This window comes from Suncus etruscus, chromosome 11 (genome assembly GCF_024139225.1).
Source record: "Suncus etruscus isolate mSunEtr1 chromosome 11, mSunEtr1.pri.cur, whole genome shotgun sequence".
NCBI classification, from domain to species: Eukaryota; Metazoa; Chordata; class Mammalia; order Eulipotyphla; family Soricidae; genus Suncus; species Suncus etruscus.
This window is the reverse complement of record NC_064858.1, coordinates 36,850,055-36,922,143: the sequence shown is the minus strand read 5'-3', so window position 1 is coordinate 36,922,143 and position 72,089 is coordinate 36,850,055. Positions and strand designations below refer to the sequence as shown.

At 41.7% G+C, this 72,089-nt stretch overlaps 1 protein-coding gene across 2 annotated transcripts; it reads right to left on the bottom strand.

Annotated features, from left to right (window-relative positions):
• Positions 1 to 22,078: 22,078 nt before the first annotated feature.
• Positions 22,079 to 51,313, bottom strand: YBX3 (Y-box binding protein 3). 2 transcript variants are annotated; one of them, XM_049783324.1, is made up of 10 exons: positions 50,819 to 51,313; positions 45,689 to 45,752; positions 44,700 to 44,733; positions 41,286 to 41,375; positions 38,361 to 38,483; positions 34,246 to 34,452; positions 28,130 to 28,227; positions 26,572 to 26,743; positions 25,255 to 25,353; positions 22,079 to 22,653 (listed from the first exon to the last, which is right to left on the bottom strand). In XM_049783324.1, exons 1-9 carry the CDS (start codon positions 51,072 to 51,074, stop codon positions 25,288 to 25,290), a joined length of 1,110 nt encoding a protein of 369 aa, XP_049639281.1. In that variant the 5' UTR covers positions 51,075 to 51,313; the 3' UTR covers positions 22,079 to 22,653; positions 25,255 to 25,287. The 2 variants fall into 2 exon arrangements, with proteins under 2 accessions (XP_049639281.1, XP_049639282.1); XM_049783325.1 differs by lacking the exon at positions 34,246 to 34,452.
• Between the last annotated feature and the right edge of the window lie 20,776 nt (positions 51,314 to 72,089).

The window sequence follows — 72,089 nt, the reverse complement described above, 5'->3', positions numbered from 1 at the left end:
CAGTGGTAAACAATACATGCCTTGCAAGCATGAGGACATACTGATGTGTCCAGCACTATCCTGACAGCTTTACTACCCAGAGCCCTCATAGCTGGCCCAGAGTGTATGATCTTTGGCCCACAGCCAGGTGTGTACAAGTACAAAAAGTTAAGGATGTGATCCTCAGTGAACACAAATAAAATGAATGGCCAAAACAAACAGAAAACATGTATGAGCAATATGGCATATGGCTAGGATGCAATTCCCGGTGACATGTGTGGGAAACACCACAAATAGGCTGTAAGCAAGCGCCATGGTAAGAATGGACCACTCTCAGTGGTGCCTCTAAGTATGTGTGTATAGGGGAGGGGTGTGGGGAGAGGGAAGGCAGGGGGGCAGGTTATTGCAACAACATCAACAAAGGCAAAGGAGGAGTCATTATTCTAAGCAGCCACATTTGTGGCAACATGAAGTCATAGGACACTAAAAGTACTCAGACACAACCTAAAGAAATGTAAAATAATGTACCTCCTAGGAGATAATGGGGCAGCTAAAGTGATGGGGGTGACTAGTGGGAGAAAGAAGTTTTGCAGAAGACAAGTGAAACAGATTGATGCTCATCTCTGAGCGAGTACCTAGTCTAAATTGAGTAGTGACACCATAAATTTCTAGGTTAACTTTGCAAATTCAAGTTCCAGCATTAAATGTGTTTCCAATACCTGCGTTTACTGGGAAACAAGATCTTCGTAGAATTAATCAAGGCAAAACAAGTTTATCAAAAGAAATTCTTCTTTTTTAATATATATTTTAGTTAAACAACTTGATTACATACATGATTGTGTTTAGGTTTCAGCAATGTAAAGAACACCACCCATCACCAGTGCAACATTCCCATCACCAATGTCCCAAATCTCCCTCCTCCTCACCCAACTCCCGCCTGTACTCTAGACAGGCTTTCTATTTCCCTTGTACATTCTCATTATTAGGATAGTTCAAAACGTAGTTATTTCTCTAACTAAACTCATCCCTGTTTGTGGTGAGCTTCATGAGGTGAGCTGTAACTTCCAGTTCTTTTCTCTTTTGTGTCTGAAAGTTATTATTGCAAGAATGTCTTTCATTTTTCTTAAAACCCATAGATGAGTGAGACCATTTTGCGTCTCTCTCTCTCTCTCTCTCTCTCTCTCTCTCTCTCTCTCTCTCTGACTTATTTCACTCAGCATAATAAATTCTATGTACATCCATGTATAGGAAAATTTCATGACTTCATCTCTCCTGACAGCTGCATAATATTCCATTGTGTATATGTACCACAGTTTCTTTAGCCATTCATCTGTTGAAGGGTATCTTGGCTGTTTCCAGAGTCTTGCTATGGTAAATAGTGCTGCAATGAATATAGGTGTAAGGAAGGGATTTTTGTATTGTATTTTTGTGTTCCTAGGGTAATCCAGTATCACTGGGGTCCTTTTCTAAAGGTACAATTTAAAGATAGCCACATTCAGAGAGGGGGGTCGTCATCCATAAGGCACAGAAAGAGGCTGGGGACAGACCCGTCTTTGTGGTCCTTGAAGCACTGCTAGCACCTTGGAATTCTTACTTGCTATCTTTTAAAACACTGTTCAAGGGACTATCCTGAGCAACTCCTCACCCTCGCTGTAACCTCAGACAGTGAGGAGAGCACAGGGGATGGAGCCTGTGCTTCTCACAGCAACAAGTGCTCTGCCAGTCTCTTTGAGAGATCAGGCTGGTCCTGAGCCCTTGACAGTGGATATAGCCCTGGGGTGCGACTCCAGTAAAGCATGTGAACAGCTCAGGGCCGGTTCCAGAGCTTTCCTGCACGGGGCTGCTCTGCTTTCGCAGCACCTCAACCCTCCATCCACAGGGCTAGCGAAGTGGTGAGGAAGGCAGGGGATGGTCTGAAGGCAGAGGAAACTGTGATGAAGAATTTCTTTTGTTTGTTTGTTTGTTTAAGATAGAACGTAGTTTAATTTTTATTTTTAATATAAATATTTAAGCGCCATGATCACAAGCATGTTTGTAGTTGGGCTTCAGTCATAAACAGTATGCCCCACCTTCACTAGTGCAACATTACAGTTGGAAATAAGAAGGAATGCAAGATATAAGGCGGGAACGGGGAGGGACGGGGAGTGAGAAGGAGATGCACAAGAAAAGATGGGTTCAGGAGGAAAAACCGAAATCCGATCAGCAAGGCTCCAGGTTTGAAGCAGCATTAGAGACCGCGCATCATTTCAGTCCTCCACCCACTACCGAGAACTCACACACATGAACGCACAGCCGAGTTTTCCTGGGACAGTTCCAGGGCTCCATTCCCTTGGAGCACCCACAAACTCCATTCCCACCTCCGCTCTCCCCAAGCACTTTCCTCCACTTAGATGGCCCTGGCAGGTTTTAGTCTCTGAGAGGTCGCTGCCCAAGTCCGAAGATGCTAGCGCCAACCAAAGAACAGGTTCATTCAAGTGCAAACGAAATGCAAAGGACCTCCTGCAGCCATCCCATTCCAACCTCACGGCTCCTTTCTTTCTTTTCTTTTTTAACCCCTAAAGCCAAATTCAGCCTCCACCTAGCTCCACGGCACCACCCCCGATCTTCCCCCGGCGCTTCCCACCCTGAGTACCCCCAAATCCAGTTCACTACCTTGTCCCTTTTCCCGTCGCTCCGGTTGCAGTTGCATCTGGCCAGGCCAAAGCTAAAATAAAAATTTAAATAGGGGAAATAAAAAAGAAGACCAGCTGGTGTAGGGCAAGGTGTGCCAGCCTCAAGGAAATGGTTTTCAGTCTCTCCTTCCCACTGGGGCGTGGCTGCCGGCAAAGGATGGAGTTTGGGCGGGATCCCCACAAAGGCAAGCCTGCGGCGGGCACCAGGGTTTCCGGGACAGGCCGCAGACCAGTCGGCTGGCTGGAAGCCTATGCTGAAACTATCCAGGCAGGACGAGTGACAGAAGTCGCCGCTCTTTCCTTCTCCGACGATAGGTAGATTCAAGAGACACCTGTCCCGGTAGGAAGGGAAAGCCGCGGTTTGGGGCAACAGCGTCACCTGCTGCCCGGCCCGCATTTGCTGCCTTCTGGGTCCTGGAGCTGCCTGGAGGGGATTGACTGACATTTGACAGCCTGAAATTCATGCATGGACAAGAAATCCTTGCTAGGTTTATGTGACAGTACTGACTATTATGATGGCATGAAGGAACCGATTAAGAATAAATTGAGGGGCCGGAGAGATAGCATGGAAGTAGGGTGTTTGCCTTGCATGCAGAAGGACGGTGGTTGGAATCCCGGCATCCCATATGGTCCCCCGAAACCTGCCAGGAGCGATTTCTGAGCGTAAAGCCAGGAGTAACCCCTGAGCGCTGCCGGGTGTGACCCAAAAACCAAAAATAAATAAATAAATAAATAAACAGATAGATAGATGATAGATAGATAGATAGATAGATAGATAGATAGATAGATAGATAGATAGATAGATAGATAGATAGATAGATAAATTGACATGAAACTCCCAAGAATAAGGGAGTTCATTTCAAGTGTATTAGCCCAGGGTCTGGAAAGATGGGTAGTACAGCCCATAGGGTGCTTCCATTGCATTTGGCCAGCTCTGATTTCATCCCAAAATTCCATAAGGACCCCCAGAGCCCACCGGGAGTGATTCCTAAATGCAGATCCGCCTGAATACTGCTGGTTGTGGCCCCAAAACAAAAATAAATAGGTAATTTAAAAATAAAGTGTCAAGAAATAAGAAAAAAAAAAGAAAGTGTCATGGGCCACTGGGAGCTGGACAGGAGCATCTGGGGTCCTCTAGGAGAGTGGGCACTGGAATCCGCGAATTGTGACTAGCCCACACACCAGGAGAGGAGTTTGGATCTAGCTCGGCTATTCACTCAAAGAGCAGGGTTTTTATACATTTACTTTAGCAAGTCATTCTGAGTAACCAAGGAAGAAGGGAGTGGTTAATAGTTTACATAGACTGTGTCTCCAGCCGCTACCCTGGTGCTTCAGAAGCCCCGTTGCCTCTGACTAAGTTACCAGGACCTTCCCCCTTGCCCCAGTAAGCTGCAATCTGGCTCCCAAAGTAAAAGACTTCCTCTCATCTCTCATTCCAGCAAGAAGCTGCAGCCACCTCTTCTGCTGACTTATTCTATGCGGCTCTCTTTCTTCCACTTCTCAGTGTGGACTGTTGCTTGCTACTGGGTTCAGCTCCAGAGGGTCCCCCAGCTTGAGGACAGTACCTAAGGACCCTGACTGCTGCAAACCATTTTTCAGACTCCACAAGACCAAGGTGAGAGATGAAAATGTGCCCTGGATCTTATCCCCCACTCAGACTATCTCAAAAGACTTAATAAAGAATCTATATTTTCTTTTTTTTTCCTCCCTCCCTCCCTCTCTCCGAGAATCTATATTTTCTATGTATGTTCACTTCCTTAATAGTTATAAATCTTAATGTTTATTTCCATATGAATAGTTAGCCCCAACCCCCCTTTTTTTCCTTATTTACGGGAGGGCTGTTTTGGTTCTGCTTAGGAGGAAATTCTAATAGAAATTCTTGCTTGGCATAAGAACTCAGGTCAAAACCAGACCACAGAGATTGTAAAGCTTGTTATTCTTTTTTGTTTGTGTGTTTGCTTTGGGGAGGCACAGCCGGTGATGCTCAGGGGTTACTCCCGGCTATATACTCAGAAATCACTCCTGGCTTTGGGGGACCATATGGGGGATCAAACCAAGGTCCGTCCTGGGTGAGCTGCATGCAAGGCAAACGCCCTACTAGTGCGCTATCACTCTGGCCCTTGTATAGCTTGTTATTCTTACCCCCAAATACATCAATAACATAATCTGGCATCTTTGGGGAAATCTTACGTATAGAAAGAAGTTCTATCTAATAAGGGAAAGAACTCATGAATTTTATAATGCAGGGGCAACTTCCACCCTGAACAATCATCGTGGGAATTTGATTTAGACCTCATGTGATTGGATATCAACCATCCAACCCGATCCTCAGATCCAAGCCTTAGAACTGGTATGGTTCCCTGCACCAGCACCAATAGTCACCAACCCCCTAGGGGGGAGTCCTTAATACTGCTCTGGCACCAACTTGCATTAGGGTAGATTCATTTGACACCCTGATGATGAGGACATAACAACTTGACTCAGGGCAGGTTGCCCTACCTCACCACCTAACAGTGAGGTGAAATCAGAAAACCCTCTGTACTGGGATCTGTGCAAAAACCAAGATCACTAATTAAAGAAGACTGACTATGACAACCTCAACTGAGCAGAACTTTTCCTGGGACCAAAAAGAAAGATTTTATCTTAGGCTTTTCCCTAGGATCTGTGCAAAAACCAAGATCCCTAATTATAGAAGACTGACTTTGACAACCGCAGCTGAACAGAACTTTGCCTGGGACCATAATAAAAGACCTTAGAGTTTAACAACTAACATGCCCAGAGTCAGTCTCATCTCACACACACACACACACACACACACACACACACATGCACGCACGCACGCACGCACAAAAGAACTTGTCACATATACTCCCCACTTTTTAAATTTTATTTATATTTATAGCTTCTAGATAAGGGCCCCCACCTATTTTTTTTTTAACAGAATCATAGAACATGAATCATCTACTTCTGCCTCACATTTATATGTCTTCCTACAGGTGGAGAAAAGGAAAAAAAAGTGGATGGAATCCAGGGGTCAAACTGTCTCAGGAGCATAGAGTGGAAATAAAAAATGATCAGCCCTAAAAATCCAAAACAAGGGCCAGAGAGATAGCACAGTGGTAGGGCGTTTGCTTTGCATGCAGCCAATTCAGGTAAAATGGTGGTTCAAATCCCAGCATCCCATATGGTCCCCCATACCTGCCAGGAGTGATTTCTGAGTGCAGAGCCAAGAGTGCTGCTGGCTGTGACCCCAAAAACAAAAATAAATAAATAAACAAATAAATACCCAAACCAATGTCAATGAAAGTAGAATCAAGGGGCTGGGCAGTGGCGCTAGAGGTAAGGTGCCTGCCTTGCCTGCGCTAGCCTTGGATGGACTGCAGTTCGATCCCCCGGTGTCCCATATGGTCCCCCAAGTCAGGAGCGACTTCTGAGCGCATAGTCAGGAGTAACCCCTGAGCATCACCGGGTGTGGCCCAAAAACCAAAAAAAAAAAAAAAAAAAAAAAGTAGAATCAAGAGACCCAAACTTGGGGCCGGGAAAGTGGCGCTAGAGGTAAGGTGTCTGCCTTGCAAGCGCTAGCATAGGACGGACCGCGGTTCGATCCCCCGGCGTCCCATATGGTCCCCCCAAGCCAGGAGCGACTTCTGAGTGCATAGCCAGGAGTAACCCCTGAGCATCAAACGGGTGTAGCCCAAAAACAAAAACAAAAAAAGAGACCCAAACTATATACACAAAATTGACCTGTTAATACTAGCAGTCTAGGGGGCTAAGGGTGGAGATATGGGATGCATGCTAGGAACTATGATGGAAAAAGGTCAACACTAGTGGTGGGAACGGCCCTAAATCACTGTTATTATATAACTGAAATACAACTGTGAAAGACATGTAATTCACATTGGTCTCAATAAAATAAATAAATAAATAAATAAATAGAATAAAATTCAAGTAAACAATAGTTGTCATAGCTGAAAAACATATGTGACTTCTGTAAGATATAGATAATCATCAAAATATTCTATAGAATACATTGTCATCTTCTTTAATACAATGATTAAAATCCTTATTGATCTTTACCAGAGTAGCCACTTATTTTTGGCCTAGGTTTTAACAATACCCTAATTTCTCAAAGTCTCTTAAGTCTGCTGAATCAGCTTTTTGTCTTGAATGACCAGTTTCCTATTTTCTGGGGCTGGGCGGTTGGGGGGGTGGGGAGGGACTTTTGTGTGGATGTTTATTGCATACCTAAAAGGGTTTTGTTTTGGTGCAAAGATTATCTTTAAAACCAAGTGGTCATGGCTCAAGGCCGGATGCTCTGATTCTTCAGGATTTTTCAGATTCTTATCCCTATAGCATTCCTATACTAATTATGAAGGCCTGGAATAACCAGGTCTAGGAAACAGTTTTGATTTATAGAAATCTTGGTGGTCTTTAGAGGGGCTCAGAGAGATGTCCTTAAGATGCCAGTAAAACTATGTCTCAAGTGAGAGGGGCAAATTTATGTCTTGACCTCTATTAATACCCCTTTTACCCTGAGCATCTCATGGCGATTGTGAGAACAGGCAATCAAAGCCTTTTTGAGCCTAGTGCAGTCCCTTAGCCATGGGCTCTAGGCTAGGGTTCCTTACACAGAGGTCACAACAATAAAGTATATTAGCTTGTACTTAAAAAAAAAATCCTCTATCTGGTAGTACCTCCTGAAATAGAAAAATAAGTACCAATGCTAGTTGCCCACATAGGATTCACAATCACTGGAAACAGGAAAAAATATATATAGCTAGAATCAATTCAAATTTAGAGGTTGACATCTATCACCAGTTTTAGCAAAAACAATGTGGGTTGTCAGTAACTTGACTAATTGAGAATGCAGGGGACCTCAGCAGTAAGAGGCACCTATATTTAGGAAGGAAATAACTGGGGAGTAAAGGGTTAAGGAGAAGCCAGAGATTGGGGCCCCTTTTCTCTATTAAAATCTGTATTTTCTTTTTTTTTCTTAAATCAAAATATGGTAAATTGTGCAATATGTCATAGAATTGTTTGCCTTTTGAATGCTAATGGGTTAGGAACCTGGTTGCAGAAATAGAGCAGGGAATTCAGCACTACTCCATCCAGGCTTTAATCTTCAACACCCCTATGGACTCCTGAGTACCACCAGGAGTGATCTCTGAGTACAGTGTAAGTGTAAGCCCTGAGCATCACTAAGTCTGGCCAAAAACAAATAAGCAAACAGACAACAAAAAGAAATCATGTTAATGGCTCATTTCACTACATGAATTACAGCTTATTTTAAAAAACCATGACATATTATCAGTACTTGTTCTTCCTTCACTTACTGTCATGATGGACTAATGAACAATTGAACTGGGACCCAAGAGATAGTACAATGGTCAAGTAACAAACCTGGGTCTGATCCCTGGTGTCCCAGCAAATAAACAAAATGAACTTCTCTAAGGGTGTTAGTGTGTGATCTTGTCTCTTTGGAAGTTCATTTTTTTTAATTCCTGCAGCACCCTGCCAGATGCTAGATATTCAATTCAGTAAATAAAATTTTGTTTTAGAAGATAATTATTGTCTAGGCCTGAGAGAGTGCGGTGGTTAGGGTACTTGTTTTGTACATAACTGATCCAGATTTGTTTCCCAGCACCCCATATGGTCTTCCAGACCTGCCAAGAGTGGTCCTTGAGCACACAGCTAGGGCTAAGCCCTTAGCTTGCCCTGAGATGTGACCCCAAATCAAAAAATCTAGTGATTGTCTAAAAGGCATATGTACTGAGAAGTACATTATGTATCACCATGACCTAGGGATTATAGAACTTAAATATAACCCAAAAAATGATAAACATTTGAAAAGAAAGATGTTTTAATTAAATTTTCTATAATTTTTCTATTCCCAAGACAGAGGAGACCAGAAATAATAATACCTAGGCACAGTTGTAGACAAGCAGAAGTTACAGACTGGCAATATTTATATGCTGTTCTCATACAAGAGCCTGTGAATTGAGTGCCTATGTGTGGCAATTTCTCTTTTCTCTCCAAGGGCTTGTTCTCTTATGATTTTAATTAGCACCTTTGTCTCAAATTTCTGAGCCTTGGACTTGTTCTCACAATATGTCAGTTCCCTCCTTACTGCCAGATAAAGTTATTTAGTCTCACTATTAATTGCAAACATCTTTATTGATTACCCCTTATACCCTGCCCATGTCAAGTACTGAACAGCAGGAAATTGTGCTGAAATATACTCTGGGGATGACTTTTTCTGAGGTTCAGTCTACTTGAACTTCTGCAAGATCCAGCTAGCTATTTAAAGTGCCCATCAGTTGTTTTTCCATGTGTTATTATTTGATCCTTTCTCTCCGGATGACTGTTGGAGTGATCCCAACTTGAATTCTGGTGGAAAGGATAATTCTGGACCTATTGACATGAGGCGTGAAGAAAAAAAAAACCCGAAAACCTCTCATTAGAAGGGAAAGGAGAATTAAAGCACAAAGACTTTTAACAAGAATATCTTGGTGTACAACACTGTATCTATTCATTTTATTTTGTTTTGTTTATTTTGGTTTGGGGACTGCACCTTATTCCTGTCTCTGCTTTCAGAAATTACTCTGAGGGCTCAGGAGAGCATATGAGATGCTGGGAATCAAACCTGTTTGGTTACATGTCAGGCAAATGCCCTATCTGCTGTACTGACATTCTGACCCCTGTATATGTATGTTGGTTTTTGGGTCACACCCAGCAGTGCTCAGGGGTTACTTCTGGCTCAAGGCTCAGAAATCACCCCTGGTAGGCACAGGGGATCATATGGGATGCCGGGATTCGAACCATCGTCCTTCTGCATGAAAGGCAAACGCCTTACCTCCATGCTATCTCTCCAGCCCTGACCACTGTATATTTTAAAGTCCTTTTGCTGAGAAAATTTTGGTGCATGATAGTTCTAGAGAAAGGAGTTATAGGAAATTGATAATCATTAGAAACATAGACAGATTATAGTAGATGTTGAGCAGCAGTGACCTGTGGGTCTGTTTCGAACGACACACCCACGTAAGTTTGAACACACTAAATACAAACCCAAGTCAGTCTTCCAACTTTATCTGAAAACATAGCCCCACTTTACCAAAAGAGGGCAGCAGGAGACACTAACAACAGACTCCACAGGCTCCCACCGCAACCTGGAAGGTCTTCTTGGGCACTGGATAATAGCATTCTATTAGAAGATATGAAACAGGTGCAGAGTCTCTTGAGCCAACACCTGGCACCTATATGGGGCTTCTTAGGCATTGAGAGAACTGGAGATATCAACCCAGTGAATCTGGAATCTTCCCCAAAGAGATATTTTACACCTATAACAGTGCTGATCGGATATTATAGAAACACTATTTAACATTTCCTATATCTATTTCAGGAATTCTTGAAGACCAATTATTTTTATTAGACTTTTTTTGGGGGGTTTAGGGGCTATACCTGGAGGTGCTCAGGTGCTACTTCTGGCTCTGTGCTCAGAAATTACTCCTGATAGACTCGGGGAACCATACGAGATGCCAGAGATGGAACCCAGATCAACCACGTGCAATGCAATTGCCCTACCCTACCTGCTATTGTTCTGGTAATAGCATATTTTTATTAGACTTTTAAAAAACAGTACTCTAATGAAAGATGGAGAAAGAAAAATTATTTTAGGATATATAAAACTTAGTAATAATTTTTTCTTAATAGATAAACTGGAGTGATAGCATAGCAAGTAGGGCACTTTGCCTTGCACACGGCCCACCCAGGTTTGATCCTGGCACCCACATGGTCCCCTGAGCCTGCCAGGAGTAATTTCTAAGAGCAGAGACAGGAGTTGCCCCTGAGCCGCCAGGTATGCCCCCCAAAAAATAGATAAATCAGGGCCAGGAGAGATAGCACAGTGGCGTTTGCCTTGCAAGCAGCCGATCCAGGACCAAAGGTGGTTGGTTCAAATCCTGGTGTCCCATATGGTCCCCTGTGCCTGCCAGGAGCTATTTCTGAGCAGACAGCCAGGAGTAACCCCTGAGCAATGCCGGGTGTGGCCCAAAAACCAAAAAAAAAAAAAAAAAAAAAAGAGTTTAGTATCTACAACTATGCGGCACGAGCCACATGCATATCTTAATTGCGGACCTTCCTGCATGCCAGCTGCAAGGCCTTCGCGTGCCACCATCGCGGGTAGGCTTCATAATTTACACACAGTACTGCAGTGTATTACAGAATATAAAGATCATCAGAAATTATGGAGAGTTACTTCATCATTTTCTATTGCTGTTAGAGCTTTGGAAAAAAAGTTGTGCGTAAATAGTAATGCTTTAAATGTGGCTATGGCTCCCTGGTCCATTGGCTGAAGGAATAAAGTTGTGTTTTTAGGTAGATATACAGTACAGTATAGCTGTTTATAACGTTTTTCTTTGCATCGAAAAAAAATAAATAATTTACTGCTGAAATGTGAATACTAACCAGGAAAACAGCAGTACCGGACCTCAGAATAGTGTACATCAGCTATGAATGACATTGAGACGCAGGACTGCTACCACGTTCCAGCTTGTACTGTACTTATCATTCAGAAGATTTGTAACCCACGCTAAAGGCCTGTGAATTATCTGTTGTGCAGTATGTACTGATAAGCTTATTGCTAACAAGCAAGTACAGTTTTTTTAACCTTGCAGAAACGCAGATGTAGGCAGGACTGCTCACGTGTAAAATTCATGTTTAAATACAGTCCTATAGCATTCAGTAAACAGACACACAGTTATGATCCACCACAATAACTGTGTCTCCTTCCTTCACCGAACCCTGCACACACTTTCCTGGGACCCAGAGAACTCCCTGAAGTGTTCGGACAAGAAGGCCATGTGGCACCATATGGTCCCCCGAGCCAGGAGCCATTTGTTGTTGTTATTGTTGTTGTTTGGTTGTTGGATTTTGGGGCCACACCCGGTAACGCTCAAGGTTTACTCCTGGCTATGTTCTCAGAAATCGCTCCTGGCTTCGGGAACCATATGGCATGCTGGGGGATCGAACCATGTCCATCCTAGGTTAGCCACGTGCAAAGGCAAATGCCCTTACTGCTGCGCTGCCGCTCCAGCCCCTAGGAGCAATTTCTGAGTGCATAGCCAGGAATAACCACCAAGAATCACCGGGTGTGGCCCAAAAACAAAACAAAAGAATATTCCACTGTCTTGTAGGGGATTTTAAAAGCAAACAAAAACATCAATAAGGGCCCGGAGAGATAGCACAGCGGCGTTTGCCTTGCAAACAGCCGATCCAGGACCAAAGGTGGTTGGTTCGAATCCCGGTGTCCCATATGGTCCCCCGTGCCTGCCAGGAGCTATTTCTGAGCAGACAGCCAGGAGTAACCCCTGAGCACCGCCGGGTGTGGCCCAAAAACCAAAAAAAAAAAAAAAAAAAATCAATAAAACAAAGGTTCTACTACCAATTAAAGATGGGAACCAAAAAACAAGGGTAAACACTATCCATAGGACCTTCTGTTTATTCCAGGCTGCTGTGTCTTAGAGAACATTGATCAATTACCTGTGATTTTTCATGACCAGGCTATTGCTTTCTTTCTTTTTTTATCCGGCCACACCCATTTGATGCTCAGGGGTTACTCCTGGCTAAGCGCTCAGAAATTGCCCCTGGCTTTGGGGGGGGACCATATGGGATGTGGGGGGGGGAGGTCAAACCATGGTCCTTGCTAGCGCTTGCAAGGCAGACACCTTACCTCTAGCACCACCTCGCCGGCTCCAAGGCTATTGCTTTTTATACTGTCTTATTTACTGTTAATTATGTAGCAATGACTACACACACACACACACACACACCCTTCATCGGTCAGTCTCTATGGCAAATAGTATGAAGATTGCTCAAAAAATTTATAATCTCCTTTAATCTAGTGATTCCATTTCTTGGTGTCTATCTCAAGAACCAAAAAATAATAATTAAAAAATATATTTGCGGGGCCGGAGAGGTGGCACTGGAAGTAAGATGTCTCTCTTGCAAGCGCTAGTGTACGACAGACCGCAGTTCGATCCCCCGGCATCCCATATGGTCCCCCCCCCAGCTAGGAGCAATTTCTGAGCGCATAGCCAGGAATAACCCCTGAGCGTCAAATGGGTGTGGCCCAATATATATATATATATATATATATATATATATATATAAATGAACACTCCTGTGTTCATTGCATGCTATTTACAATAGTAAGGATTTAGATACAACCCATGAACAAGAACAGATAAGTGGATTAATAAACTTGTGTCTATGTACACAATGAAATATTATTTATTTATAAGAAAAATGAGGGAGCTAGAGTGATAGTACAATGAATAGGGTATTTGTCTTGTGTATAGATAACCCCAGTTTGATCCCTGGCATTCTATATGGTTCCCTTGGTTCAGCCAGGAGTATGCCCAGAACATTGCTGAGTGTGACCTCAAAACAAATAAACAAAAATGAAAGCATACTGGGGCCGGAGTGATAGCACAGTGGGTAGGACATTTGCCTTGCGTGCAGCTGACCTAGGTTCATTCTTGGCATCCCATATGATCTCTTGAGTCTGTCAGGAGTGATTTCTGAGTGCAGTCCTAAGCACCAGTGGGTGTGACCCCCCAAAATAAAGCATGCAATTTGCTCTTATAGGAATAGAACTAGAGGACATCATGTTGGATGAAGTCAAAAGGGGACAAGTACAGAATAATTGTGATGCTACTGGGGGCCTCCTGGAGGTGACTTATGTAAAGTGGGGGTGGGGAGAGAGAGGCAGAGCCTGCAGAAGGAAATTTACCACTTTCTCTACCATGGCCACCCAGAAATGGCTGGGGAGATCTAGGACTGATAGTCTGTGGTGAGTCCCTACACAGCTCGGACATGTCCTGCCAGCCTCACTAGGCAGCTGTCAAGCAACACCTGACATCCACTTATTCCACCTGGCTCAGGACTTTATCCCTACCACCCAATTTCTTCGGGTAGCTGTGGACTCAGACTAGAGCAAGGAATTGCTCTTCACAGGAAAGAGAAATCAGTTCTAAGGCTTACCCAGTCCTTTTCTGGTCTGTCCCCTTTCACTCACAAAAAAAATTTCAGGAGATGAGCAGTGAAGAGAAAAACTGGTTTTATTTAGAAATTCTGTGGAAAGGGAGGAAGAAGAGAGATTAACGTGCTCAAAGAAAGCACAGGTTTCTCCAAAGACAGAGAGCTGCAGAATACATCCCATTATTCAAGAATGAAAGCATGAGAGTACACATTTCAAGAGGGGAGATAAGGGAGACATATGCTTCAGTACCATGTAGCCAAGTGTATGTGTGCAGCAAGTGCCCAAACTTCCGCACAGGGCTTTCCACTTAGGTAAGAGTCCGTTGCTAGGGTGGTTACCAAGAGGAAGGGTTGGGCTCATTTGATCTTCCTGATCTTTGTTCCAGCTGCAGCTTCTCTTATCAGGCCTTAGTTCCAGCATCTTGGAGGTGGTAGCCTTAGGCTAGTGACTAAAGAAATTACTTCAAATTCCATCTCTAAACTTTAGTCTCTCTGGAAACATTTATTACATCCTAAAACTCATTATCATAGGGACCCCTCCCTCTCTACCTGCATGCTTCAATCTCTTTCCTAGTGGAATATAAAGAGACATAAAGAATTAAGGATAAAAAAAAAGAACTAAGGATTAGGTCATGGGTGGATAAATAGTACAGGACATAAGACACTTGCATTGCTGGATCAGTGAGTATTAGAGGACTTGCCTTGCAGGCAACCAACTGTCCTGGGATTGAATCCAGTATGCCAAATGTCCCCTGGGCATCGCCAGGGGTGATTCCTGAATTCAGAGACAGGAATAAGCCCTGAGCATTGAGAGGAGTGGCTCTCAAACAAACAAAAATAAAAACAAAAAGACACTTGATTTGCATGTGGCCAAACCTGACTTGATATCCTGTATTGCAATGGTCTCCTAAGTACTACTGGGAGTGATCACTGAGCACAGAGCCAGTTGTGGCTTCTTACTCTGCTGTGATATTTGCCTCCCCATCACAAACACACCTTCTTGCAATGGTCAATGGTATCAGATCCAAAGGGAGTCTATATACTTGGTCTGCCAGGTGTGGGGGAACAGGTTGGGAAGTTAGAAGGGGACTCCAAATACTGGTAGAGGGACACTCACTGACACACTGGTGGCAGTGTGATGTTGAAACATTAACTGCTTGAAATTATTGTAAATCATAGTCCCTAAATAAAAATTGAAAGAAAATGGAGGGGTAAAAGAATTCACATGGCATGTGGTTAAGAGATTGGACCCACAGGATAATTTCCCACCTACAGCTCCATATGACTAGGGCTCCATAACCATAGTCATATCTGCAAAGTCCTTTCAGTAAGACAGCAATCGTCAGAAGCCAGAGGATTAGGGTGTGGCCTTGAGAGCTATTATAGGACAAGGTCGGATCTCAGACCTTTTCCTAGCTTGCCAGCGGTCAAAGAAAGTTACTAACCATAAAGGAATATCTTAGTCATTTTTCACTTATTTTATCTTTTTGTGTCACATTTATAGTTGCTAGTCACCGTAGAATAGAAAAAATATCAATAAGCCCAGGAAATTATTAAAGATTAAACCAACACTTCTCAATGAGGACCAGGACCCATGGATATTCCAAGGGCACCACAGATAAAAATGAAATAAAAGGGTGGGGATGGGCAGGGCACAGAGATTAGGGACTCAATTGGCATGTTGGGGGGGGGGGGGTACGGGAAGGAAACAAATTTAGAAGAGAGCCAAAGTTATATTAAGTTTAAGAACTGGATTAGGCTTTACAAATATCCTAACTGTTAGGAAGTAGAATCAAGCCATTTCAGTGAACTAACTATAGCGTTGTGAATGAGAAGGCTGGGCTTTCTCACACTATTCTATAGTACCAGCCTGCCCATTTAAACCCTTCCATTTGCCCAGTGAAAAGCATTCAGACAAACCACAGCTAAGGTCCATGCAGCTTGCTGGAGTTCATGCTTTGTTTTTTTGTTTTTTTGTTTGTTTTTAAATATCTTTATTTAAGCACCGTGATTACAAACATGTTTGTAGTTGCATTTCAGTTCTAAAAAAATAACATCCCCATTCACCAGTGCAACCTTCCCACCACCAATGCCCTTATCCCCTCCTCTCCCACCCCCTGCCTATCTTGAGACAGACATTCTATTTTGCTCACTACCATTGTCATGATAGTTGTTAGTGTAGTTATTTCTCTAGCTGCACTCACCACTCTGTGGTAAGCATCATATCTTGATTCATCCTTTCCGGAGTGTGTGTGTGTGTGTGTGTGTGTGTGTGTGTGTGTGTGTGTGTGTGTGTGTGTGGTGTGTGTTTTAATTTCTTGTGAATGGGGCACATAGGTGCATGCAAGGCAAGCGCCTTAACCTCTGTACTATCTCTCTGACCCAAGTGTTAATTCTTTTATAGAAAAGCGGGTTTCCAAAACATGTGATCTTTTCTGCAATGTAACTGACAAGGTTATACTATCGGGCAGTTTTTGGGGAAAAGAACAGCTTTAATATAATAAATGTTGTTTTCACAATGAATGGAAATGAAAACTTTTAAATTTTTTGGAAAAGGACTCTGCAGGGTTTGAAAATGTTTGTTTTATTTTAAGGAGGGCATGTTGCCGTTATCTTGTGGGGTTTTTCACCTTCTTTTATAACTGCATGTTTAGAAAACAAATTTATTTATTTATTGGTTTTGGGGTCACATCAGCAGACTCAGTGGTTACTCCTGATTCTGTGCTTAGAAATCACTCCTGGCAGGTTCCAGGGACTATATGCGATGCTGGGTATCCAACTAGGGTTCATCTTGTGTTGACTGAGTGCAAGGCAAATGCGCTACCACTGTGCTATGGCTCTGGCCCCAGAAAACAAATGTTCTAACCTTTTTAAAAAGTCTTTATAGGGGCCGGAGAGATAGCATGGAGGGTAAGGCGTTTGTTTTTCATGCAGAAGATCATCGGTTCGAATCCCGGCGTCCCATATGGTCCCCCGAGCCTGCCAGGAGTGATTTCTGAGCATGAAGCCAGGTTGTAACCCCTGGGTGCTGCCAGGTGTGACCCAAAAAACCAAAAAAAAAAAAAAAAAAAAGTCTTTATAAATGAGCCAGAGAGATAGCATGGAGGTAAGGCATTTGCCTTGCAACCAGATGGTCAGTGGTTTGAATCCCAGCATCCCATATGGTCCCCTGAGCCTGCCAGGAGTGATTTCTGAACATAGAGCCAGGAGTAACCCCTGAGTGCTGCTGGGTGTGCCCCAAAAACCAAAAAAAAAAAAAAAAAAAAAAGTCTTTATAAAATTTCCATTTCTTTTGAAAGCAATATTACAGAACAGTTTCAACTTAGTTTACATAAACTTTTCTCTATGTTTCAATAACAGCAACAAAAAAAAATGGGGGTTGTTCTTTGTGCCACACCCGGTGATGCTCAGGAATTACTCCTGGCAGACTCAGGAGACCAAATAGGATGCTTGGGTCAAACCTGGGCCATCTATGTGCAAGGCATATACCCTACCTGCTATACTATAATTCTGGCCCCTTAACAAAAATATTGGTTCATATATTTATTCAAAGGATTCAGAGTGATTTGGCTGGGCCAGAAAGATGAGTCAGGTGAGCCTTGCAAGCATGAGACTCAGATTTAACACAACACTGCATGATCCCTCCCAGCAACATGGGGGTGTGTCCTTGGCTCTGTGGGCCAGAGCAGCATGACTCACAGGGCTGAATATTAAAATGCCCAGCCTAGGTCACTGAGTATTGCCAGGAGTGACTTGTGTGTAATGAGCACTGCTTGCAAGGAATAATGCGTACACACACACACATATCACACACACAAACACACCACACACACACACACACACACACACACACAGTAGCTAGGCATGCAATGTGGGTGCCATCAGTACTTTTTTTCATTTCAAAATATTCAGCAGTACAAGAAGGAAACATGGGAGTATTTATTGGTTTGCTGGAGCTACCATAAAAAAACACAACTAAAATATTTCTCCCACCTCTGAAGTTACAAGTCCAAGGTCAGGGTGCTGGCAGGTAGGATTTTCTTAGAGCCCCTTTTAGTTGCCAAAAAGATAAAGCTGCTGCTAGCAGTATCCTTAGTAGCCTTAGCCCCAGAACAAAAAAATTAGGGGGGTTACAATTTAGCCCTCATGGGAGAAAATAATTCAGTAATCACTTTCCTTGTCCATTTATTTTCCCCTTCCTTTCTTTGTTTCTATTACTGCAAAGACCAGAGTCCTTTAGTGGAACTCACTTGGGGGTCACTGTGAGGCTCATATATGTCCACAATCATGAGTGCATGTATTTGTGTATGTATGTGAGTGACAGAAACAGATTCAGACATAGAGACTGACTCTTGTCATGGACTACCATTGTGGGAGTTACTGTGGTGGTGCTCAATGTCCCAGAGAACAACAACTAGTGAGCTCTGGTGCATGTAGGAGATTTAATTCGGTTTCACATTAAGACAGGAGCTTTGTGTCTCAGTCTTCTTTCAGCATGGCCCCCTCACATTATTCTCCCTTCCACATTTAGTAATATCTTGAGTAAAACATGAGCTCAGTATGTTTTTAGAGTTCAGTGTTCTATTCTAACTGCTGGGCAGGAATTTTGTCACCAGCGATGCCACATGCAAACAGAAGGCATTGGTGGTGTTACCCAGGTAAGAACCTCAATGAATTCAAAGCAGTGATGGTCATGCCTTTTGTCTTTTGTCACATACCTCCCCTCCACACCTGTTTTGTGTTGGCATCACACCGAGAGATGCTCTGGGATCACTCCTTGCAGGCTCGGGGGATCATATGGGATGCTAGGATTGAACTGGAGTGAATCATGTGCAAGGCAAATTGCCTTTCAAGCTGTACTATTGTTACTGCCCCATACACTTTTTTTTTTTTTTTTGGGCCACACCTGGCGGTGCTCAGGGGTTACTCCTGGCTGTCTGCTCAGAAATACCTCCTGGCAGGCACGGGGGACCATATGGGACACCAGGATTCGAACCAACCACCTTTGGTCCTGGATCGGCTGCTTGCAAGGCAAACGCTGCTGTGCTATCTCTCCGGGCCCAACCCCATACACTTTTTAACAGAACATCTACCACTGAAGAGAGAAGTGCAGGGAAGGAGCAGCAAGCTCAGCAAACCATATTATCAGTATTTTTTTAAATTTAGTTTCTTCTTTTTTTAATATTTTAATATAAATCTTTAAGTACCATGGTTACAAGCATGTTTGTAGTTGGGTTTCAGTCATAAACAGAATACCCCCCTTCACCAGTGCAACATTCCCACCACAAATATCCCCCCTCCTTCCCCACCCCTGCCTGTATTCCCAACAGGCATTCTACTTCTCACATTAACATTGTCATGCTAGTTGTTAGTGTAGTTATTTCCTAACAGAGTTCACCACTCTTTGTGGTGAGCTTCAAATTGTGAGCCGGGGGGCCGGGAAGGTGGCACTAGAGGTAAGGTGTCTGCCTTGCAAGTGCTAGCATAGGACGGACTGTGGTTCGATCCCCCGGCGTCCCATATGGTCTCCCCAAGCCAGGGGTGATTTCTGAGCGCATAGCCAGGAGTAACCCCTGAGTGTCAAACGGGTGTGGCACAAAAACCAAAAAAAAAAAAAAAAGGGCCAGGAGAGAGAGCACAGTGGCATTTGCCTTGCAAGCAGCTGATTCAGAACCAAAGGTGGTTGGTTAGAATCCCGGTGTCTCATATGGTCCCCCGTGCCTGCCAGGAGTTATTTCTGAGCAGACAGCCAGGAGTAACCCCTGAGCACCGCCGGGTGTGGCCCCCCCACCCCAAATTGTGAGCCGGTCCTTCCAGCCCTTAACTTTATTGTCTCTGGGCCTTATTACAGTAATGTCTTTAATTTTTCTTAAAATCCATAGATGAGACTATTCTATGTTTATCTCTCTCCCTCTGACTTATTTCACTTAACATACTAGATTCCATGTACATCTACGTATAGGAAAATTTCATGACTTCCGCTCTCCTGATGGCAGCGTAATATTCCACTGTGTATATGTACCAGTTTCTTTAGCCATTCATCTGTTGAAGGGCATCTTGGTTTCCAGAGTCTGGCTATTGTAACTATTGATTTCAGTTGTCTCAGATCCCCATGGCATTTTGAAAAATTGGGAGTATTCTGAAAGCTAGCTTATCAAATGAAATGCTTTCACCCTAGAACAGTGGTCGGCAAGCCACGGCTCTCGAGCCACATGCAGCTCTTCTGTGTGCCAGGCGGCTGCTCCAAGAGTCAGGAGACTCTGCTCCTAGCCTCTGTCAGTGCACACCCTGTGTGGCTCTCAAAATAAAATTTCAATCGTGGTTTTGGCGAGATTTGGCTCAGTTGAAAAAAAAAGATTGCCCACTACTGCCCGAGGAAAATGACAATGCGATGGTCTTAGTCTAGACAAGAAAAACTACTTACATAGACTTATATCAGCACTTGTTTCCTTTTTTTAGATTTTTTTTTAATTAAACAAAGGCCATTTGTAATATATAAAATCACTTCTCGAAAGTCAGGGTTAGGCTTTGCTCATTTCAATGAGTCATGCTAGCTCCCTGAAGCTCCAACCTGGCAACTAGTATTGAAGATCAATCTGATTGCTTCAAAAATCTCAAAGCATTTGTCTTGATACATTTTTCCAGTTCAGCAAGAGTCAACAACCTTTGAAACTTTTGCCTCTGCAATAGCTGTAGGAGCCCCTAGGACATGGCAGTTTTTTTACTTTAGGGAAGTAGCCAGCCTTGCTCTTGGCACATGGGAGGTCCTCACATGCTCTGGTTACAAAAGGCTACATATACGTGTCAGATCCTAGGCTTCAAGTTAATGCCGATTCTTTAATCAACTGATCCCAGCTGATGTGTGATCATGGCGTCACTACCTCCACTTCAATCCATTCTACCCAATAACTGTTTTTCAACTACTGTTTGGCATTGTACCTGCACTGCTTCCAGTTTTGTTTTTTCCCCTTTATAAAAAAAGCAGACGTCACCCTAAAATGGGTGGGTAAAGAGGGAAAGTATTAGAATCTTATGATACAGTTGTTATAGCAATGGAAAAGTGCTCAATGTACACCCATGGAGAACTGGCTAAGGTGGAGGCTAGTGGGGCACTTTAGTCAGTAACTTGTACATCAGCACCATAAAGTGACATTATTGTAACCATATTACCTAACCCCAATTTAAATTTTAAAATATAAGTATCTCCTGTAATATGCCAATATTCATTACCATATTTTCTTGTTATAGCATGTACTGCCATCTGACACTAAATGTCACCATTTTATAATGTGTTCTCCATAGTTCCACACACCAAACTTAGTCTTGGGTCCTTAACTGACACAACCCTCCTTGCCCCTATTAAAGTACTAGACACAAACTCAAGTTCACTGCAGACATTATTGAAGCAATAGGTCATTTATGTGGTGCTGGGTGGGATCCTCCATGATGCTGTTCTTGCCTTGCAGCTGGAACCCTGTAGAGCCAACTGTTCCAAGGATTCTCCCTGAAGTGAAAGCTTTAGAGACACCGCTCCAGAGATGTGGAAGGATAGCATAAAAAGGGGTACCATCTCCCCATAATTAGTGTTTATTCTCAGACTTGAATCTGGGCCATCCCTCCTCCCTCAGAGAGCTCCTTCCAGTTAAAGGAGATTACAGGTCACTTTTATTGCCCACTGTGTTGTTCCAGAAACATTCCTAAGCCCCAGTGTTTATGCTTAACTTCTCCCTGGTGCCTCACTCCCCTCTGGCGATGCCTTGGTAATGTCCATGATCATAGCCACCCTGCAAGTGTCCCAGTTCCTCTTGTCCTGCATAAGCACTGTTGGGATGGAATAAAGTGTCTCTAGTCATCAGTTGGGAGAAACGTCCTCAGTCCCAAACAAACTGGGAAGATGGAAGTTGACCCTTGCTGGCTTACTATGTCAACACAGTGTGAACAATACTTAACATTAGGGCATGATCTATTCCCTGGAATAAGAGATTTTCACTGTGGTGGAGAGCGCCCTTTTTTTTTTTTTCCTGAAAAACACCAAACCCTACAACTAACCCATTCACACCTGGTAGTACTCCGGGGTTACTCCTGGCTCTTCTCAGAAATCACTTCTGGCAGGTTGAGAAGACCATATGGGATAAAAGGGACAGGCTGTGTGCAAGGCCAATGTCCTACCCACTGTACTATCAACTCTAACTCTCCACCACTAGCTAAACACTGCCCAGGTACTGAATGAGGCTGGCCTAGGATGCAGAGGGCAGCGTCCAGTGTCGATGACAAAGTTCCTACAGCTTGATACTCATATGCCTCCATTTACCCAGTGGCACCAGCTCCTTTACTCAGTGAATAAAGTGGGCACAACACAATGATAGCAGTAAAATGTACACTGATATACATTTCATTTTCAGGGTAAAAATTTTTATTTCTTAGGAACTTCATACTGCACAATTTTCAAAGAGTCACATAAGAAAGCAAAACTGTTATCCTCCCCTTGTCCTAGAAATAAATAAGGAGGGTTTAATATTCCTTTTCTAAATCATGACACTTGCAAGTTTAGCACCAGCATCCAAAATGAACAAACTAGAAAAAAAAAAAGGGCACTGACTATATATTTCAGATTTCTTTGGTCGGGGTTCTCCCCCCATGGTATTAATATTTCTTCTTTCAATTCATATTACCAAACAGTAAAAACCAGAGGAAAAAAAAAAATAGAAACCTAGTGTTGCTGAAACCGGGAAGGTGCTCTCTTAGCTTCTGTGCAGACTTTCCCGAACTCTCAGCTTAGAGGGAAAATGTGCTGATATTTATTTGTAGTTGTTTGTTTCATAAAGAATAACAGTAAACACTTTGATGTCCACATCTTGATTCGTCTTCCACTTTATTGCCTTCGTGTTTCTTTGGTGTTGGTAAGGTTGTGGCTTGCTTTTTATAGTTTTATTTTGTTTCAATGGTCATGAATTCTTTAGGTCACCTGGGGAGAAAAAAATTCAGATCACACTAATGAAGAGTGACAAATGACCAAAAGTTTGAAAAGGAAAAAGTGAAATTAAACTGCTTTTCATGTCACTCAAGAAGTAGCAATTGGGGCCGGAGAGACAGCATGTTGGTAAAGCATTTGCCTTGCATGCAGAAGGACGGTGGTTCGAATCCCAGCATCCCATATGATTCCTCAAGCCCACCAGGAGCGAATTCTGAGTGTAGAGCCAGGAGTAACCCCTGAGTGCTGCCGGGTGTGACCAAAAAAACCCATAGCAATTAGCTCAAAAATAAAATAAATCCATCATGTGTGTCTTTTAAGGCTTACAAACTATGGGTAAACTCAAACTCAAATTGTAATTAAAAGTTTTATAAACCAAGAAAATAATTACTGTAATAGTTAAAACTTCTGTGAAATTGGGCCAGAGAGTTAGTCCAGTTTGACCTCAGTCTTTCCTAAGCAGTAACAGATGTAACCCCTGAGCAATGAGCTGTGTGTAGCCCAAAACCAAACAAAACTTTACAAACAATAAATACTATTAATGGACCAGAGCAATAGTACAATGGACAAGGTGCTTGCTGGGTTCAACCCTCATATCCCATATGGTCTCCTGAGCACCAGTAGGAATAAATTCCTAAAAGCAAAACCAGAAGTAACCCCTGAGTATTATCAGATATGTTCACAAAACAAAACAAAAAGAACCATTAAAATGCCTTCTTAAATAAACAATATCTCCTTAATAACTTCACATCTACTTTAGGGGGTACACAATAATCTAATAAAGGCAATATCAGACAAACTGGAAAGAGTGAAAGTAATTTTTCCTGTTTTTTAGATTATTTCTTTAGGAACAATGCCTAGAAATAATGTCACTAAGCATCGTGGTCATATGGGATGCCAGGGATCGAATCTGGGTTCATCCTGGGTCAGCCGCCCTCCCACTGGGCTACCACTCCAGCCCTATTCTAAATTTGTTAATGCAAGCAAGTTTGACTAAAGAATGTACTTTTACAATAAAAAGAGGCACCACTAAAGAGGAAATATAGTCTATCAGCAGCACAACCAATGTCATAGAAGGAAAGGCAAATTTTTCCTGTTAATTTCATTTTGGGTTCAAACCCCATGATGCTCAGGGGTTATTCCTGGCTCTGCGCGCAGGAATTACTCCTGGTGGGGCACAGAGGACCATACTGGATAGAACCTGGGTTGACTATATGCAAGGCAAGTGCTCTACTCACTGTACTATTTCTCTGACTTCTGAAAGATTAATTTAATTCCCAAACTACTGCCCATAATAAAAATAGGTGACTTCTAAAAAAAAAAAAAAAAAAAAAAGGCATATAAAAACCACAAAATTATTTTCTCAAGTTTTTGAAAAGTAACAGGACAATTTTATAATCTTTTTTTTTTTTTTTTTTTGGTTTGGTTTTTAGGCCACATATGATGGTGCTCAGGGGTTACCTCTTGTTCTGTGCATAGAAACCACAACTGGCATGCTTAGGGACCTATTGGGTTGCCTGGGATCGAATCTGGGACAGCTGCATGTGAGGTAAACACCTTATCTGTCGTACTATTGTTCTGGCCCCTACTTCTTAACTAAAAGCCTATACTTTTTATTTCAAAAAAATAAAAAAAACTGTCACAACAATTAAAATTGGCAGTTGGTTGAAAAGCAGAAGAGAAAACAGTCTTGTAACTTGTAACTTCTAGTGTCATAATGAAGTCAGTCTTTCTAGCTCTGTTTCTAAAATTTTCAAGATTTCGGTTTACAGGATGAAAGAAGAAAGAGGACAGGCTTGCCTTTTTGTAGAGCTTGGTCTTTAGAAACCTACTTGAAGCACATCCTGTGGGTTTAGCTCACTAGCTTGTTTCAAAATCCTAGTAAGTTCATTCAGATAGTGTCCCTACAGCTGAGGTGGGGCAATAGGCCCTATGCTTGGGTACAGAGCTCCTGGCCTTGCATGATTACTGCAGGGCCTCAGAATTTAAAATGCTTGCTGTTACCAAAAGGAAAGGAAAAGAAAAAAAAAAGATTAGTTTATTCTACCCACAGGAGACCTTTGTTCAGCTGAAAATCATATTGGCCACTAGAGGTCATCAAAGTAAAACATTTTATTGGGGGCGGGGGGGGGGAGGGGGGGAGACAGGGTGTGTGCGTGTTTTGTTTTGGGCCAATCCAGCAGTGCTCAGTAGATTCTTGGTACTGTCCTAAGGAATCACTCCTCGGAGACCATATGCAATGCTAGGTTGGTCGTATGCAATAAAAGCACCCTACCCACTGTACTCTCTCTCCAGCCCAAGTAAAACATTAGGGTGTGTAAAATGGCAATAGAAGCTAAAAACCATCTTGCAAAACAGAATGACTACTACTAGTAATGGTCTGAATGACCATGTCCACAAAGTCCAAAGATCAATCCCAAAGACCTTAACCACCCACAGAGATCTTTTATCATTTATCACTTCCCAAGGGACAAGAGGAACTGGCCCAAGAATCCCTGAAGAACTAGTTTAGGCTGATTTGCATTGTTGTTGAGAAACTGATGCTCTGACAAAGGAAACTCGCTCTGCAGCCGGGGCACCCACCTCTGTTCTCACCTGAGGATGGAGTTGGTGCCTGGGAGCCTGGTGTTATTCAGCACTACTCTGCTCAATGGCCGGAGCAGGGTTCTCAGACGGTGTTTCACCTGCCTTGGTCTAAATACAAAACAAAATCGTAAGTCAGAAGTGAAAAATCAATGCAGGTGGCCAAGACAAGTTCAAAGCTAAACAACTGTCTCAAAAATCTGGAATCATAGAGCTATCAAAGCAAATAACTGTGCAAAAAGTTTAAGTGCTCTGAAGTAGGGACCCAAACTTCAATGCGACAAAAAGCTTTCTTCTCAGGCCCATTGCCCCTAGTCCCCTGCACCACGGTCTCTAAGCTGAAACTGCATGCTGTGCATGTTCCCTGGTGACATGTGCTTTATTTGGGAAATCTCCAAATGTTTTAGGTCAGTCTCTTCATTGGTATGGATGTTTTCTCTTTCTTTTTTGTTCAATAATACATTTTTGATTGAGTCATAATGAAATAGTTTGAAAGTTGTTCATGATCGAGTTTCAGTTATACAATGTCCAACATCCTTCACCAATGCACATTTCCCACTCCCACTCCCCGCCTGCCTCTATGGCAGATCTCTCTCTCTCTCTCTTCCCTTTCTCCCCACCCCCTCTCCCTCCGTCTTTCCTCTCTAAACACTGCAATTTGCTATATGGTTTCTGAAGGGATATCATGCATCACTTTACCTCCTTTCAGCACCCAGTTCTTGTTCAGAGAGATAATTTCCAACTATTATAGTGGTCATGGTTGGTACCTTTTCTGCCATAACTGCACCTCCCCCTTACTCTTTGTGGCAAGCTTCCTACCACATGCCAGTCCTCCTGGTTCCCAATGGGTGAATTCTTCAGAGAACATTAGCTGAATTCAAATACCTCGCTATGTTACATGCAGGGTATACTTTCTCATATCCATGTACAAGTGAGTGCATATGCGAACACACATATATAAGCACATACTTATGTATGCCCACATATGGAGCTGAACTGAAAAAGCTATATATACAAAAGTGTACTTATATATTAAAATAAGAAAATGCAGGAGCTGAAGTGATAGCACAGTGTCGAGGGCATTTATCTTGCATGTAGCCAACCTGAGTTCAATCTTTAGCATCCCATATGGTCCCGAGCCTACCAGGAATGATTTCTGAGCAGAACCAGGAGTAACCCCTGAGCACTGCTGGGTGTGGCCCAAAACCAAAAACAGTAACCAAATAAAAAGAAAATGTCATACGTACAACATCTCTAGAGATGTTTCACGCAAGGTACCTGACAGTGCAGGACACTCTGGCAACAGCATCACTGGCTTGCTACACTCACCTCTTTGCCATCTTGAGAAGGAGCATTAGGAGGACGGGTGCGACGCCGATAGTTATAGGTACGCCGGTATCCACGGCGAGCAGATGGCTGGTTAGGACCATTGGCTGCTTGCTGATTCTCTTTATCTTCAGCTTCTCCAACAGCCGGGACAGGTCGAGGGCGAGGAGGTCCCCTAGAGTTGAGGGCACACAACAAAAGAAGATGTGTGCAAGAGGTTGGGGGACCTCTACGAGAGAAGCTTCGGTACTATTTACAGGATGCAACACTCAAATGGCCAATATGTGCTGCTAAACTTAGGCACAGGCCAATGAAGCCAAGAGAATAAAGGCAATAGGGAAAGAAATCCTCAAATTTTCCACTCTGTTCCTGGCTTATCAGAACACTGATTCGAAATCAAGACACACTGAATATGGTCTGTCCTCCCACTAAACACTTGTGATAGGCAAACAAAGTGTTCAGTGTTTCCCCGGCAGGATCCAAACTGAGAAGAGCACAATAGGGACCCACATAGGAAGAAAACTAACATGATTGACTGTGCATCTGACTGAACCACAGAGAACTGCTACTTCCCTAAGTAAAGAGGATTAAATGCATCTTTTTAAGACCAGAGAGCAAGGGGTGAACAGAGCTGGGGTTCTGGTACTGTCTTCTGGTTTCATCAGGACACTTCTGGAAAATCCCTTCTTTTAACTATTAGGGTGATTATCTAGAACGGGAATGAGTTTTATAAAGAAAAATAACAAATTTCAAGATGGTGATGACTTCAACCTAAGAATAATGCCCCCCCCCCTTTTAATTTAACGTAAAGGATGAAGTAAAGGAAAAGCATGGCTTATAAAGTAAAATAAAGAAAACAAACTTAAACCGGAAATCTCACCACCTTATTTCTTATGAAAGAGGAAGCAAAAATGAAAAACCTACTCCCTTAACAAATATTAAGCTCAGTGGTAATGCAGAAATAATATTTGATATTGATGTTGGGCTTACTATCTCAGGAGCACACTATTATCTTAGCTGCTTTAGCACTTCAACCCTATTGACAGTTTTCCTGAATGCACATTTATAGACCTGGTAACTAAGTCTTAGAGAGTCTAGAAACTTGCCCAAGGAGAGAGATACACTGATGGTTTGATCTTGGTGTGCATTTTTACTTAACCCCTATCATAGACTGCCTCACCTATAAATCTATTCAGTACAAAACTACCAACATTTCTTCCTCTATATGTAGAACAACTGTCAAAATTCCTGTCAATTAACTTGTACCTATTTCACTACATATAACACAAATTGGGAGTTAATTCATATCCTGGTAAATTGTTTTGATACAAGCTACTATGATCCAGGGCTAACTGAAAACTTGCTATTAAGTTCAGTGGAAAGGGTATAAGGCCATCTGAAAGCATATGCCTATATGAAGTCCCACAAATTCAAGAACAGAGTCTAGGCATCTTCTAATTCTATACTAAGCCACAGAACTGAATCACCATTTTCTTCAACCATGGTACTCTCATTCCCAAGTCCCTCACTTGGACACTACTTGGTGGAAAATGGGACATACCTGCGGTACCTTGGGCGGTAAGTGGGATTTCTATGAACCGGTCCAGAAAGTTGTGTTCCCTCTGGGACTCCATCCTTCATCTCTCCAATCTCACCAGCCTGGAAGAAGACCACAAGAATGGAAATAAGTGTCATGCCACAGGACAGAGACAAACAGTACATAGCTGCATTAAAACGTTAAAAAAAAAAAAAAAAAAAAAAAGACCCAAATCGTAAAATACAGAAAGTTTCATCACAAAGTTGGGGATTCAGAATCATAATTGGAAACTATTTACTAATCAAATCTTTCCAAGTGAGAGGAAGGAAAGGAAAACTCACTCCCACTGAATTAATACTTTATAGTATTAATTTAAGATCTCAAAATATTCATCTCTTGCAAAAAAGAAAAAAAAAAACCTATACTATAAAAGGCAATGTAATATGTTCCCTTGAACAAGACACCTTTTCAAATTTAGTCAACAGCTCTACAAGCTGCCATTCCCTCTTCCCTCCCACCAATGCCAGAAAGTCTCTGCAGTTGAAGGTTATGGTTCTCTGGCACCTCAGTCTGCCTGCAGCATCCCAAATGCTTGCACTCATTGTTTAAGTATAACACTTTTTGAAAGAAAATATGCTTCCTGGGTGAGAAATTGGGAGAATAAATGAACTTCCTGCAGAATTTCCACAGAAGATGACTAAGAACAAATCAATCTCAAACCACAGTACATCGAGTCTCTGACATTCTTCACAACATAATAAGCACCTTGGCCTCATTTCCTCAAAAGCAGCAATTCCCCATCTCCATATTTCATCAAGAAAAGTAATCAGAAAAGCATGTACACAGCCTCTTACTAATATCCCCTTCTACTGAATATCTGTATGTCTTCACCTCCTTTTAGAACATGGGATAAGTGCTCACATCCAAGGTCAACTCTTCCTTATTCCTTTTCACGTACTCAAAACACTGTCAAATATAGTTCCCTATGCTAGCATTTTCTATAAATGTGTAGACTCAGCCCCATATTTCCCCATCTTTTATATTTTGAGATTATTATCAACTTGTACAGAAAGGCTCAAAGTACAGAATTTGATGTTCAGACTCCATTCCAGCTTCTTCCCTGTGGCCCTGATAAGTTTTATCTTGGCCAACAAAATGTCCAGGTACAAGCCACACACTGCAGTTAGTTAGCCTCTTTGTCTGAAACTGTTGTTTCAGACAAATGCTCAGCTTTCACAACCTTCACAACTTTACAGGCCAGTTATTTCTGTAAAATATTCCACAGTTTGGGTAGTTTGGTATTTCCTCCTGATTCCATTTATGCCTCTTTGGCAAGGGAGCCCCCAAGTGACAAGGCTCACTCCAAAAGACAGCCAAGTATTTGCCAAGGTTCCTCCTAGACAACTGAGCTCTCCACTCCCCAAAATCTCCCACACCCCAACCCATTAGGGAAGCTCAAGGAAGAGGAACTTTGAAAATCTCTAAATATTCTGTTCCTCATCAAACCCCAAATAAGTCTGTTTATTTATATCTCTATAGACTCATGATTTTTTTTTTCTATTTTATTCAATGAGTTATTCCTTACTGGCCAACTGGCTCGTATCATTTTTGACAAATGTCCAACATTCTTTGAGTACTTGCTTGCTTTCTGGCACAACAAGATGTTCCAAGCTCATATTGTACTTTCTTGGGCTCAACTCTAACAAATCAGTCATTTCTCCAAAGAGATATTTTCTTATTGGAAGAGAGTTAAGACATGAAAATCTGGGGCCCAAGCAGGCTGTCAGTTAAGGTGTCAGGGATTTCACACTCTCAGTAAAAGTCATATGCACCCATGTAAGCACAAATATAAACAGACCCTGTGTGCAAACACTTGAGTGTGTGTGGGAGAAGAGGCATAGGCATTATCTTCTTTGATACATTCACCTAACAGCTATTTTTTTTTTTGCTTATTTTTTTTGCTTACACCTAACAGCTTTAATAGTAATTTGTTGAAGGAGGTAAAAGAGAAAATACACTCATATAGAAAAGCAAAACAGAACAAAAAACTTTTTCCAGCTCCATGTCCTCCCATTAACTGTCTCATTTCTTTGAGCTCCTTTACAGACTAAAACACACACACACACAAACACCACCAGAAGCCTCCTCACACAGTATCTCTTCTTCACATCTTGCTATCTTGAAAGCTCTACACAATGAATCATGCCCTCATCATATTAATTAGCCCCCAAGTTACCAGATCCAATAATCAATTCTCAACTTAACTTCCTGTACTTATCTCCATAGCATTTAAACACAGCATTTCCCTTCTTACAATACATTTTTTCTGCCTACATTTTGACTCATTGTCCCTTTGCCAGACTCTTTCCTCTTCCTGTTAATTTGTTGATGGGCCCCAGAAATTCATGCTAGGATCAATTTTCTAACTATCTTCATTCTAGATTTCATATCACCCTGCTCTATGCCTTTTGACAGCTTTTGCTTCCAAAGTTCTGTCCAGTTCCATCTCTCCCCCTGACATCTGCACTAGCCACCCTGGTGGCATTTCCTGGTCTTCCCCAGTCATTAATGAGGAGGATGCTTCCTTAATTCATCTAGTAAGTCTCTTCTCAAATTTAGCCTTGACCAAAAAACTACAATTACCTCCAACTACAGCTTCCTATGCCTCACATTGCTGTACTTTTCTATTTGATACCAAATATTATCTCTCTGTTTAAAGTATTTCTGGGGGGGGGGGGGAACCCAGAGTGGTGGTGCAAATGGTAAGGTGTCTGCTTTGCCCACACTAGCCTATCAGGGACCACAATTGTGGCCCTAAAACCAAAATAAATAAACAAAATATTTCCTAGGGGGCCGGAGAGATAGTACAGTAGATGAGGAAGCCCTGAGTATCGCAGGGTGAGGCCCTCCAAGAATCCACCCCCCAAAGTAACACCTCAAAACAAAACAAAAATTAATAAAACATTTCCTAGAGCTGGAAAGATAGCAGAAGGTAGGGCATATGCCTGCCAACAGTCTCTCTTTTTGTGGGGAGGGGATTGGGGCCACATCTGGCGCCACTCAGGGGTTACTCCTACCTCTGTGCTCAAAATCGCTCCTGGTAGGCACGGGGGACCATATGTGATGCCGGGATTCAAACTACCGTAGGTCCTGAGTCGGCCACTTGCAAGGCAAACACCCTACCACTGTGCTATCTCTCCGGCCCCTTCCAACAGTTTCTATCCCTAGTCCTACATATGGTTCCCCAGCTCCATCAAAATGAACCCCGAGTCCAGCCATGTGTGGCCCCCAAACAAAACAGCTAGAGAAATAAGTTCCTTAAATCTAACTACTTCTTATACTCTAATCCACATGGCAACCCAAAAGCTTTTTCTGCCTCTTACTAATACTTCTGGTGGTCTGGTTGCCATAAACAGCCCCGTGAGCTCTAAACATGTTTCATTAAGTATGCTTCATGCCCTAACTTCATGCTATACTTTCCTCTTTTCACTCAGATCATCTCAATCACATAAGCATTTCTTTCATTCACCACCTGATGTACAATAACCAAAGCTAAGGACAGTCAGAAACAGCAATTAACAAGTATAGATTAAGTTTTCTAGAGCACGGACAGGCAGTATTTATATTTAGTCCTGCCATTTCTTGCTCAAGTACCGGTAGGTCGAGTTGCTTTTTAAAAATTGGCTAAAATCTCAGGCTGGAGAGACAGTATAACTAGTAAGGTGTTTTCCTTGCCTTACAAATTAGCTGACTCAGGTTCTAACCTCAGCACCCCAGATAGTCTCTTGCAAGCACTGTCAGGAGTAATCCCTGAGAGTTCAGAGCTAAGAGTAAGTCCTGATACAGGTAGGAATGGGCCCCCAAAACTAACAAAACAAACCCTGAAGGCTCTTATTTTTATTTAATTATTGATTTGGGCTCTGCACTCAGAAGTCAATCCTGGCAGTGCTCGGGGGACCATACAGGATGCTGGAGATTGAACCTGGGTCGGCTGCTTTGCTATCATTCTGGTCCCCCTAGCCTCTTTTTTAAACACTAACAACATAAGCATAGACACCACTGCCAAGGTTATAAAGCGACTGCAAAGATGGAGTAAGAGCTACTTCAAACATCTGCCATGTGGGTGCTGCAAGAAATATTGTATGTGCTTTCTTCTACCATGCCATTCTTTTCTCAAAGACCACACCTACTTGACATTTATTTGACTCAGCAACCAATTCCACTCAACTTCCAAATAAATAAAATAACCTGTGAAAACAGAAGCCATGTGGTAGCCATCAATGTTTTATGCTTTATCATTATGCCTTTGGCCTACCTGGTGCCACCCTGCCCCATGTTCTATGTTACATTTTTATATACAGTTGGAAATGTTGGCAAGTGGGGCTTTTCCACTTGGCCTCAGTAATTGTTAACATCCTTTGCATCTATATATATTTTAAAAACATGCTGCGATCTTCTAGGTATTCATGTCAAAATTTTAAAATGTTCTTCAGTGCTGATTTGAACAGACACTAATGCCATTCACTATACCTCTACACATAGTATTAGAAAATCTGTAGTTGGAATCTATGACAGCTTTGATCTCAGATATGGATTGAGAAATTTATCCCATTTAAAGCAACTAAACACACTTATCAGAATAAGCACCCATCTATAGAATGAGTTTTCAGCTAACTTTTGCAAATAATGCTTTACATGCCACTAAAGAACCACTTTACAAGGCCAGAGAGCTAGCATGGAAGTAAGGCGTTTGCCTTTCATGCAAAAGGTCATTCGTTCAAATCCCGGCATCCAACATGGTCCCCCATGCCTGCCAGGAGCGACTTCTGAGCATGGAGCCAGGAATAAATCCTGAGCACTGCCAGGTGTGACCCCAAAACAAAAAGAACCACTTTGCTCTGAACCCCTAATTCCTATAGTATACTTTATTTCAATGCAACTTAAAGATAATTTTAAGTTTTCTGTATGTGATTTGTTTTGCTTTTGGAGCCAGACCTGGCAGTGCAGACTCATCCTATAAAGTGTCCAGGATCAACCTGATCTGCTTCCTGCAAGGCAAGAAGCACCCTATTCACTGTCCTATCTGAAAATTATGTTTCTTTTTTTTAAATTAATGACTCAAGTAAATGCTGAATATCTCAGGAAAATATTTATGCACTAAAATTAAATACATGCTTCAATCCCCTAACTTTTCCTGCTCTCATTTCCTGGAAGTCCCAGTCTAATACTATTGAGCCTACCATGCCTCCCGTACTTTCTCCATACATGTGAGTCTACTTGCTATTTTTAGTGCATTTGTCAGGGACAGCTGTTGAAGAGTGGAAGGGAAAAACAAGTAGCAAAGGAGAAAGAACATAGTCATGCATGCTGGGACAGGAGACGGGTAGCAGAGAACAGACTGAACATGATGTTCAGTCAAAACAGTTAGTGCAAAAACAAAAAACAAAAACCAAGGACACGAAGAGGAAGAAGCTGAAGCTTGTGATAACAAAATGATATTCTACCCAAAGCTTTCCAAGGTTTCTGGAAACCATAGAGCTAGTATCAGGCTGACTTGAAACAATAGTAATTGCAATATTTACTTTGGAGTGAGAAGGGGGGAATCACCAATCATCAATTATCTCTAGAAGATGCCATCTCCTCTAAAGTTAAGACTTTAGAGAGAATATCCTGAGACCTTGTCCTACAGCATATCACTTGTATTGGAGGCACCCTATGACCACCTCCCCCTCACACACACACACACTTAATAGATGCTCAAGTCAGTGTCTCCAAAGTGGTCCCTTCAAGAGCCCTAGGTAATAGGTTAATTAAGCAGCAGATACAAGATGCAAATCCATCAAAGCCCAACTTCAGTCTAGTAGCAGTGTCTCTACTCAAAGACTTCCTTCTAAAACAAGCTAGATACTGGCTCCTCCCTAGCAGGGACATCAGAAGTCAGCCTGGCTCATAAGGCCAGAATCTTGGGCACATCATTGGAAAGACTGCTTTGCAAAAGCCAGATCTACAGTCTCGCCTGGGCTTTGGTGGCATCAGGAGACCACAAGCGAGGCAACTGGTATTTGAGGAGGAGGAAGAAGAGGAGGCAGAAGAAGGATGGAGGGGTGAGGACTGTGAAGGAGTCCCCAATGCCATTTTACCTGCATTCTGTTGGGATGGGGAAAGACCCGGGAGCGGCGGTCCAAGGTCTGTCCCACGTGGTAAGGCGGGAACCGCCTCTGCCGGTACTGAGGGCGATACTGGGGGTGGCGCAGCTGACTCCGGGCCCCAGAGAACTGCCCGTCAGTGGCAGGGGGGTCAAATCCTTCACTGCTGCCGCTCCCTTCCTCCTCCTCCTCCCCAGCGTACTAGCGAAGCAAAGAAACAGAGATTCAGGAAAAGTTGCAGCAAGGAAAAGAACCAAAGAATACCATTTAGGATGAGAATCACCAGTAGGAAAAACCAAAACTTCCCCGCAAAGGGAGAACCTCACAATGTGTTTACCCCAGACTGTCCTGTGATGGTCTGGGATAAACTACATCAGGGTTTGAGTAAATCTGTGCAGATAAAATACCAAGCAGCAGAAAGCAAGAGCAATAATCCAACTAATGAATTTAACAGCCATCTGATTACAACTGATGAAAATTAGTTGACCAATCACCCAAAAGAGCACCAGCAAGTTTCATATTTAGCTCCACCAAATAAGTGTGCATCTCCCAACATTTACTGTCCATTGAGGCAGTACCTGGGCAAAGCTAAGGGGAAAGACCTTGTTTGTGTCCCCCCACCCACATTTGTCCTAGGTGGTTAACTTCCTACAGTTCTCAGAGTGCGGACCAAGTCTCTAAATTCTTCCAGGGGGTGGACTGAGATCAAGCTATACTTAAAAGGCTATTAGGAAGCTATTTTTCCTTTTCCCATCTTTTCCCCAGAAGTGTATATGGGATACCCTACAACCTACATAGAGGTGCAGTCTCTCAGCAGACTGAGCTCAGGAGAGAATTCAGTAATCTTTGTTTAAACCAAGACATCAGAGATTTGAAAACTGTAAAGGAACACCACTCTTCAGGCTCAATATTTTTTCAATAAGTTATCATAAAAAGTGCTATTTTTACAAGTAATGAGTTTAAATTATGTCTTAAAATGTATAATACAATAACAATAATATATACAAACATAACTCTAGAATCATCAATAATATTGAAGTCTATAAATGGATCCAAACAATAAAATAATTTAAATCACTGACATGAATCTCTTAATATCTTTTTCGGTTTGTTTGGTCTTGTTTTTGAGGCCACACCTGGTAGTCCACAAGATTTACTCTTAGCTCTGTGCTCAGGATCACTCCTGGCAAGCTTAGGAGACCATATGGCATGCTGGGTATTGAGCCTGGTTTAGTTACATGCAAGATAAGCACCTTATAGACTGTATTATCTCTCTGGCCTTATCTCTCATTAAATATCTTTAGGAGGGGCCGGGAAGGTGGCGCTAAAGGTAAGGTGTCTGCCTTGCAAGCGCTAGCGTAGGACGGACCGCGGTTCGATCCCCCGGTGTCCCATATGGTCCCCCCAAGCCAGGGGCGATTTCTGAGCGCATAGCCAGGAGTAATCCCTGAGCGTCAAACGGGTGTGGCCCAAAAACCAAAAAAAAAATATCTTTAGGAATAAACATATGGTTATAGTTTCTCAGAAAGTTCTGATACAGGCAACTTCTAATTCTATTCACTATGTTGACAATGAGACTTTATCCACTCATTTTATATTTTCTCCTATACTTAAAGTACAGTACGAAATACTAATCTTTTATATAAAATATATAAACAGCCAAAAATATTCTGAAAGAACTTTGATTTTGAATCTTACTTCCTAAGGGGGGTTATGCAAATACCAAAGGTTGTCTAAAGCAAATAACTATAATCTTTTTAAATAATAGATCAAACACAAATAATGACCATTTCTTTTAAGGGTGAAGATATTTAAAATTTAGAGCAACCCCACAAGTTAACTAAATTCTTAGAGAATGAGGAAAAAATTCTAGCCACATATAGGCTCAATAAGTTTAATTTCAGAAAAAATTCCAACCTTTATAAAGCTTTCTATATACTCAATTATGCAGCAACATATTCGCATATAAATATGATCACCAGGATATTAACCAAGAGATTTACTTTTATCTTTTTTCTAAAGTTTTCCTGTATTTTTAAATATAGTTAAATAGTACAGAGCTTCACAAAATACAAATAATGGCTAAATATACCATTATTAACTAAACATGCTGATACTCAGTACATGTCAGGACTTCAAAAACATCAAAGCAGAAAAAAAAAAAACCTTCATCTATGTATACTTTTTTTTTTTTTTTTTTTTTTGGTTTTTGGGTCACACCCAGCAGTGCTCAGGGGTTACTCCTGGCTGTCTGCTCAGAAATAGCTCCTGGCAGGCACGGGGGACCACATGGGACATCGGGATTCGAACCAACCACACCTTTGGTCCTGGATCGGCTGCTTGCAAGGCAAACGCCGCTGTGCTGTCTCTCCGGGCCCCATCTATGTATACTTTTACAGTTCTTTTCCCTTAGCATCTTTCAGATGCATGGACTTATAGAACTTATAGCTGAGAAGTCTTTTTTTGGTGGTTGTTGTTTTCCACTAAAGACTTTCTACCACATCTATTTCTGAATTAATCCAGGAACCAAATTAATCACAACTAAGACTGTGAATTGGATGCACTTGAGTTAACATGCTGTGTCCAAGGTTAGAACTCAATCATACCCTCACTCCTGCAGTTTAATATTAGACAACAAAAAGGATAAGCAAAACCTGATTAAGTACAATATAAAGCCAGAAAAGGCATTGTAAGGAGCCTGATGATCAACTTGGGCAGGGTATGAAGACATCAGAATGAAGAAAAAAAAAAATTAAATAAGCAGAAGAATATAAAGCTATGAAACAAAAAGTTAATTCATCCTCAATTTGCAAATATTTTCTCAGGTGATGTTTTTTTTTTTTTGGTTTTTGGGCCACACCCGTTTGACGCTCAGGGGTTACTCCTGGCTATGTGCTCAGAAATCGCCCCTGGCTTGGGGGGACCATATGGGACGCCGGGGGATCGAACTGCGGTCCTTCCTTGGCTAGCGCTTGCAAGGCAGACACCTTACCTCCAGTGCCACCTACCCGGCCCCAGGTGATGTTTTGTTTTGTTTTGTTTTTTTGTTTTTGGGCCACACCCCACCCGGCAATGCTCAGGGGTTACTCCTGGCTGTCTGCTCAGAAATAGCTCCTGGCAGGCACGGGGGACCATATGGGACACCGGGATTTGAACCACCTTCTGTCCTGGATCGGCTGCTTGCAAGCAAACGCCACTGTGCTATCTCTCCGGGCCCTCAAGTGAGGTTTTTTGTTGTTCATGTTTTTTAACAAGTTTTCCCTGGATGATATACCTAGCTACCAATCCTGTACTCAACAAAGTACATTGAGTTTTATCTATGCTGTCACAGATAAATACAGATAACATAGATAACGTAAATTCTTATTGTAGGTAACTCAAAAGTTTCTTCAAATTTAATAGACCATAACTTCACCAGTGAATGGGATTTACATGAGGATTTAAGATCTAAGAAAGTTCCAGTCATATTTGGTTGTAAAGTCCTTCCCTAGACTAGAATCAGTGTAAAGAACGAAAAATCATAAAAATTACTCACTACCGCTTTACTTTGAAATAATGGAGAAATGTTATGCAAACAGCAATGTACATAGAGGCAAATTATTTTATACTGCTGTGGTCAACACTGTTTGCTGCTGATATTCAAACTATTCAACTTCCGTCTTGTCAACCTGAAAGTGATTTTGAGGTCAACAGTACCAGCACTGAAACATGTACAACAGGTTTCAAGGCAGATCACAGAAAACCCAATCTCCTGTGCCAGCAAATACAACACATATAGGTTCTGGCCAGAAAACAGAAAGAGCCACACAAAGAGAAAAGCCTTTGGATAAGGCTGGCACTGCCTACTTTAACTGACCCTGTGGCAAGAAGATAAAATGTTCCTCCTCTCTTACAAACATCCAAACCAATATAATTGCTGAATCATCTGTTTTCAGTGAAGGCCAATGGCTGTGGATTAATTCTAGGCACCAGTGATCTACCTCCAATGCACAAATAAAAATTACTTTGTTCCTTCAGAAAAAGAGAGAGCATTTATCTGTTCCTCATATGGACACTGCATGTTACAGTTGGAAATGGTTTCAATGGCTTGTTAGTAAGAGAAAACGTACATTTCGGGGTGGTCCACGGCGTCTGCCATAGTAGCCACGTCTGTAGCGGCGCCGATCAGCAGCATAACGACTCCCTTCTACAGGAACTCCATCCGGGCCAGTCACATTGGCTGCCTCTGCACCCTAGGAAAGTAAGATCTCAAAATGAGTAAGACGCAACACTGATCTCTTGCAATAACCTTACGACAGCCAGAGTATAAGGGACTGGCAGAATCATTAACAATCTGGATCTTGACTTCAAAAACACACCCGAATTTTAATAAGGAGAGAATGTGTTTGATGTCTCGAATGAAATGAAGACAGACTCTCTGCTCACACAACTTAAACAAAGCCTTCCTGTGTAGTGACATGAGGAAGTTCAAGGGCACTGCGTACCTCTTTAAAGGACATCAACTGGTAAATATTATCCAACTGTACTAGAAGCAATGCTAGACCAAGAGGAAGAGTCTTCACTGGAAAAGAACTGAGATGCTGTGACCTTCCTGGGAAATGCTGAAACCAACATTACTGTCAGAGTGACCAAGAGAGCCCCTACTCACAGGAGCTCACAGCTTTGTTCAGCATTGATTTTCTGAAAGTTAAACACCCCCAATCTTCACACAACAGGAAGAAAGCTTCTTGATTTAGTGAATACACAGCCTTTGTCAACTGATCTTCTTTAATCCTATTGTTCCAAAAACAAAGCCATAGCATCCTCTCATATGAATGGAGTGATAAGACAAATGCTTCAAAGGCAGAAAAGATTCAAAGCAAGGAGAGCAAAACGAGGATACTTCACACAAGACCTCAATTTGCCTAAATTCAAGATCTACCGAGTTACAGATATCAACTTAACTTGGTAAACCAATTCTGTGGGCTGTTCATGGGTGGGATCTTAGTGCTCATTGCAGGCTAGCATTTGCTCATGCATGATTTGCAACTAACTCTTCTGAACATTATAAGATTCCCTATTATTGGATTGGTTTTAAAAAAATCATTTAAATTTCTTTAGGCAAAAGAGTATTTTTCTTTCAATACCACTGTGTGTTTACTATTTGTTGAGTGCTGCTAAAAATGTGGTCTATACAACAGTACTTATGTCTGTGGAGGAGAGCATGCTTGAATATAAAACAGCCATTTATTGAGTCAGTTAATAAAATGACTGTGATGGAAGTGGCATCATGTATGGGTTTTTGTTTGTTTAACTTGGTTGTAGGGCCATACCCAGAAATTATCAGGATCATGAGTTTTAAATAAGTTTTTATGCTTATTCTATGTTTAACAGACATTTAATTAAAAAAAAAAGCAGACACACCATTAGTAATATTGGAATGCAATATTAAACAGCATGAAAATATTCTGTATATAACATTTCACCATGTTCTATGAGCTGCCTGAGTTGTATTCATCTGCACAAAGCTGATATGTAAACTTCTAAAGATGCATTAATTTTAAATACCCACCAAAAACAAAAGCAACATGGATTAGATTCAATGGAATCCTCTTTTACTTTTGTTTGTTGTTGTTGTTGCTGTTATTTTGTTTTGCTTCTGGGCCATACTCAACGAGGTTCAGACCTTACTCTGTACTCAGGACCTGGTGGTCCTCGGGGGACAATATGGGGTATTAGGAATTAATCCAATACATGCAAGGCAAGGTATCTCTCTGGCTTCAAAATCTTATTTGACAGAGATGAACATATTCTTTATGGTGTATTACTTGTGAAATGCTTACAGAATCACAGTTTGAAAGCTATATGATAAAATTAAGAATTTTGTCCCAAAGGAGGGCTTATATTTTCATCCACACTGAGTATACCTTTCGAACTAATATATATCATGTCACTTTATAATAATGAGAAATTAGCTTTTCCCATTCTAGTATTCATCATGTATTACTTGAGAAATTGATAATGTCTTAAATATAAAAACAGTTGACAATGATAGTTATGAAAAATTGTTCCACATCACTAATAATCAGGGAGATGCAAATCAAAACAACAATGAGATATCATCACATGCCACAGAGACTAGCACACATCACAAAGAACAAGAGCAATCACTGCTGGCATGGATATGGGGAGAAAGGAACTTTTGTGCTCTGCTGGTGGGAAGGCCACTTAGTCCAACTTTTTTTCAAAAACAATATGGATATTCTTTAAAAAAAAAAATTGAGCTCCCAATGATCCAGCAATACCACTCCAAGGGATGTACCCTAGGACCATAGAAACACAATACAATAACGTCCTCTTCACTTTTATATTTATTGCAGTGCTATTTACAATAGCCAAACCTAGAAACAATCCAGATGCTCAATAACAGATGAGTGACTAAAGAATCTGTAGCATATCTACACAATGGAATACTATCCAACTATTAGGAAAAAATAAAGTCATAAAATTTGCCTATGCGTGGATAGACATGGAGACTATTATGCTAGTGAAATAAGTCAGAGAGAGAGAGATAAACATAGAATAGTCTCAATCATCTGTGGGATTTAAAAAAAATAAAAGATAGTATAGTAATAATACCCAGAGACAACAAAGATGAGGGCCAAAAGAACCAGCCCATGATATGAAGCTTACTACAAAGAGTGGTAAGCACAACTAGAAAAAGAATTACACTGACAGCTACCATGACAACGATAAAGAGAGAAATACAATGCCTGTCTCAAAGACAGGCAAGAGACAGGGGAAGAGGAAAATGGGGGACACTGGTAGTGGGAAAGTTGCACTGGTGAAAGGGGTGTGCATTTTATGGATGAAACTTAATTACAACATGTTTGTAACCATGGTCCTTAAAGTATTAAAAAAAATAGTAAGAAAAATTTCTTCCTAAATTTCCTTTTCCTGTCATACAACAATTCAAAGCAACCTTAGCTCATAAGGTGCTGAGACACCACTTACTATACATATGCAAGTGTACCCAACCACAATTACTTTCTCACCTTCTCTCCTTCAACCACATCAAACTCTACTGTTTCTCCATCTCCTACACTGCGCAGATATTTCCGTGGGTTATTCTTCTTGATGGCAGTCTATTTGGAAAAGAGAAAATTCCAAAAGAAGCACATGTTATTGTTGGCTGCTGATTTCAACACTTTGGGGGGAGAGGGGGGTTTGGATCACACTTGGCTGCGTTCAGGGGTTACTCCTGGCTCTAAGCTCAGAAATCACTCCTGGCAGGCTCTATAGGGGACTATAGGGGATGCTGGGATTCGAACCACCGACTCTACATGCAAGGCAAACACCCTACCTCCATGCTATCTCTCCGGCCCCATGATTTCAACACTTTCAAGTTGACTAGTTGTAAGAATACAACTATTCAGCTTATATTAATTTTTAATTGTCCCTTTCTTGATACTCTGGATTTCCAAAACAGTAAAAGAATGCTAATGGGACACACACACACACACACACACACACACACACACACACCCTCCCTACCTTCATGGAATCTTACAGACCATTTCTGTGAATAAGAAAAATCACACACACACACACACCCTACCTTCATGGAGTCTTACAGACCATTTCTGTGAATAAGAAACATCATTCACCTCCAGAAAGTTGGAACTATGTCAAAATGCTGAGGAATGTTTAGGGGAGAAAAAGTTCCTATCAGAACATGCAAAATTGGATTGGAGAAATAATATAGGTAGGGGGTAAGGCATTTGATCTTTTTTGTATTAGGACCACACCAGGAGTACTGATTCCAAGCTTAGGAATCACTCCTAGTGGGAGGTGGGGACAATATGGGATAGTGGGGATAGAACCTAGGTCTGCTGTGTGAAAGGCAAGTATCCTACCCACTGTACTAGCCCTCCACCCCCTAGGCACTTGTCTTACATGCAGTCAAACTTAACATAATTCTCAACACCATTATAGATCCTTGAGCACCACATGAGTAACCCTTCAAAAAAATATACAAAATTATTTTAGGAATAAAAACATCACTAATAAAACACTACTCTCCCTTACTCCCCCATCTTTATGGATGAGGAAAATGAGGGTGACTAATAATTAAAAAAGGGTAGCTGATAACAAAAACACACATCACAGATGTCTGATAATGAACCCAAAGTCTCAAAACACAACATAAATCTTATTCATTATTCCCTATCCCAACTGAACTCCATGCCAGCAGAGATGAGGAAACTGGTAGGAAAACAAACGTCTTGGTGCTGAATCCTGTCCCTCCAATCACCCCCTAGTGAGAATCCATGAACATATCCATGAAAATGCTGCCCCTGCCTTAAAACACCGACCCTCTAGGCCCACATTCCCAGCTTTATGCAGAGACCTTTCTTTCTGCATCCATGAAAGGAAGAAAGTAATTCCTGCAAACGTCTCTTTCTTTTCTGGAGCTGGTATCTCTAAATGGTTAAAGGGGCTCTGAGTTTCTATGGAACTAGGTCAACCTTATTTTATAAAGCGATTAGGCATGTGCAATCCAGCCCTTCCCTTACTCTGAGTGGGAGGGAGGGAAAAATAATAAGCCAATTGGGCAGAGACCCCACCCACAGAGAGGAAAAAAAAGGCAGCCTGGGACAGGATATGTGCGCACGCAGCTCAGCTCAAACAGTCAGCCCTTCCAGAAACAGCCCCTCCCTGCAGGCTCGCTCCCTTTTTTCCTGCTGAACGGGGCAGGCCTCAACACAGCAAGGTGACTCACCAGGCAACCTCCTGGGGCTGGAACCAGGTCACACACTCACAGGCTAGGATGCTGACCACCAGGATGGAAACACTAGCTCTGTCACCACACACAGAGCCCTATGCCCCCAGAGGGTTAATGAGGGGCAGGTACTAGAAACTACACACTTCCTTTCACTCTGTTACGATTTTTAAGAGCCACCATATCTGAGCAAAATAATAACCTTCCCAAATTATTTTGCTGTAGTTGAAAAATGTTTGGACTCGCAAAGAAACCTGGCAGAAACCACAGCTTGCTTTGGTTCTCTAACCAAAGCAGGATACATATATGCATGCAAACATACAAATACAAACACACACACATACACACATACACAACCTCTTAGAAGTAGGGAACAAAAAAACTAGGTCTGAATGAGCCCTACAGCTGCACAAGCTGTTCTTGGTACCTTCAGAGCTTCCCTCACCAAGGCTCATTTCTGAGACAAAAAAAAACTGAATATGAAACAAAAAGAAAAGAACAATAAAGGTAGTTCCTTTACACCTATCTGGAAAAATAAGTTCAGTGTCTACCTGAACTTATTATATTGGAACCCAATGTAAGCCAAGCCACATCCTGGCTAGAAAGGTAAGAAAACTTGAGACCCAAAAGCAGAGGCACCCACACCTTCTCTCCCATTTTTGACCAGCTCTTCCACATTCCCGGGGAGGTGGGGGTGTGACAAGAGCACGTGCTGATGGTGCCTCTTTGGAATAGAAATGAGGACTATCCTGGGAATTGGGGAATTGGGAAATTTTCTCTAACCACCTGCTTCTCTGGGTTTTTAGTCTGAGCTGCATTGAATAGTAAGAGTTTTAACCAAAATCAAGACAAAGGCTTCTGCTAAACAGGCACAAAGTCTGGAGAACAGGGTGCTAACAGAAGTTTGGAATTTGTGTGTGTGTTTGTGTGTGTGTTAACCAAAATCAAGACAAAGGCTTCTGCTAAACAGGGATTGAGGCACAAAGTCTGGAGAACAGGGTGCTAACAGAAGTTTGGAATTTGTGTGTGTGTGTGTGTGTGTGTGTGTGTGTGTGTGTGTGTGTGTGTGTGTGTGTGTGTGTGTGTGTGTGTGTGTGTAGATGAGGGCTTTAAAAATTAGAAAATAGTCAAAATGAATATCCATTCCACTGCTACAAACAAACTAAAAAACCTGGAGAACAGGGTGCTAACAGAAGTTTGGAATTTGTGTGTGTGTGTGTGTGTGTGTGTGTGTGTGTGTGTGTGTGTGTGTGTGTGTGTGTGTGTGTGTGTGTGTGTAGATGATGGCTTTAAAAATTAGAAAATAGTCAAAATGAATATCCATTCCACTGCTACAAACAAACTAAAAAACCTGGGCCCAGCAGCAGGCAGGGCTTCGCAAGCCACCAACCTGGGCTTGATCCGAGCACCCCACATTGTCCTCTAAGCCCCAACAAGAGTGAATCACACTCCTGCACAGAGGCAGCAATAAGCCCTGAGCCTCAGTGGGTGTGCCCCCCCCCCCACTGTTTAGACATAAAAGTTTTATCTTTCAATCTTAAAATATGCAACTGCATTCTCTTGCCAAAAGAGAATCACAAAAAGAGTGCAGAGAAGAACTGACAGGATTTCACTCTGCTAGAGAAACAGCAGCAGATTCTGACAGCCTCTCACACAGCGAATGGAACACACTTGAGCTCTTTCTTACCTGATGCACAAATACATCTTCTTTGGTGTCATTTCTGTTGGGAGAGGAAAAGTTGTAATTAAAGGTGTGAGATATGTGGGGAAACAAAAGAACAGATGTCCGATCCCACAACCCCAAGAAGTAACATAAATCTTGCGTATTCCCTGTCTCAACTTAACTCCAGGTCTAGAATCAATGGGAAATAATGCCCAAGCCTATGAGACACCTACTTTCCTAGTCACATTCCACCGGTGTCCGGGTTCAACAGACAGAACCAGTACTTTCCTGTCATTTCTTTCTAAGTCATGTGTTTTGTAATCAGAGCCCCAGACTTCTGTCCCAGGGAAAGTAAAGCAAGACAGTTAAAAGGACAGGGCACAGCTGTGAACTGGGCTCTCCTTACACTGAAACTTAAAACATTGCCTCTTCCAGCATCCTGCCCTAACACACCACACACACAAACACACACTAAAGCAATTGGAGGAACTTTTATTTTTATTTTTTTTGAGTGGGGAGGGAAGAGAAGTAGGAGGGTAAAGAAAATAATGATATCATGTAAAAACATCTAACACTCCCCACAGCCTGTGCCTGAGTTCTCACTCCTATATGGGTAGAAGCTAAGAAAACACTGAGGTTTCTAAACAGGACTTGGACCAGACTCTGGTACAGATCCAGTTCCATTACTCACTAGCTGGGTGACCTCAGGGAAGTTGCCAAACCCGTGGAAGACCCCCCCACCCCTTTCTGCTGCTCTAAAATGATGGATCTCAGCTCAGCTACCTCTTGGCCCTCCCTCCTTTCTGTCTTCTCTTCCCACCTCCCTTTTTGTCCTCTAATGACTAGCTTTTTTTTTGAAAGAAAATGACTTCTCAGTCTGGGTTAAAATTTACTGACGAGTAGCTTAAAAATAAGACACTTTTAAAGTCATCCATAAAGTTTGGGAAAAGATTTAGAACTGCAGAAATCACAATCTGAATAGGTGTATATATAACAGGCAGAAAGACACATACCGATTTATAAATCCATATCCATTTCTGACGTTGAACCATTTGACAGTGCCAAGGACTTTGGTGGCTAAAACAGGAGTAAGCAAATAAATTAGCATCTGATCTACAAAGAAATAAAGTTCATATAACTCAAGTCTTGATATCATTACAGAAAACCTAAACATACCAGAAGAAACCAACAAAGGTAAATACACACACACACACATTCAGAATATTCAGTACCACACCCAGTGGTGCTTGGGTTTTACTCCTGGCTGTTTGCTCAGAGATCACTCCTGGCATACTCGGGAAACTATGCAATGCCAAGGAACAAACCAGGGTCAGCCAGGAGCAAGGCAAGCAGCTTGCCCCCTTCTATTCCTCTGGACTACAATCCCAAAATATATTAGACAAAGATAAGTAAAAGAGAGCAATCTATGAAACACATTTCAGAAGACAAGTATTCCTTGTACTTGGCAGAACTTTTCAGGTGTTATTAGAAAGCTGAGTGGTCCCAAGTCTATGCAATTTTGCAATCACTGAGAAAATTACTTAAGAAACAAAAACAAATGCTCTTTAAGATGAAAATTTTAAGTACAAAAGAGGGGTTGCCCTTAGAGAATGAAGATAGGTAAATAAAAGATAAATGAATACTAATGACACCACATTTTCGCAGCCCTTAAATATTAGGCAAACTTTCCTGAGAGAACAGCAGCTTCCTGATAACACTAATCTACAAAGACAAAGTAATTTATGTAGTTGCCATGGGGCTTATCAGGAGTCTAGAGTAGTAACAGTCCTGATGCTGTCTCAATCCATTCCATGATCACCAACCCTGAGACAAGATGTAACAGGCCTCTCCCCATCGATACTGTTTGCCCTATGCTCCATAGTTGGTGGGAATCCAGTGGCTTTCTCTATAAACCATCCCCTCCTTCATGGGAGCCTTGTCCCTAGCTTCTGTTAAAACACAAGATCTTTTCCCTATAATACCAGATTTTGAGAAAGAATCTAAGAGAAAAAAAAAATCAAGTCAAACTTTTACTTCTGTAGGTCCAGATTTATGTCAGCCATCAAGCCACTTGAGATGATACCTCTGAATCAACTGTGAATGCCAAACTGAGTTCTTCTGGAAGATTTAACTAAATTCAGGAAATGCATAAAGCTATTACTAAGACTCAGAAACAGGAAATCTGACAATAGAGTACCTTAAAAAAAAAGTTCAGTAGAGAAAGTAACAATTAACATTAAGCTATGCTGCCTCTCTATGGGAAAGTTTATCATTTTCAAAGATAAACAATAAGGATTAGGTTTTGCAATTCAAGAACTAAAATAGTAATTAGAGACTTGCTTTGTTATTGGGGGGGAGGGTTAATCTGTGAATTTTGCTAGGACTGATATGCTTAAAGTAGTACTTTATAACTGTAAATAAAAAAAAAAAAACCTCTTTATACCTCCACAATCCTTTCAGCCCATTCCTACACTGATCTCTATCTACTGTAGTTCTCACTTGCAGCTGGGAAATCCTCTCCAATGAAGAGTTGAACCCACTAAGGTCTCAAGTCTGAAGACATCCTAATGAGAATAGTAAGGGCAGAGGAAAGAAAAAAAACTGTTTTATATCCAAATGTACATAGAATAGGCCTTTTTGATAAATTATATGCTTTCAGTATGAGGCTTCAAATAATATACTTTTTATACTACCTTTCATTTAACTCAAATGGTCTATGGGGTAGAAGCAAGCATGTAGCCTACTTGGGTTTGCTCTGCACCCTCTAAAGTCTTCTGAGTCCAGGATCACTGAGTGTAGAGCCAGAAGCAAGTCCTAAGTAAGAGCAGGTGTGGCCCAAAAGCTAATTGTTTTTAAATAATGTAATAGTATGAAAATATAAAAGTAGATACTGGAGGCTGGAATGACTATTAGTAAAGCAGGTAGGGCACTTGCCTTGCATACAGCCAACCCAGGTTTAATCCCTGGCATCTCCAATCATCCCTCAACACCATCATGAGTGATTCCCAAGTACAGAGCCAGGAGTAATCCCTTTGTTTTGGTGTAGCCCCAAAACAACAACAGCAACAAAAGATAAAAATTGGTTTCTGTTCCTTTTCACTCTGCAGTCTAGTTTTTTTTTACAATCTTACTTCCAAAAATATTTCCAGTGGTTTCCACACTACACGCACTCACACAACTTGCCTTTAATACAATAATTTTTTTTGCCCACCTACCTACAATTTCTGGCCCTGCTGCTCTTCAGAAGCAATGTTGCTTACAACTTTGGAATTATTTTCTCTCATCTATAGCTAAACAATGAAGTTACAGACTGCGACAACTAGAATGGGAGAATCCAAAAACAAAATTCCACTTTAGTCAGCCAGATGTCTGGCACCTCTCAGGAAGCCATGTGTTTGCTTGGCACAGAAAAGGAGATGGCAGAACACACTGGACAGACAAACAGGGTTGAAATATCATGCTGAAGGCTGCTCTGTACTCAAAGGGATGCAGTTAAGAGCAGAATGTGTGAGGGCCCGGAGAGATAGCACAGCGGCGTTTGCCTTGCAAACGGCCGATCTAGGACCAAAGGTGGTTGGTTCGAATCCCGGTGTCCCATATGGTCCCCCGTGCCTGCCAGGAGCTATTTCTGAGCAGACAGCCAGGAGTAACCCCTGAGCAATGCCGGGTGTGACCCAAAAACCAAAAAAAAAAAAAAAAAAAAGAGCAGAATGTGGAGAAGTCTCACCAAGAATATGGGGGTAGCTTCTGGGCAGTTAGTGGTAAAGGAAATACCCTCTATCTGGGCCCTTCATCTAAAGAGATACGTGCTCATTTAAATACACAAGTTGCCTTTAGCCCCAGAAGGGTAAAGGTTTTTCACAATAAAACCAGAGAGCAGATTCCTTTACACCAAAACAAAACAACAGCCTGCTGTCTTCACACTGCTGTGGATAAGCGGAACTTGACATTTGTCTGGAACTGTTTGTAAAAACAACTAGCTCTGGGATTTAACCTTATCAAACTTTCAAGCCACCAAATTTGATACAGATCTGTAAATCCTGGAGCTTGCTGCCCTGGGACACCTCAAAATTGTATAGCAGTGTCAGCCTAGGAGGATCACAAGAAATCTGATGGCAAAGTTACATAGTAATCTACCAAACTCAGTGAGCCTAAACAGTAGCAGAGAAGGTTCAGCTAGCACTAGCCACAGTCCAAGTAAGTTAAGTCCTTACTAACTTTACTAACACTGTTGAGTTATAACCATCATTTCAAATTGACCTATGTTGATCTAAATTTTGTTGATTCCCTTTGCCTTTTTGTTTTAACAAGCAATATAAAGTAATTTGTGCCCCCACAGAGGCAGGTATTGGTAATAGGTGGGAGATTAGGGACACAGGTGAAGGGAAGGTCGCACAGGTGGTGGGATTTGGTGCTTGAATATTTAATGGTTGAAACATCTGTATTGCGAACAACTTGGTAAATCACAATGTTATAATAAAAGTTAGGAAAAATAAAAAAAATAACTGTTGGCAACATTATCCCAACACATTATTGATTAATCAGAAGCAACACGTGGTGTAGCAACATGATGGCTGTTTTATTGCTTAGACTGCTTGAACCAACTAAGTTAAGAGTTCTGGGAAGGGGCGGAGAGATAGCACAGCAGTAGGGCAGATGGTGGTTCGAATCCCAGCATCCCATATGGTTCCCGTGCCAGCCAGGAGCGATTTCTGAGGGCCACCAGGTGTGACCAAAACAAAACAAAACAAAAAAGTTTGGGAAAACACAAAAACCTGGCCTCTCAAGGAGGGAACGGTGGATTCTATTTACTCACTTCAAATTATTCCTCAATCGCCTCCAAATTCAGTGGGCAGGCAAGGCTCAAGAAGCTCAACCGCTACTACTCTGAGCATCACACACCATCTCTTAACTCTGGCTTCAAGGCACGCACAGGGGCCTGACCAATAAATAGTACAAGAGGTATGGAGTTTGCCTCACATGAGACAGACTCGGGTTCAAACGTCGGTATCCAATCTGGTCACCAGACATCACCAAGAATGATTCCTGAGTGCAGAGCCAGGAGTAAGTCCTGAAGACCGCCAGCTGTGGCACCCCTCCCCTCTCAAAAAAGGGCGCGCGCACGCACGCGCACACACACACACACACACACACACACACACACACACACACACACACACACACACACACACACACACACACACACACACACCCTCTCCTCGATGCAGATTTCCCGCCCACCTGCCCTGCAAGCTCTGAAGGCTTCCCACGGGGTGTTACCTAAGGAGAAAGAAACTCTAAAAATGTATGTGAACACACACACACACCCCTCCCGCACGACCCCATCCCCGGCCTAGGTCGCATCCCCGAGGACTTTGCCCAGATAACGTTGTTGGGCACAAACAACAGATCCCACACCTGAGAGCACGCAATCGGTTGCACCCTGGGTATCCCCGGCGCCCAGGTATTAAGAAGCGAGCAGCAGGCGAGGAAAAACCTGGGCGCAGGCGGTGGGCATGGCTGGACACGCGGCCCCCAGGACCCGGGCGCCTGGACAGGATTGCAACACCACCCAGGCAGCATGTGGCCGTGGGCAGCATGGCGCCCTTCCCGTGCCATGTGGGAAGGGCATCTGGGACAGACACCTGAGCCTCCCGGGCCTCGCCGCCTCTCCCCTGTGTCTCCTCCTCGGGCGGGCCTCCCTCTTCCCAAGCCAGTGCCCTCCCGGGACCGACCCAGCGAGGCTCCTGGGCCGGGGTTCCCCAGGTCCGCGCCCACGTGTCTGCCCTCCCCAAGATCCACATCCATCTCCACGCTGTGCGCGCTCCCAGCTCGCCGGCCCTGAATCCCTGGGCTCCCAGCCGCCTGGTTCTAGAGCTGGGGTGCACGATTGTGCGTGCAGGGGGTGACCATCGTGCAATTCCACCCCCACCCCAAAAGCTGGCCCGACCCGGGGAGGGAGACACCATGGTGGGAGAGCGCACAGCGTTGCGCGCGCTCGCCCGGAGCCGCCGGGGTCTGGAAAGAGGGACCCCCCGGCAGCGCGTTTTCCTCCACACCATCCTGGGACTCCGGGCACCCCGAGTGCCCTGGGGCTCCCGCCTAGCGTCGGACCCCGCCTAGCCCTCCCCGGACTGACTCACCGAGAACTTTTTTCTCCGCGTCCTCGCCGCCGGCGGGGGCGGCAGAAGTGGGGGCCGCGGTGCCCGGGGCCGCGGGGGCCGCGTCTCCGGAACCCGGGTTTGCAGCGCCCAAAGCAGCGGGCGCGGCAGCCGCGGGCGCGCCGCCGCTGCCTCCCGGGCTCTTGGGCGCGGGGTTCTGGGGGGCCGCCTCGGCCGGAGCCTGCGGGAGGGTGGTGGTGGTGGTGGTGATGGTGGTGGTGGTGGTGGCCTCGCTCATGCCGCCGCCTCGGCTCTCACTCGGGCACCTCGGTGGCGGTTGGGAGGTTGGTTGGTTGGTCGGCGGTTAGCGAGCCTGCTGGTGGTGGCGTGGCCGGGGGGCTCGCTCTCGGGGTGCAGCCGGTGCGGACCTCGAGGCCTGGGCTGGGGTGGGCGCGCGGCGGGGAGGCAGCTGGAGTTCTCCGGCTGCTGCACTGCTGGCGCCGGGGCTCCTCGCTGGATCTTACTGCCCCAAAAATGGCCCCGCACAAGTTTTTCTAGGCGGCGCACCGGCCCGCGAAGGAAGGGCGGGCGAGGGAAGAGGGTGGGGAAAGTTGGCTCCCGAGTGGGGCATCGGCGTCATTAGCATTTAAAGGAGCCCGGTGCCCTGGCCCTGGCCGCGTCCCCCATCCTCCCCCGGGCCCTGCCAAGCGAGCCGGGGCCTGTCTGAGAGGTGCCCTGTGATCTGGAGTTTTCCGGGGTCCCCGCGCGCTGGTCCCTTTTTGGGCCCGGGCCCCCCGGGGTGCGGGGAAGTGCAGCTGCGCTTCTGCGTTCCGAGACCTCTTCTTGCTTGACAGCTGAAACTCACATCCCTCCCGGGCTGGTTGATTTCCCCACGCGGGTCTGGTAGTGACACTTTGCGGGAGGGGGGGTGTCTTTCTGGGTTCCAGACTTGTCAAGTTATCATCCCATGATCCGGTTCAGGAATACGGAGCTGAAATTCTTCCCAGTTCTAGACTTTTATCTGGCAACTGTTCTGGAAGACAGATAACTCACAGATGAGGTCATCTTATGCCCCACAGGTGTGGACGTGGAAGTCCTAAGCACAGATGGAAGGAAATAACAGAATTCACCCCCCACCCCTCACCCCCAGATGAAGGGGCAGCAAGGAAGGGAGCGAATTGAAGTATTTAATGTTGTACTTGAAAGAAAAATAAAAAAGGAATAAGTCAATCCACATCCTGGGTTCTGCGCCTGTTTCCCTCTGCCAGCTGCTGATCCACATCCTGTGTCTTACTTCTGCCAGCTGGGGATAACTTCACTGAGACCTTGTTTAGCCTCTGACAGAAGAGAAAAATACCCTTTGGGGTTTTGGAGGAGACCATACGACTTTTAGAGAACGAGTTGGATTGAGCTGAACGCATAGAGCTTGCCAAGTTGTACCCAAGAACTATCTGGAATCCAGAAGTGTTTGAGAGTTCTTTAGACAGACATAGGTATAAGTTCTGGCACATTTTAGTTATTCATGAAGTGAACTAAGGAGAAAATCAATGTCCCAGTTTCTCCTGTATAGAGTTTCCCAAAGATACTATGATGAGATTGTACAGTATAACTCCAGGATCCCATCCCACTAAAAGGTCCCTTGTCATTGCCATTTTCCCCAAACTATTTGCCTTTTTATTTTTAATTCAAAAGTACTTAAGGGCAACGTACCCCATATTAGGAAGCACTGCTTTCAAGTATCCGTATTCATCATATCCTTACTAGCAGAATAAAGTAAACGCTACTAAAAGAAAATAAGACCAAATCTTTCCAATTTATCAACACACCCATTATCAATAATTATAAAATTATACTGCCTTTCTTATTCTGTCCATAAAAGAAACAGCTTAAAGATAATTGCTAGAAAATATAGCAAAATGTGGACATTTGACTTTCCGTGTACTTCGTCTATATTTTTAAATATATGATAAACTTCAAAAAGTCATGTGTATAGGGGCCAGAGAGATAGCATGGAAATAAGGCATTTGCCTTGCATGCAGAAAGACGGTGGTTCAAATCCCGGCATCCCATGTGGTCTCTCGAGCCTGCCAGGAGCGATTTCTGAGTGTAGAGCCAGGAATAAGCCCTGAGCGCAACTGGGTGTGACCCAAAAAACCACAAACAAACAAAACAAACAAAGTCATGTGTATATAAAACACTTGCTTTAAATTTTTCTAAGAATTGTTTAAAAAATTATTAAGCTGGGCCAGAGTGACAGACTAGCGGTAGGATATTTGCCTTGCATGGTGGCAACCCGGGACAGACCCGGGGTTTAATCCGAAGCATCCCATATGGTCCCTGAACCTGCCAGGAGCGATTTCTGAGCGCAAAGCCAAGGATAACCCCTGAGTGCCGCCAGGTGTGGCCCAAAAATAAAATAAAATTATTAAGCTTTCAGTTTTAGTCAAAATTAAGTCATAAGTATGATTTATGTTGGTGGGATCGTCATATTGACCTTTTTTTTGGGGGGGGGGCCACACCCGGCGGTGCTCAGGGGTTAGTCCTGGCTGTCTGCTCAGAAATAGCTCCTGGCAGGCACAGGGGACCATATGGGACACCGGGATTCGAACCAACCACCTTTGGTCCATGCTTGCAAGGCAAACGCCGCTGTGCTATCTCTCCGGGCCCCATATTGACCTTTTTATTCTGCAAAATGATAGTCATTGCTATTTACTGTGGAGAAGTTAATGCAAGAAAAAAATTAAGAGTTTAAACTCCAAACATTATTCCAATCATCAAGCCCATCTCTCTCTCTCTTTAAATTATATGTATTACATATATGCATACATTCACGACTGAAAAATAATCTGCAACTAGCAGGTGTGGTCTCTATCCTTTGGAAGCCTCTAAAATGCTTCCAAGTACAGAGACATCCTAGAATTTCCTAGAATTTGTGCTGGAATGCTTTCCAAAACTATCATCATTTTCATCCAAAAAAAAAAAAAAAAAAGTAGTGAACAGCTGGGATTTCTTGATACGGTCCTTAAATAAAACTAGAGAGAATTAAATAAAACAAATATGATCTCTGCTGCTTTAGTTATCCTAACTAGTAAGCCACTTGACTACTGATGCTCATTCATTCTTTCTGCTGTTCATTAATTCACACATTCAGTAGCACACTTTAGCTAAGCATATACCATGAACCCAAGTGTTATCTTCTGAGTGTCCAGTATTAATTATTATGTAACTTACTTTGAGTCTTTGTTATTTGTTATCAGATAAAAGTTTTACTATTATTTTTATGGTGAAAAAAACATCCATTTTTTTTAAAAATTTGAGACTAAGTAGGATACACCATAAAAACCACAATCTATTTGTTGACAGCAATCATTTTTAAGCAATGACTAGCTTGGTCATGAAAACAAAAGCCACTCTGTTCCTAAGCATAAAGCCAGTTAAAGTTCCCATAATTGTAGAAAGGGCTGGCGTAAAAAAAGGCAGAGAGACTAGCTTGTAGATCTGACTTCGATCCTACAGCTGGTGGTTCTTAGCAGCTACTAAAGTAACAGGTTCTCTGGGAAGCTCTGAATGGTTCAAGGCCACAACCAGGTCTGAAGATCTATAGCTTCTACAATTTGGAGAACTTTCTTTAAAATAAATAAAATATAAATAAATAAATAAATAAATAAATAAATAAATAAAACAAAGACCAAATTCTAAAGTCTTAGAAAGAGCCCATCAAAAAGAAACCCTGGAATTAACACTAAATTAATTCTGCAATGGATCTGACGACACCAGGTGTCTCAGTCACCACCAGGAGTTTCTCATTTTGTTCAAAAGCAGGTTTGAACCATCATCTCCCATGCATCTTCCTGGAACTCAATAGAAAGCAGAGTCTTTCTACCTAATCTAAATCTTAAATAAATGCCCTTTCTTGGTAGATTCCATCACAAAATCATACAGACTAAGAGATTCTGGGGGGAAATTAAATATATAATAATGCATTAAATTGATTATTAATATGGCTTAGACCAGCACTGGCCAATTGAAACATAATTCAAGTCTTCAGATATTGACCACATATAAGTTAAAGTATTTTTAAAAAAAATAGATTAAAAAATCTTAGCAGCCTTACTAAAATAAAATAGAATACAAAGTTAGCTTTAATATAATTTTAGTTAGCCCATTACATATCAAAGTACCTTATTTAAATACATAGTCAATATCAAAAGTATTAGTGATATATTTTAATAAACTCAAGATAATGTATTATTAAATGGCTCTTATTTATAATATATTTTATAACCATAACTGTACAGAAATCTGAAAATAAATAAATTTCAAAGTAAAGCATATAGTCCCAACTCCAAGCTCTTAGATTCAATTTTTTATTCAGTATTTAAAATAGATTGCCTAAATTTAGATTACTACCCTCAAACTCCATATTTTTATTATAGACATGCATGAAGGACTACAAAACAAAGTATAGTTAAGAACTTTTGGGCCAGAGTGGTGGTACAAGTGGTAGGGTGTATGCCTTGCATGTGTTAACCTAGGAAGAGCAGTGGTTCGATCCTCCAGTGTCCCATATGGCCCCCCAAGCAAGGAGCGATTTCTGAGTGCATAGCCAGGAGTAACCCTGAGTATCACTGGGTGTGACCCAAAATAAAAAAAAAATTTTTTGAAAATGAATCCCCATAACAAATGCACGCACACACATAATTTAAACTTCCTGAGGATTCTATTCAACATGGAACTAACATCCTTCTTTATTTTTATTTTGGTACTGTCTTCACATTTAAATGTGTATTTTAAATTTATTGATATCTCAATTTGCACTTGCCATATTTCAAGTGCTCAGTATGTCTAGTGAACCATACTGTTTATACAGACTTCTAGAACAGTAAAATTTCTTTTTTTTTTTTTTTGGTTTTTGGGCCACACCCATTTGACGCTCAGGGGTTACTCCTGGCTATGCACTCAGAAATCGCCCCTGGCTTGGGGGGACCATATGGGACATTACTTGCAAGGCAGACACCTTACTCTAGCACCACCTTCCGGGCCCCAGAACAGTAAAATTTCACTTTGAGCAAGTTCTCAGAATTTTGTTGTCAGTGAAGTTCTAACCATGTAAGTGCTAACTGGCAAGCCTGCTTGAGCTTTTTTTTATGATATAAAACATCCAGAGACTTTATATGATTCCAAAATTCTGAATAACTCTACATTGCTGTTACGATAAGTTTTAGGGTATGAAAATAGTGTGAATTTATTAATGATTTAATATGTATGGTTTCTCTGTTACCACAGCCTTTGTAAGTAAGGATCTGCATTTTTTTCTTAACAATACCATATCAAAACAAAGAAAAAATGGTTTCTTCCTTTTCATTGAGATAAATAAGAATAGGTCAGGGTTGACCTTGATATGGTGACATAATCCTCTCTCCCTGGAGCTTTTTTTTTCAGTGTTAGGAAGTGATTTCAGGTGTCACACAGGCAAGTAAGTGCCCTACTTTTGAGGCATGTTCCCAATCAAATATTTTATTTTCTGCAATACTAGAGATTGAACTCAGGTCTCCTGCATGCACTCTTGAGTCAGATACCTGAATTGAGAATTCAGAGATGTACCTTAGACCTGAGATGTTTGAGAGGCAAGAACCATATCTTTATTTCTATTGGTTTCTTCTTCAAAAGCATTTAGATCAGTCTTTACTGCTTCTTTAAACTCTTGAAAAATATCTTTTAGTCAAATAACTTGAAAAGATTGTCTGAGAAATAAGTAAGAACTGGAGACTCAAGTGACAGAGCCCAAACCTGGAATGTTCAGAGCCTTGGGTTTCAATCCCAGAACCACCTTTCCACCAGTATCATTAGATGTGGCTGGTGTGGCCCTGTGGCACCATGCATAGTGGGATCTAAGTGTGGCCCTCTAAAAAAAACAAACAAAGCAAACAAAAAACAACAGCAGGGTGTGGATCAGAGCGATAGCACAGCAGGTATAGCATTTACCTTGAATGCAGCCAACCTGGATTCAATCCCCAGCATTCCATATGGTTCCCCAAGGTTGCCATGATTGATTCCTGAGCACAATAACAGCTGAACACTGCTGGGTGTGCCCCCCAATTAAAACAAAATATGCCCTACAAAATGACTTTTCTAAATGTGTGTATGTATATATGTGTTTGTTTATTTATTGTTTTGGTCCACACCTGGTGATACTCAGGGGCTATTCTTGGCTTTGGACTCAAGAATTACTGCTGGCTGTGCTTATATGGGATGCAGGGATCTACCTTGACTTGGCTGCATGCAAGGCAAACCCTGTACTATTGTTCTGGCCACAACTTTTTTTTAAGCTGAAAAATATTTTAGAAATTTTCTACGTCAGTCCCACTCATCTTACAATGGAGAATCACAGAGATTAACCAACTCTCTTAAACTAATGTGTCTATTTAGTGGTAAAACTAGAACAAAACCCAGTAATCTGAGTTATACTCATTCAACCCAGCCTTCTTTTCATCATATAATTCTGGTTGCAAAAATCCTCATACTTGGCACCAAGTCTTGTGGCATCTTAATTCTCCTTTTTGACTACATTGTAATTTTGTAAAAATGGGCAATTTTGTAATACCTTGTTTTAAAAAATAATCTGGTTAGAAACATGCAAATAAATCTGTAAACACTCTGAACTCACTTCAGAGTCAAATAAGCAAGGCCTTTGGCCACTGAAAAATATTCATATCTTTTTAATTAAGACCCCTGGAGAGGAAACAAAACAGCTGTTAGCAATTTTATTTTTAATAGCATTTGGAATAACTCACTGAAAGAAGGAATAAGATATATTATCTTCTTCCTAAAAAAACTTTCTTCTGTCTGTGTGCAGATAAATTTTTTTGTCTTGTTCTATCTCACTTTCTCAGTACATGTTCATCCTCATTAATAGTCCTTTTTAAAAATGGTTTTTGGGCCACATCCGGCAGCACTTAGGGGTTACTCCTGGCTCTGAGCTCAGAAATCACTCCTGGCAGGCTTCGGAGACCATATGGGATGCTGGGAATTGAACCCTGGTCTGTCCCAGGTTGGTCACATGCCAGGTAAACACCCTATTTCTGTTGGCCACATGCAAGGTAAACACCCTACAGCCCATTCATAGTAATAGTCTTTATGTTCTCACTTACTTAGGTATTAAATTTCGGGCCTGGAGAAATAGCACAGCAGCGTTTGCCTTGCAAGCAGCCGATCCAGGACCTAAGGTGGTTGGTTCGAATCCTGGTGTCCCATATGGTCCCCCGTGCCTGCCAGGAGCTATTTCTGAGCAGACAGCCAGGAGTAACCCCTGAGCACCGCTGAGTGTGGCCCAAAAACCAAAAAAAAAAAAAAAAAAATTATGGACTATCTGACCTAGATTTCTGTTTAGGGAAGGAGTAACTTTATATACTCCCCCTCCTTTTTTTTTCTTTTTTTTTTTTGTGGTGGTGATGGTGATGGTTGGGGACAATTCTGGGAAACAACCTCATCTAGAAAAAACTGGGGAAATAATCTAAAATTGGGAAAGAATTTAACATCTTTTTGTATTGTTTGCTTTTCAGAATTCTTTTTCCTTGCAGTCGAAGAGGTGGTGCAAGTGGGAAGGCCATGCTAGCCTAGGACAGACTGCAGCTCGATCCCGGGCATCCCATATGGTCCCAAGCCAGAAGCGATTTCTGAGCATATAACCAGGAGTAACACCTGAGCATCATGGGATGTGGCCCAAAAACCAAAAAAAAAAAAAAAAAAAAAAAAGAATTCTTTTTTTTTTGTCTTTCTAATTTGAATTCTTCCTCTTAAATTGCCATTCAATCTGATCTCTATTAAAACCCCCTAAATTGGCTCTATTTATTCCATGCTGCCACTGTTTAATTTACTTGACATTGTTTGTGACACTGATTACATGCCATTTTGATATTCCTCCAAAATGGGGGACTTAGACTAGCAAGTAAGAATGAGAAAATTGGGACTGAAGTGTCAGCAGTGGTCAAGCAGTGGCCATTTGCCATGTATATTTTCAACTCTGGTTCAATTCCTAGCATCTTGTGTGATCCCCCAGTCATTCCAGGTGTGATCCAAACCGCCACCCAATCTCCCCCATAAAATAAAAAACAAAGAGAGAGAGAATATTTGTAGGGATAGGACGACTTTGGTGCCTTATAAAAGTGTAAGAGAGAATAGTCAAATACCATCAGTTGTGACTTCTATCTAATAAGCCCCAATGTTACAGGAAAAACACAAGCATATATAAAGACATACAAATTACCATAAATTAGTAATATTTACAAGTGTATATATGAATGTTTATGTTCCTACTATGGACAAGATATAAACAAGAAGGGTAATATCTACCTCTTTTAAGGATTTGGAGTCCTAGACATCTTAGTGTACCAGGAATATTTATTTTCTTCTTTAGATTCTGCCCTATGGTTTTGTTCTCAAGTATAGAATGTGGGGGAGGGTCATTAAAAAGTGTTATAAACTAATTATTATATGTGTTAGGATAGCATATCATTCTGGAAATTATGATACACTATCATTCAACTCTTCCTTGCAGTTTAAGAAATATTTCTGTGTGCTAAAAGATATAATTCAACCAGTGTAGCAGGTAAAATTATATATATTTTTTGTTTTTTGTTTTTGGGTCACACCTGGCAGTGCTCAGGGGTTACTCCTGGCTCCACGCTCAGAAATCGCTCCTGGCAGGCTCGGGGGACCATATGGGACACTGGGATTCGAACCAATGACCTTCTGCATGAAAGGCAAACGCCTTACCTCCATGCTATCTCTTTGGCCCCGTAAAATTATATCTTTATTAAGTTGTTTTTTACTACAATTTACAATTATACACAAGCAATTCACAGATTTCAGAAACACATCTACCTAATACTTCAGTGTATTGAAGCATAACACATATTTACAAAAAATAGTTTAATTTGGGCAAACTTGCAGAGTTTTTCAACACCCTGACTCTGAAACTAGTTTATTTCCATTATCTTTAGTTTTTTACATTATTTAAGTGAAAAGAATAAGACAAAATGAGTAGTTGTATGGGCAGAGATAGGGCAACTTCAGTTTTTAACAATGAAAATACTAGTTTAAAATTTGAAGGTATACTATACTAGAATGCCTCATGTAAAATATTATGTGTGAAAAATTGGAAGGAGTTGTAAAATATTAGCATGGAAAATTTATATTTATGTAGGCTGATTTTTTAAAGCAAGACTCCAAGCATAAGATAAGTAGATTTGTTGGCTTTCTGAGGGTGTTACCTTTTTTGCTGGTGTTAAGATGTGACAAAAAATTTTAGGCATGTTATCATTGTTTTCCATCATAAAAGAAAAAATATCTAAATGGGACTTGACACACCATGTACACGACTGCCCTGGGTTCAGTCACTGACCCCATATATGGTCCATTGTGCACTGCCAGAAGTAAGACCTGAGCATTGCTAGGTGTGGCCCTAAAACCCAAACCAACCAAGCAAACAAACAAATAAAATCCACTGAAGAGGATAGGATGATAGAAAGCATAAATAAACATGTTATAATAAAGATTCCTATTATAATGTTTCAATTGTGTTAACTTCTGTTAATAACTTGCATTTTAATTTTATAAACTCCTATTCAAATATATGGTTCAAAATCTGTAAACATAATGGAATAAAATATAATCCTAAAGTCAAAGTATGGAACCTGACATTCACAGTGATCTAGGAAACTTATGAAGTATAAAAACAAGAAAAAGACCAGAATTTGGCTCAGTGAAGAGTTCTTACTTTACATGTGTGAGAGCCTGAATTTCACCCCTGCTACCACATGGTCCCCCAGACATTGGAACTCTGAGCACTGAACTGGGAATATTCTCAGAGCACAGCCAAATGTGACCCCTCCCCTCCCCCCCCCAAAAAAAAAACCAGAAAGCAGAAGAATGCCACCTTATTTGAATGTTTCTAATATACCATAAACACTGGACATCAACATCATTATCTCAAATTAGTGTATACCAAAAGAACAAGTTAATTGTTCTGAGATGGCTCTCTGATGAATACTGTCTAACTGTGAGACAGTGAAAAAAAAAACCAATATAATCATGTGACTTTGAATTGCTCCTATTTTATTGAGTTGTTTATTTAATTATTTGGAGGAGGGACTCGGCCACACCTGGTGGTATTCAGAACATACTCCAGGCTCTGTTGCTCAGGGATTATTTTGGGTGGAGGTTGGGGGTCCATATGTGTTGCCAATCAATTGAATCAATCAATCAAATCTGGGTCAGCAAGGCAAATGTACTACAACTTGGACTCTATATCCTGAGCTCTTAATGCTCCTTCACAAGGGTTCCCTGGTCTAAAGACTCATTTCTGTGAGAAGGGGATTGGTGACTAGTAGACATTATCTTCATTTACTGTGACAAAACATAGATATGTGCTTAATTATCATTTTGCCACCCACTACTTCATCACTCAACTCTTCTTTATATCTTAGGAAATGAGTTTCACTATGGCTGATCAACAGGAATAACTGGGCACACCTTAGCCTTAATTTCTGATCCTGATGCATCTGGGTCCCTCAAGATGAGATGCCACTTTCCTGGTCTCACATGACTGAAAGCTTTCCAATACATATTTCTATAGAAATGCACTACTATATATATTGTGGTTTTTGGGTCACACCCGGCAGTGCTCAGGGGTTATTCCTGGCTCCAGGCTCAGAAATTGCTCCTGGCAGGCACGGGGACCACATGGGACGCCGGGATTCGAACCGATGACCTCCTGCATGAAAGGCAAACGCCTTACCTCCATGCTATCTCTCCATCCACAATATGATTTAAATAAAGTCTGTCAAGGACTTTTTCTCCAGATAGGATCCTAATTAATATAGAGCATAATTTTCATAATCAGAGAATATTTTTTACTCTCCTGTCAAATTCAAACTGGAAAAAAAAAAGACAAAGTGTCTCTCAAAGGATACATCTATTTATTGTCAGTTGACTCCACTTATCATTATTCTCATTTCCTCTGTCTTTAAGTCTGGTCAAATGAATTTTTGAGTCTATCAAGTATTCAGAACTGGTCTAAAGGGATATCTCAATTAACTGAGTGTATGCTTTGTATGCAGTAGACCTAGTTTCAAACCTGGGAATCACATGGTCCTTAGAATACTATATTTCACTTACTGTCTTCCATAGCAGTGAGGACGACCTACATAGCTAAACATAGGAAGCATCAATTATATGATATCAATTATGGTCTAGACACAAATAAGGAATTTCATATTTCTTGTTCCTGATCCTGACACCAGCCCTACAAGACTGGTATTATGATACACATTTTATAGATGAAGAAACCAAAACTTAGCGTGGTCATGTGACTTGTTTCAGGCCATAGATTATAGAATAGAGATTAAAAACCCAGAAGTCATATTTTCAAATTCAAGACCCTATCTTCAACTCCACACTGACACATCCTTTGTTCTTATCTATAGATAAGAAAGCAGAATCTATAGATTAGAAAGTAGCCAATATTCATTCATTCAGCAAGTGGTTTGTTTGTTTGAAAATTGTAGATCAGGGGCAGAGAAATAGCATGGAGGTAAGGCGTTTGCCTTTCATGTAGAAGGTCATAGGTTCGAATCCCGGCATCCCACATGGTCCCCCGAGCCTGCCAGGAGCAATTTCTGAGTGTAGAGCCAGAAGTAACCCCTGAGCGCTGCCGGGTGGGGGAAGGAAGGAAGGAAGGAAGGAAGGAAGGAAGGAAGGAAGGAAGGAAGGAAGGAAGGAAGGAAGGAAGGAAGGAAGGAAGGAAGGAGGGAAGGAGGGAAGGAGGGAAGGAGGGAAGGAGGGAAGGAGGGAAGGAGGGAAGGAGGGAAGGAGGGAAGGAGGGAAGGAGGGAGGGAAGGAGGGAAGGAGGGAAGGAGGGAGGGAAGGAGGGAAGGAGGGAAGGAAGGAGGGAAGGAGGGAAGGAGGGAGGGAAGGAGGGAAGGAGGGAGGGAGGACAAATAAAAACAAAAAAAATAAAAAATAAATAAAAGGGGGAGGTCAAGAGGTGGCACAGAGTAGGGTGTTTGCCTTGCTGACCTCGGACTGACCACAGTTCTATCCCCTGGTGTCCCATATGGTCCCCCAAGCCAGGAGCAATTTCTTCTTCTTCTTCTTCTTTTTTTTTTTTGGTTTTTCAGGCCCCACCCGTTTGATGCTCAGGGGGTTACTCCTGGCTAAGTGCTCAGAAATCGCCCCTGGCTTGGGGGGACCATATGGGACGCCAGGGGATCGAACTGCGGTCATTCCTTGACTAGCATTTGCAAGGCAGACACCTTACCTCTAGCGCCACCTCGCCGGCTCCAGCAATTTCTGAGCACATAGCCAGGAGTAAACCCTGAGTGTCATCTGGTGTGGCCCAAAAACCAAACCAAACAAACTAAAAGACCCCATGAAAATTGTAGATCAAGCTATTTCAATACTCCTACTTCACTCAATTTCTGTCAAATTAAAGAAAAACTAAACAAACAAAAGAAAAAATTTCTCTCAATGTAGGAAAGGTGTACTAGTAAGTCACTAGGATCCTTTATCCTTTTTGTTTTTGTTTTTGTTTTTGTTTTTGGGTCACACCCAGCAGTGTTCAGGGTTTACTCCTGGCTCTATGCTCAGAAATTGCTCCTGGCAGGTTCAGGGGACCATATGGGATTCGAAACATCAACCTTCTGCCTGAAAGGCAAACGCCTTACCTCCATGCTATCTCTCCAGCCCGATCCTTTATCCTAAAATCTTTAGAAGCTTCCAAGTTGTGGTTAGCCAGTAAAAACTGTATTATTCTGAGTTGATTTTCCTTAATTTCTCTGTGCTTTTGAAGTATTTTATTTGTCAAATACTGCTCAGTTAATTTTCTTTTATCATGTCATCATTTTCCTGCCAAGGCCCTGGCTAAAGCATTTTTTTGACTCCCCCCTCTACTTGAATATATGGAGTCAAAATCCTAATTTTTCCTAAAATTACCAAAAAGACTTTCACATTCTACTTCAGAGCTATAGGTAAATCTAATTACTAGATAAAAACCAAATAATTTTAAGATTTGTAGCACTCCAAGTTCCACATCCTAAGGAAATGTTTTAGCTTCAAGCTAGTGCAGTTATAAATCAAATTAGTTATGATTCTGATGTTGAATTTGGTGTAAATACTTAGAAATCTCTACTGATTTTGTGTCTAGGAAACCACAATGGGCCAGATTTTGAAAATTACGGCACAAATTACTTATAAAAATTGCAGAAAGTCATTAAGGAAATTTGAGTAAATGAAAATACTGGTCAACATTTTCAAAAATGTTTTATTGAAAAAATATAAAACATATCATTTTACATGATAAAAATAAATTTCAAAATACATTGTTAAAGTTTAAAGTATGTCTTAAGGATAGAACTGTAGTGTTATCAAAAATCCTGGATTTATATAATAATGATTATCCAAATAATAAACCACCTGAGTCTTCATTCAATAAATTGGTGCATTTGAGAGCACTAGAAAAAAACTGGAGTTTCACTAAAGATGGCAATGATGAACAGATGGAAACATATAGTGTTCATTTTCCAAGAGAAAAGACAGGTTTTTTTCCTCTCTCATTTTTTCTTGTGTCAGGCTCATTTTGAATTGTCAGAGAACAGAGAGAGGAGGGAAAGAAGACATGTTCACAGAACGTCGGAGTATTCCAATTTGAAGAGGCCATTGGTGTTCTCAATCGTCTGTTTGCACAGACATTTCAGTGTCTGTGACAGAATTTGACACTGGTTTCAGGACTTAGATTCAGAAAAATTTGGCTGGGGGGGACGGCGAGGTGGCGCTAGAGGTAAGGTGTCTGCCTTGCAAGCGCTAGCCAAGGAAGGACCACGGTTCGATCCCCCAGCGTCCCATATGGTCCCTCCAAGCCAGGGGGCAATTTCTGTGCGCTTAGCCAGGTGTAACCCCTGAGCATCAAACAGATGTGGCCCGAAAAACAAACAAAATAATAAAAAAAAAAACAAAAACAAAAAAAAAATGTGGCTGGCAAAGATCCTCAGGGTTGCCAGGAAGTAAGGGAAAGTTGAGTGTATTTTTGTTAGAGGGAGAGACACTGTTACAAAGCCACCAGCCCCTCTGATACAGAGGCAGAGCAGTAAACTCTTTCACCAAGTAACAACGTGGGCAGGAGCAGAGCTGAACTGCCTTTCCTGCATCAAGCTTAATCTGGTTCAGCTCCGCCTCTTTCCTCACTTCTCCCAACCCGAGGGATGGTTGTCTCCTCTACAAACTGTCTCCCAGCAGGGCAGGGTTCAGGCTGACCAGTTATTCGCCCTGGGACATCTTCAACCCCACTTCTTGATTAAACAGGAAGAAAGGGAGAAAGTTACAACCCATTTCTGTGATGTAAGAAACCTAGGATTGCCACCAAATAGTCTTACAGACTTTGACCTGCTTTCAGTATGGTGGTCAAAGGACCTTGGAAGGAGGCTGGGACTGGGAACAACCAAGATTTTCCAGCTCTCTCAAGATAAGCACTGAGCAACCTTGGGGGTCTGTAGCTATATACTCAGGGGGGTTCAATCTTACAAGTTGTGCAACCTTGGGAAAGTTCTTGTCTTTTCACTTCTATTTCTTTATCGGGGAGATGGAGGTAATGAGTCTTTATTATAAGGTTCTTGTGGTAATAAAATGAGATAATGTGTATACAAGGGAATAATATATGTCAAGTGAAAGGACTCAGTATGTGTGTGTGCTCCTCCTCTTCTGAAGATATTTATGACCTATTATCATCCAAAACTCATAAAAAACCAATTTAGACATTGGGAGGCTGGTTGGTCCTGCACAGGCTGAAGAACAAGCTTTTGTAAAGGGAATAAAGGTGTCAAGCTTTATGCCCTATAGTTAGAATAATGGAACAGATTATATTTAAGAGTTTTTAAAGGGAAAATTCTGAATGTTTAGGAGGAATAGTGAGACAGCGTGGATGAGGGACATACAACAAATCTACATAATCAAGCATCATACATATTGGAAATGGTGAAGAGACCATCAGGGGTTTGATTTTCAATATGGTAGTGAGAAAAAAAATAAAAAAGGATTGCACTGTGCAGGTTTTACTGGTCAATTCTGTCCAGTCTGCAGCTTGGGGTTCTTACCAGGACACAAGTGCTTTATAAGTTTTATTCTTGATCTAATCGGAGTCAAAGCATTGTCTTTTGATAGGGGTTGTTACATCATTCAAATCATAAGCCTTCTTCTCCTTGTTTTTTGGTTTCTTGAGTCATAGGGTCTATCTTAGTTTTGTTTAGAATAGGGAAACAAAATTGTACATTTTTGGTATGATTTTACTGCTTCTCATTTTCAAGGTTTACACATTCCTCCTTTACAATACTTTTGTAAAGGTGGATGTTCCATGATTGAGTACACATGCTTGAGTACAGTTGTGTGAAAAATTAAAAGACCCAGCACATCCTTCGAAGTTCCCACAGAGGTTCCTTGGGGGCCCCTTGACAGATGAGGCCACGTGCAACTGGTACCGTATTTTCCGGCATATAAGACGACTTTTGAAACGAAAAAAGGTCAACCAAAAATCGGGTGTCGTCTTATATGCCGAATATATCCCAAAAAACGTTTGATATGCCGCTAAATGAAAATCCTTTCGATATTGCCACGAAAGGAATTTTCCAACTCGATCCTGCACCAATCACTGCAAGGCTGCTCGAACAGCCTCTCTAACTCAGCCAATCCAAGGAGGCTTTTTATGCATGCAAATCATACAATGTTCTGTACCCGAATCTATACTGTCAAAAGCCTGCTCAGATTGGCCAGAGTCAGAGAGGAAGTCGATTACAGTATAACCTTTGAACCTTCACTTGTTGTGATTGGCTCACTGTGGTACATACAGTTGCAGCACAGGAATGTTCTGTCTGATACAGCAAATATAGGCATAAACCTATGCTTTAACTGTAAAATTAGGGGGTCATCATATACGCTGGAAAATACAGTACCTCTTTTGTTTGACTCACCTCCCTTTAACTCTGCTCTCTTAGAATTTACATCTTATGCCTCTAGCATAATTAGTTCTGCAGAGCCGACTTCAAAAGAGTGCTTTTAGTTGTGACCTGGTATGTATCTCTACTAGGGAACTTTAGGTGTTTTATTTAGGGATAATTTTAGGGAATAATAAACTGGCACTTGGAAAATGAGAGTATTACAGAATAAACCCTCCCTAGGAACTAGATGAAGTTCTAGAGTAGATAAAGGGGGCATACCACCTTCTCAAGCCCAGCCCCACCCCAATTTTTTTGGGGGGGGTTTGGTTTTTGGTTTTGGGGCCACACCCGTTTGACGCTAAGGGGGTACTCCTGGCTATGCGCTCAGAAATCGTCCCTGGCTTGGGGGGACCATATAGGATGTCAGGGGATCGAACTGCCGTCCTTCCTTGGCTAGCGCTTGCAAGGCAGACACCTTACCTCTAGCGCCACCTCTCTGGCCCCCCCACCCCAATTTTGTCTGAGCAATAGATGATGGCCAAAAGCTGAGATAGAAGGAGAAGGTTCCTCTAAGGATGAAGAGGTTTGACTGGAGGTTTGACAGAGGTGAGCAACTCATACCACTATGTACCAATAAAAGCCCATTCTATCATAATTCCCTGTTAAATCAAAGTAATTATTAAAAATTAATAAAATCAGGGGCCCGGAGAGATAGCACAGCGGCGTTTGCCTTGCAAGCAGCCGATCCAGGACCAAAGGTGGTTGGTTCGAATCTCGATGTCCAATATGGTCCCCCGTGCCTGCCAGGAGCTATTTTTGAGCAGACAGCCAGGAGTAACCCCTGAGCAACGCCGGGTGTGGCCCAAAAACTAAAAAAAAAAAAAAAAAATTAATGAAATCAAAGTGTTTTAATGCTTTAGTGGACCAATAAACAAAATGAAACCTGAGTTTGAAATAACACAGGTAATGAAATACAAATTTAAGAATAACCAATCATAAACAATCAACAAGGCTTTCCAAAGTAATTGCTGATGATACAGACAATTACTTTACTTTCTTTATAAATATTTTCCCCTTCATCCCTGTTACTGTACTGATGGAGTATTCCTGACCACTTCTAATTTGGTGCTACCTATTCCTAATTCATTTTTGCTCAGACAAACTGTATAATGGCTCAGTTGGACTTTTACCACTCTACAAAGCTGCCCCTCCTTACCAGATTATCAGAGTAATACAGACCAAAACTACTCACACCTGAGTTTATGTTAGTGAGGTGATTTTTGTTTTGTTTTGTTTGGGGGAGGTTTGGGTCACACCCAGCAGCACTCAAGACTTACTCCTGTCTCTGTACTCAGAAATTGCTCCTGGCAAGCTTGTGGGACCATATGGGATGCCAGGAATTGAACCGAGTTCATCTGGGGTTGGATGAATGCAAGGCAAATGCCCTATCGCTGTGCTATTGCTCCAGAAAATTATTCAGGTGGTTAGAGAATTGATTAGAACTTTAAGCCTTATCCCTTGATCAACAGAGATACAGTAGGAGGTTGAACTCTCAATGGCCAATATTGTAATCAGTTGTGAGTACACAGTGACTTTGACTTTGGAAAGTTTTTGGGTTGATGGACAAGAATAGATTCATGTACAGGGAGAACAGTGCACCTCATCTTAGAAGGGAGCAGACACTCTGGCCTGACATTGTATCTCTTCATCTGACTGTTCATTCACTTTCTGAATATCCTTTGTAGTAGAAAATAAACATTTCCTGAGTCTTATGAGTTAACTGAAGTTAACATGAAAGTTAAATGAAGCCAAGAAGAGGGTCATAAGAACTTCAGGTGTATAACTTTTGGGGTCAGAAACCCATATAACAACCTGTACAGGTGATTGATAGCTGAGTGTGTGTGTGTGTGTTTGTGTGTGTTGGGGGCAGGAATCTTGTAGATGAAGACAAACTGTGGCATCTCTGGCTGAGTAGTGCCAAAGCTGTAGGACACCTAACTAGTGATGGAAAATATCACACACACCTGTTGTGTCAGAAATGAGCTTTTTGGTGAGTAGGTGGAAAATAAGAAGTTTTTCCTTTATATTTGCCTTTATATTCAGGCAATAATTTTTATGATAATCCTGTCTTTGAAACATTTATCTTTCAAGCAGAAAAATGTTATCTTTTTTATGTTGTTATTTTGTGTTGCATAAAGGACAACAGTAAAACCCTTTTTATAAAACTCAAATTCTGCCAGTTGTTTAATCACTTCCAAAAATCCTCAGTCAAGATATTTTGCTGATTTTTATCTCTCCAATTTTTTTAATGTGCTTAGACGGACATTGGTTCAACATTTCTTAGGAGTAAAGTGCTACCTTAGGGAGCTTCCTGTGTCTTCTACCAAGAGAAGACACATTTTCTTTATAAAACTGTAAGAATTAATAATGAAAATAAGGCAGAACAATGCATAATATAATAAGATATTATGCGTATTTTAACCAGAAAGTTTGGGTATGAGATTAGTTTTCTTTTTTGAGTTACTTTTTTTCCTCCTTATTTCTATTTTTAGCCACACCTGGGAATGCTTAGGGGTTACTCCTGCCTCTATACTCAGGAATTACTCCTGGTAGTGCTCAGGGGACCTTGTGGGATGCCGAGGATTGAACCCAGGTCAGCCATGTGCAAGGCAAGCACCTTTCCTATTGTGCTATGGCGCTGGCCCCAAACATTAGTTTTCATTAGTTTTATTTCAAGAAAATAAAGTTTATTAAGACAATCCTTAAGTATGTGAGTTTGTGAAGATTCATGCCCTGTTAATTTTTCCTTGACCTTGTTGAAGTTATAGCAAGTTCTGTAATTGGTAATCATGTCTTGGTAATAGTTCATTTTTCTATAGCAACACAATGCATAATCCATTCTAACTAGATAATTTGTATATCAGGTAATTGATCACAATAGTAGTATAGATCAGTGTTTCTCAACAAGGCGTCATACTAGTACCCCTGTGAGGCCCTGGGATATCCCACGGCCACAAATGGGAATCTTATTTTAAAAACAACGACATATAAACAGTAGACAAGGAGGCCATAGGAAAGGAACAAGATTGAAAGTGTGCCATGGAAAAAAGGTTGAGAAACACTGGGTTAGTTCGAGTCCATGAGTCATCAATACAAGTTGATACTACTGCTAGAATTGTAACTCCCTAAATTCCTGCCTTATGTTAATTTACTTCTACTTACACAAGAAACAGAGCAATTAATCTGGTTCAAACTATGACATGCTCTCTTTAAAGAACCTTAGGAAAAAAATATTTCTTGCAACCTATGCTTTTTATTTTCTCATCTAAAAAGGAGGGAGAGAAAGTACATACTAAATGTGACCAAGTTGAAACAACAGAGTGAAAACTTATCTTTGAAAAAGCCCTTTATCCTCTCTCCTACTCACAAGAGATGATTACTTTTAAGCATGTGTTTTACATAAGTACAATAATGAATTCTAGAGACTGAAAAAATGGGAGTTAATGAGTCATCCTGATAAAAATAAATAAGAAGGAAGACATTCTTGTTTAACAACTAAATGCAAAGTGTTGGTGGGTAATTGTAGGGTTGCTGTAAGTTGTAAACCAGCATTTTGCAATCATCCTGGTAAAGATCGGATTAAGTAAAATTCACCAATGAATACACATGGAGGCAAAAATTTAATGAGGAAAAAAAATGATGCTTTTGTGAATTCAAGCATCTTCTCACTATAAAAAAAAGTTTATAGTCCATGAGTAAATGGAATAATGCTTTGCCTGGGTGAACAGAATCAACAACACTCAAGATAAGCAAATCACCATGACAGAGTGGTCTCCTGTGAAAGGCACAAAAACATCCAGGTACTATCTTAGCTATGAGTGTATGATTTGCATGTAATAGTGAGTAAATAGCAGCCAAGTCCCAAATGAAGAGCAAGACTTTTTTTTTTTTTTAATTTTGAAAATGGCACTGTTAGAAAAGCTGGAGAAACATTTCAGATTAATGGAAGCTAAAGACAGGCAACACACACACAAAACATGATTGGATTTGGGCAGTAGAGAATATGCTTTTCTCTATACTATAAAGACAGCAACAGACAAATTCTCAAAACTGGAATTCAAACAGTAGTTTAGATAAAAAGTGTTGTTAAATGGACTGAGGTTTATAACTGTTCTGTGGTTACATAAGAAATTAACATGTCTTAGGAAATAAATTCTGGAAATTTTAAGGGTAAAGGCCATGATTGATGTAACTTTCAAGTGGTTCAAGATAAAAACAGAATAATAAAAACTAGAGTCAAATGTTAATGTGTGAATTTGAATAAAAGCTTTGCTTTGCAAATTAATTTTATTGTTATTCCTAAAATTACAACTTTTTTGTACTTTTTGAACTGATTAATATTAAGCAATTTTATTTATTTTTTTGGGGAGGGGGGGCCCACACCCGGCAGTGCTCAGGGGTTACTCCTGCTCAGAAATAGCTCCTGGCAGGCACGGGGGACCATATGGGACACCGGGATTCGAATCAACCACCTTAGGTCCTGGATTGGCTGCTTGCAAGGCAAACACTGCTGTGCTATCTCTCCGGGCCCATATTAAGCAATTTTAAACAGAAGCCCTTTTTTTTTTAACCCTTTTAGGCCTTTTATGTTTATTTACTTTAAGATTCCATGAATGCATAAAATATACTCTGGTATAAATTTCTCATTACAAATTAAATGTTTTTTACTCCTCTGTGAGGTCCACCCCTGGAAGAGCTGGACAGTTCTTTCTGGTTAAGTACTCAGTGATTGCTTTCTGCAATATTCAGGGGATCATGCTGTGCTAGGGATCAAACTCACAACCTCATACATTCAAGGCAAGTGATTTACTACCGAGCCACATCCCAATGTTAAATTTGTTTTTAATCGAAACATCAACCAGTTTCTGTATTTAAAACCATAGTGTTAGGAGTCAAAAGAAATTAGAATAGTCTTCAGTGGTAGGCTAGGAACAGAAGACTGGGAAACAGACTTCTCATAACTGATTATGATTATTATGGTTGCCTGGCAGAGTAGGCCAGGGGAGAAGGGATGATGGAGAGAAGAATCTAATGTGATTATCTTACAGTAGGCATCCAAATTAAAATACAAAACACATTAATTAGATAAAACTTTGATTCTTTGTCACTTACCCAACTTAATATATGCCATATTTGCCATTTGCACATAATTTAACATACTGTGAGATTTAGTTCAATTCCAAGGTAACTAAGAAAGTAGTATTGTATTCCATCTTGCCATTCCATGCAGTGCTCATCACTAAGCAGCCAAAGAATCCTAGATGTAAGAG

Bases quoted from the DNA above. Each gene is read 5' to 3' on its own strand.
- YBX3 (XM_049783324.1), bottom strand. From the start codon at position 51,074: ATGAGCGAGGCCACCACCACCACCACCATCACCACCACCACCACCACC. The intron at 34,453-38,360 runs GTACGTTTTCTC...TTGCTTCGCTAG, and splicing joins GCCGTGGACCACCCCGAAAT to TACGCTGGGGAGGAGGAGGA. The intron at 25,354-26,571 runs GTGAGTGTAGCA...TTTTGTATTTAG, and splicing joins CTTCTCAAGATGGCAAAGAG to ACCAAGGCAGGTGAAACACC.